This window comes from Cryptomeria japonica, chromosome 9 (genome assembly GCF_030272615.1).
Source record: "Cryptomeria japonica chromosome 9, Sugi_1.0, whole genome shotgun sequence".
In the NCBI taxonomy this organism is placed as follows: Eukaryota; Viridiplantae; Streptophyta; class Pinopsida; order Cupressales; family Cupressaceae; genus Cryptomeria; species Cryptomeria japonica.
The window spans coordinates 268,210,602-268,282,690 of NC_081413.1; positions in this window are offsets into that span (position 1 = coordinate 268,210,602).

The following is a 72,089-nucleotide window of genomic DNA, read 5'->3' on the forward strand; positions in this document are numbered from 1 at the left end:
CCCAAATGATGAGTTTGGCACTTTATATGTAGTACGTGTACAATAGGCCACTTACAAACAATGGAAAAGTGGATTTCTGATTTTGTTTTACAACTGCTCCAATAGGCTAAGAACTACAATGCAAAAGACCAGAAAGATAGATATATGAAATACAAATACAAAATTGGCCAAAAAAGACCATATGCTGAAAGTAAAATTTCTACTCAAAATCATTGCAAAATGATAGCATATTATGGAAGTAGACAAAAAATTATGCACTTTAAAAAAAAATAGCAACTGAAAAGGAGTCTGTATGAGCCCAAACAAAGTCCTGGAAGTTGTAGAAACGGGGATTGGATAGGTACAGTCACCAAAAAATGAGATTTCTAAAATATCGGTCTATCAAAATCCAAAAATAAGGTCACCCATTTAAAAAGTAAATTCACCAAAAAAAGAGCAAAAATGACCAAGATATGGCCATTTGAAGTTGAACTGCAAAATCAAAAAGCTCAATGGGAGGGGCCTACAAGATTTTGAAAAAAATGATGATGTCAACAATCTGCGAGGTTAAATTTGATAGCCATATGGTCGTCGCCAAACTTCACCTCCTTTTGTGACTAGGCATCTGTACCATACAAACTACTAACGTGGCAAAACCTGATTGACTGAAATTGTTGATATATCCATACAGATGATGATGTGGCAGCTACAGTCAAATGATGTGTCTCCCACGTGGTGATGACACAGCTGCTCAAGTGGTGGTAAAGTCAAAACTCGTGTGGGCTGCCGACAGTAGTTGTGGGCAGGTGACAAGTGCACGACTTGAAAGGAACTGTGGAATCGGTGGGAGAAACCAAGGTTGTTGGTGGGATGTCCAAGGTCATTCGAATCCAGAGCAGCGGCTAGTAGTGAAATACTGGCGGGAGCAGTGAGCGGTGGTGGGGGCAAACGAAGTGGCGGCTATCAGAAGTACTGCCGACAATGTAGTACTGTGCGTGCTGACAGGATGATGAAGGCTTGTAACAGAGGCCAGTGTTGGAAGATCTCAGTGGTTGGAGGAGCCACCAGTGGAAGCAAGTGCCAGAAGGATGAAGGGTGCCATCGGGAGGGAGACTGGAGGTACAAAAACCTGTAGACTCTACAAATTACATAGGTACAATACGATGGCAGGTGGCAAGCTATACCCCCTTCCCCCCATAAAATATAATTTATTTTTTTTTTTTTGAGAAAAACTTTTAAAAAAATGCGAAATAAATTATGATTATTGAATAAATTATTCATAGAAAAAAAAGATTTTTTTTTTTGCAAAAAATCGTACCGTACCATACCGCCCAACTTGGAAATTTTTTTTCCTCCAAGCTTGAAATCGACTGTTCCCTAAATAAAGTCAAATTTATAGTCAAACTTCATAGAAACGGTCACCCGGACACGATGGTGAGATCTGATTTGGTCTAGCACGCCTCCAAAAGATGGTGCTCCTCAGATCTACCTCTTGATGCCACAATAAAATCTCTCCAAGACAAATCAATGACGCTCTAATGACTCTGATACCATGTGAGATTTTGTCAAGATCAAGAGTTCAATGAAAAGTAAAAAATAGATTGAAAAAATATAGGGCAATAATAGACTGTATTCTCATCAATAGATAAATGATCAATTATTCAATAGTTGTTACATACAATGAATATGAGCCTACATATATACGCAAGGCTATATGGATATGTGAGCACACAAACATAACATGTGGCTCAATAAGAAACAAATACGGAAGGTGGAATGTAACAACAAGATAAGATCACAAAAGGTGAAAATTCTCCTACACACTATCTCAATGTGACATGAAATGTATTATCCTAAGTAAACTTAAGTAAGGTGTAATAATATCCAACATGAGTAATTAATTCCAACAAAAACACTTTCATATTTACTTGAAAGCTTCATTTTCAGAAATTCACCTTTTATGTCTCAAGTGTTTCTTTACACCAAACATTTTTATTGAGAAAATATTTCCATGTGTACATATCCTCTTTACCAAAATTTACTCCCCTTTGCATAAATAGATCATCTTACTAGACAATCCTACTTAGAGAATTAATTTGTGCTTTGAAATAAATAATATTTTTACAAAAAATAGCCCCTTTCGTGAAAAATTAGCCCCTTGTGCAATGGGTAAGATCACGACCATCCTTGGTGTTAACACAATCCATCTACCTTTGAATATCTATCGTGACCTTCCTGCAAAAGAACAAACACAAAACCAATTAAGACATCGGATTCTGTGGTAGCCTTGCCAGTGTAACTGCATTCCTCTCATGCCATAATCTATCAGGCCCAACAAATAAAACATATCGGCTTCATCATGCTTTGACAAATTTCACCTTGTCATGGCGCCAAAACAGTTCTTATCGCACCTTTAACATACAACGATCACTATTTAAACCTCCCTACTTTGACATCGGACAAAGGACGTTTACGAGAGCAAACTGATATCAGTTGCTCTTTTATTCTGCGGCACAAATAATGCAATTCTTTTCTAGAATTCCTTTCACTTACCATTTACATTTACACGATATACAATAATTAAATTTTGCAGATTAGTGTACACACGTTTAGTTTTACGAATGAAATTGCATTTCTCTTTTTTGAATAATTGAAATCGAAAAATCTCATTTCAGCAAGTGCAGTTATCTTAACATTGAACCTTTACGAAATATCATATTGTTGAATTATATATATGATGATAATGAGTTGGGCAAATACGGATTATAATTATTTACTGTTTAAAATATAAATTTTAAGTATAGATAAATGAAAAATATTCAAGTAGTAAAAGATAATTACTAAAATATTGTTTTTGTTGGGTATAATATATTACAAAATTTATATACTAATATAAATTTCCATTCAGTTTGGATCTATGATATCAGTTTAGAGCTATTCAAAGTTTCACATATTAATTTATATATGAAAGATAATCAAAAGATCTAATTTCAATTATATAAACAAACAAAAACATTCTCTACGTCATACCTAGTCTCCTTATCGTTGAGCAAACTAAACACCTACATAGACCCTAATCTTTAATTACCTAAATTAATTTGTATTTCTTAATTCAATGAATTGGCCTGGCTAGCGCTTTACAGAAGTGAAAATTTTCCTTGAAAGTACTATTCGAAGAATTGATCATTAATGTTAATCGATTTTCCAAAAACTTAATTATTAGATGTTGCGTCTTTCTCGTAGCATTCATATATATTCATTCGCATCTCTTAATTTATTGATACGATATATATAAAGTTGCGTGAGATTGGGTTCATCAAGTATTTGATGTTACATGTCAATAAAACTGTTAAGAAAATGGCGCAGCAAGCAGGAGCAGATGAGATCGTTAATGGCAATAATAGAGAGGCTTTTGATATGAGTCGTGCTTTAACCGACCTAAAAAATAATGTGTGTGTGTTGAAAAGTGTTTTGATTGGAGAGATAACAGCCTACGAAGCGGACCCGCAAAATCAAGCTGATAAGTTTGCATTTCATCTTAACATGTTTAACAATGTTGCCGATTCATTCAACCAGGAGGTTGAGGCTTTAGATCTCGAATTGGGCAGCTATTTTATATGGCACAAACCCTGGGCTGAATACATAGGACACTGTAATTCACTAGAAAACATTGATCTTATTCTGGAGGAAGCAATTGATTTAATTTGGCAACATTGGTTTCCTGATCTGGAAGAAAGAGTGGAGAGACATAGGGAGAGAGAGATAAGACAAGTGGTGGAAGATCTACCGAGCATAAAAATTTCAGGAGATCATCTTAATGAAAATATTACGTGTGTTATTTGTTTATCTGATTTTGAACGGGCAGAAGAGGCGTGCCAGTTGCGTTGCCATGAACGCCACATATTTCACAGGGAATGTATTGAAAAATGGTTGAAGAGGCAAAATCAGTGTCCCATGTGCAGGGGGCCCGTATTTTGGAGGAAAGTTGTTAGAGATAGAGAGATTGGTACACTTAGAGTTGCTCTGCACTTGTTTGATTAGTTGAGTTATTAAATATTTCTTGTTTATATTTTGATAATAGCAAATCATTTTAAATTTTTAGTAGCTGTATTAGAAGTCTATCTAAACATTAGAAGTATTAATGAGTGGGAAATCAGTTATTGTTCTTACCTTCAAATCCACGAATGTTTCTGTAAATCTTGGAAAAGATGAATGCCTCTTGTTTTCCTTGATTAACATACCAGCAACGATGCCCTACACCTAAATCATTCCATCCTATATACGTGCAAACCCACATTTTTAAATTCTGCATCGCACAGCATAGTCTATAAAATTTATTTTCTTTCCCCCATTTCATAAAACATAAAACTCGCAAATATTCTTTCACAAAATTGGAGATTTCGAATAGGGTTTGGAAATTGATCAAGCTTATAGAATAGAGGATTTTTGACATAAATTGGCGTTGCACTTCTTTCATGTAAACAATTCTTAGAACCCAGTCAAAAGGCAGATGAGTTTTTTTTGACAAAATATCCTCTCAAGGGATATTGAAATGTTTATAGATGAATTGTTTGACAAAATACCCTAGGAGAAATGCTGTCTCTGGTGATATCAAAATGTTTGTTTCCCAAGAAGGCAGTTAGCAGTTATAATAAAAAGAAAATAGGATTTATGCTACGCACTAAAAATGCAGCTACCTTGACCTCTTAGATCATTACCTTAGATATTCTTTGCGGAAGATTTTATTTTTAGATGCACCTCACCTCCTATGACTGAAATAATTATTAATGTATTTTGTCAGTGGCTCTACTCTTTGATTGTCACATGCCTTTTGCATTGTCACATGCCTTTTGCAGGGTTCAATTTTAGTTGAACTTGTTTTGTTATTTTATTCATACTTGAATCATGTAATTGTAGCTTGGTTGCAATATAAATGGATATTTAGTATTTACACTTGATACTGTTCTTGCACTAGTTCCTCTTGAATATGACTGTTTTACTACCTTCTCAACAAAATGCATCCTTGGGCTACCATTATGACAATCTAAAAGAAGGAAACACTCTTGCCAATATTACATCTGATAAAATTATTTGAATATTCCAGCTATATCCAGCCAGTTTCTCATTCTCAATCTACTCACACCTGAAATAGATATTTTAACTGGGAAAATTTTCTTAAGATGGTAAACAAGTTTTTGTATGTATACGAATATCTCGTAACCTGTTGTTCAGAAACCCTGTCCTTGGGTCACCCTTTCCCAAAATCTCCAACAAACACTGAAAAATTACAACCACTGTAATAAAATATAAAATATCTGTAAATAGGTGAAAAAGCTCAGAACGATTCAGCTTTCAATACTATGAAAAATTACAACCACTGTAATTAAATATAAAATATCTGTAAATAGGTGAAAAAGCTCAAAATGATTCAGCTTTCAATACTACCAAAGTTTTTAATGCCGATTCCAAAAATCTTTTGACAGCTTTAAATTGTCCTGTCTCTCCTGTAGAAAATTACCACATATCTCTTCTAAACGTGATTAGTCAATCATATATTTTTCATTTAATTGTGTCAATCATACATACTAAATTTAATAGGTTGTCTTTTATTTAGACTCTACAATTTAATTGTTATATTTACGAATAGTTTTTTTCTAGTATAATTGTATCATATTTTTCCATATAAATCTGTGTTATACCATGTTATTTTTATCTATAATTTTCTCCACTTTATTTTTTCTTATAGATGCGACCTAAAACTTCTACAATATCATCAACCCCTCAAGTATTCTCATTAATGATATGATCTACTTCTCTCACTCTACCATTTTCTTAATTAGGTTTAAAGAAACTTAATTAACATATAATAATGAAATACTGTGTTGGAATAGTACTGTAAAGGGAAATAATCACTTTCCTAGAGTATTGTCTAGGTCAACTAATTGAATTAAGAAATGAAAATTAATTTAGATAATCACTTTTCATTGAGTGATTTCTAATTTACCTCATGTGTAATCTTTGTATTTTAATTTCATGCATGATTCACTTAATAAATCAAGGATTGTCGACTCAAGTATGCTTATAAGTTGTTCAATTATGTGTTTAAAAGAAATACTCTATGCTTAGACTCTTGATGTGTATGATGATGAGCAAAAACAATTTAGTTTAGTTGAATTTGATAAAGATATTGTAATCAATTATTTCTAATGTTTTATAAAATTATATATTTAATATATACAATGGATTGTTGGAATTCAAAACATATTGCTCTTTAGATAGTAAACAAATTAAAAACAAATAAAAAATATGAGAAGGTAACACTATGCAAATAATGTCCTCATAAGGTTTAGGTTTAGAAATATTAAGAAATAAAAGCTTGTATCATGTTCATGAAAGAAGTGTCAAATTTTAATACTCATAGAATATAAATAGTCAAGACAATAATAGAAATATTGATAGAAATTTTATTTATTATTATTATTTATTTTTCTAAATTAGTTATCAATAAAATGCAATCAATACAAAATTATATTTAACATGCAATTTCAAATCAAAATAAATAAAATTATTGTTTTCTATTACAGGGCCCTGAACCCTCACAAAACACAACAAAATTAGAGAGCAACAACCCAGCTACTCACTTAAAACAACCAGACATTCAACAAAACAAAATTATTATTATAAAATTGAAAATAAATAATTAGATGATAAAATAATTATTAATATTTAATTTTATCTTTCCATTAATAAGCCAACTTAAATTTTAATGTCGTTATTTTAAAATTTTCTATATTTTCACTTTATTTTTAAGCCGATAGGCTTTTAGTGGGGGCTTTTCACCGATCACTTTTCCCAGCGAGCGATGGTTATGCCCTTGTTGCAGGTGAGGTATTATAAATGGTTAATCTTAATCTGTTTATTATAATTTTCTTCTCTTTTGTTTCCCGTCCTCATTTTCATGTGAATTGTTTTGCTCTGCAACTTTTCGGTTGATTAGGGTTTAGTTTGTCCTTTGGTCTGGGCATTTGGTCAGTGCAAAGGTTTACAGTTTGTAATTTTTTTAATCTAAGAGGCCTCTCCAATTTTTGTTGGTTTTCCTTTCTTTGTTAGGGTTTCATTTAGTGTTAGTTGAGTTCAACTGTCTAAGCTTTAGATTTAGAAATACTAAGAAAAAAAAGTTTCTATCATGTTTGTGAAATTTAATACTCATAGAATATAAATAGTCAAACCAATAATAGAAATATTGAAAGAAATTTTATTCATTATTATTATTTATTGTTTTAAATTAGTTATTAAGAAAATGCAATCAATAAAAAATTATATTTAGTATGCAATTTCAAATTAATATAAATAAAATTATTGTATTTTATTACAGATTTGAACCCTCACAAACATTAAAATTAGAGAGAAACATCACAACCATTCACTCAAAACAACTAGATACCCAACAAAAAAATTATTGCTATAAAATTGAAGATAAATAATTGAATTTAAAAAATTAATTATTAATATTTAATTTTATCTTTCAGATTAACTCAACTTAAATTTTAATCTCCTTATTTTAAAATTTTCTCTCGCTTTTTCAAAATTTTCTTTATTTTAACTTTATTTTATAAATATAAGCATACCGATCTCTCCATCTCGAGCCCGTTCCATCCAAAATCTCCACCCAAATGGAGGCCACAGCTTCTTAAAATCTCCACCCAAGTGCAGGCCTTCCATAACTTGTTTATTATTTCTCTCTCCCGCTGTCTCTCTACTCTTTCTTCCAGAGAAATCTTCAGTTAAATCATTTGCCATGGTTTCCGTGAATTTTATTTTATATTATAAGTCGAGAGATCAAAAAAAGAGGTTTATACAGAGGAGTTCAGGGGAGGCAAGGCTTCAACAGCTAAACCAAAAAGATCTAGACGAGTGTCATATACAATGCACTAAAAGGAGAGTCCAAAATAAAGTTGTGTTTGCTGCCATAAGGTACCAGACCACCTTCTTCCTTTAAATGATTTGTATGCACATGAAGTGGGGTGCTCTGGTATCCTAAAGCTCTTTAATCAGTTTCTTTACTACATTCTCAAAGGCAATTTGATTTTCGGCCTTCTTTGAGGAACTGTGGGAGTTTGCTTCATTCAACATTCATCAAGAAGCAGACGTGTACAGCAGTTTTATAATGTGTGAGTTTTTTGAAAATACTAGTAAATTCCCTAGCATTACCTTGGAACTTCTCCTCATTTCTGAGTTTCCAAATAAACCAAAGGATAAAAGAAGATAAAATTTGCCAAATTAAGTTAGCATCCTTTTTAAGATTATGGATGAAACCATTAACTATATCATAAGTGAAGACATGCTCAGTAATGGATATTCCAAACATTAACTAGATCTCCCTAGCAAAAGGACAGTCAAGGAAGATGTGCCGAGTTGACTCAGGTTTATTGCAGACAGAGGAGAGATCATATGCAACTATGTTATTCCTAATAGTTAGTCTATCCAGCAAGAGTTGCCATCTGAAAGACCTGATCTTAGGGGTGATGGGGGATTTCCAAAGGTTCTCAAAGGTTTTATACTAAGCGATGGGGCTATGGTGAACATTCCATAGGGTGTTGACATGGTCAACCATAGAGGTGTCCTGGTTAAGCAAGCTGTAGATAACTTTGGATTTAATTTTTGGGAGGGGGAGCGATCCTTCCATAGGAATGAGAGGTACTTGTGGGCGTCAACATGAGTGTTCTTAGGAAGAGTGAGGGTCTTACAGGCATTCCTAATCATATTGTAGGTCCACTTATGCGAAGCAAGGGGATTAAATTTACTACTAAGTTCCTCCCAGGTGATGAGGATGTCATTTTCCAGGATATTCATAAGATACTTGATCCCCTTGTTATGCCAGAATCTAGCAGAGCATATCAACCTTTCAACATGTATAGTGTTATCACAGTCAATGCTAGAGTTGCAAATAAGTCTACGCACATGCTCCCAGGCTTTCCAGATGGACTTAAAGACCTAGGTGCCTTGGACAGACATTGAGAAACTTCCAGCAAGTTGAGCATCAAGTGGGAGGGCTTTCCATGATTTGGCAGCCTTGGGGAATCCATTTTGAATGTTGTTTCTGATAAGAATCTTCCAAGGTTCTTGCCCATCTAGTGCATGAAATATCCATTTGGCAGCTAGGGAGATTCCTTGCATCTTCAGATCCTTAAGGCCCAAACCTCCAAGTTTTTTGTCTAAGTGGCACCAGGCCCATTTCACCGCATGGGCCTTTCTTTTGCCCTTACCATCAGACCAGAGGAAGCATCTGATAGCCTTTTGGATTTCAAAGATTTGATAATTGTTAAACATCCAAACCGAAGAGTAGTAGATGCTGTAGGAGGAGAGGATTTTTTGACATACTTGAGTCCTACCTGCTAGGGAGAGGATCCTATTATCCCACTTGTTGAGCTTCCTATCAATTTTCCCCTTAACCCAAGTCCACATGTCTCAAAGAGAGGGAGATATAGAGAAGGGGATACCGAGATACTTGACAATCATGTTGGGTCCTCCCCATGAGTACCCGTCTTGTTGTAGCCCAGTCTGGAAGTTCATCTTTCCAACCAAGTAGAGTAGATTTGGAGCTAGTCCTGGCTCCAGAGGCTTTACCAAAGGTGTCAGTTTTTAGGTATAGAAAATTTTGTAATAAAATGTTTATAAATATTAATATTAATCATTTTAGTATAAAAATATTATTTTTAGTTTTTATTTTTATTATAAGTAATAAATTAATCATATTATACAATAAGCCTTAAAACTACTTGAAGAAAGGCATGAAAAAAATAGAAAAGAAAAATCTATAAATAAGAGGGACATCCAAGAAGTTCAAGAAATGTTAATTTAAGTTAAATTATTTTTATAAAAAACAAAAATAATGAATAATTTTTTTATTCTAATTATTTATGTTAAATTTTATAATTGTTTTTTTTTTTGGTTTGATTTTGAATTTCTTGCTAAAATTAAAATTTTCAGTGATTATATTTTTTAAGCAATTGTAAATAGAACTCTTATCAACAAAGAATTATTTAGTATTGAGCTTCCTATATCTAAACACAATGTATTAAGGAAAACATTTTTTAGTTATTATTTAATCTGTGGGTTCTAGAATATCAATTGGGCCAACCAAAAAACATCTATATATGTATATGTATATGTACATGTACACACACACACACACACACACACACACACCCACACACACACCCACACAGACACACACACACACACACACACACACACACACACACATTATTGGTTTTTAAGAGTTGACATCTAGCTTAAAGATTATATGGAATTTATCTGTAATGCACTTTCGACTTGCATGAGAATGTACGTAATCCACTTTTAGGTGGAATGGTTTAGCCATGTGTAGGCATGTTATGGTGTGTGTAAGGTCATTATAAAGGAATTTATATATGAGAGATTATATGATATATAATAGAATGTAAGAGGGAGGTTACTTTATAATATTTATTGACATAATGATATATATGGATACTTATCATGAAGCATCCTTAATAACATTGAATTGGTACAAATTAGGGTACCCATGTTTGGATGGTCAAATGTGATATTTTATGAAACCAATATGCTATAAGGAATATTTTATCAGGATCCTAAGCCAAAACATCCCTACCCTTAAGGGAGTTACACAACCTACCATGCAAGATCCTACCAAGTTCTTAACAGTCCTCCTCTAAACCACCCCCAATTCACTCTAAAGTATCTTTCTAGCTAATCACCTCGAACTAACCCATTATCTTCATAGTTATAAATTATCAACCTTATTCCAATGAGCTTCAGAAAGGATTTTACACACAGACTACAGATGAGGAAGTTTAGAAAGAATAGGAAGATGGCCATCATAAGAATCAAACAAGAAAAGAGCATCAATTCCATTATTAAAAATCCAAAATAGGCCCTCCTTGATAAGCTTAGCTCTTCTTTTGAGAGATTCCTAAATCATAGAACCTTTACCCACAAGTCCATGCCATAATAGATCAGATCTTCTCACATCCCAAGATATTTATGAGTAAGAATCCTAGCCCAATCCTAATCCTAATAAGTACACCTTTGCTAGTATAACTTAATAGTTAACAACCAACCAATTATTCATGTAGAAATGATTCAAAGTCCTGGTTGCTTTGTCCTGCAAAATGAGTCCCATTCAACCAAGCTCCACTTTGAGGAGAGAAAATTGTTAACCGAAAGAAATTGATGAGAAAGAGCATAAAACACTTTAACAAATCTAGTACGGGAAACCTAAACAAAAGACCTATAGATAGAAAATTCCTACATCACTAACTTCAAAAGAATCCATTTGTATGTCCAATGACTAACTCTCTTACAAAACTTATCCAACATCACTAGATTCATTAAATCTTGCTTCATTGATTCTTTTAACCGATGTAGCCATGTAGGTATCCAAAGATATCCTTAAATTCATTGCTTCATTGATTCTTTCCATACCCATTAAGGTAGTACCATCCACATACTAAAGATGATAATTAGGAGGCAAAGTGTTACTCCTGCTCCAACCCTAAATCAAACCTTGCCTAACATGATACTAGATAAATCTACCTAGACCTCAGCCATGATAATAAATAGATAGGGAGACCGATGATCCCCCATTGAAGGCAATGATAAGAACAAAACAAATCAAATAAATCTCCACTTATAAGATCTAAAAGGAAGAAGAGGTAATAGAACTCAAGATCTAACCAGCCCAGTTGCCCCCAAACCCAAGAGCTAGAAGGAACCTCTATAAGAAAGAACACTTAACTTGGTCATAAGCTTTTGCCATTTCAAGCTTGATGAGCATTTCTTTTTCCTTTGAAGATTCCATAGAAGGAATCGCCTCTGTAGAAATAACAACCCCATCTAGAATCTATTTTATAGCAACAAAACCTCTTTGCTCCTTAAATATCAATCATTTGAGATAGTGCTTGAGTATTTATGCTACCAACTTAATAATAATTTATTAGGACACGTGTCAAAGAACAATTGGTCTAAAATGATCTAGATTTCTCAGATCATCTTTCCTAGGAATTAGGGCTATAAAAGTAGAATTCAAATCTTTCAACATTGGCTTATTCCTATTAGAATTCTTAACCGTCTCTAAAAGATACAATTTGATAATATCTAAAAATTCTTGATAGAATTAAATAGGAAATCCATTAGGGTTAGTGGCTTTACCTTTCTTCATATGGAACACAAAATCCTCCAATTCCAATAGAGAGATGGGATGAATAAGAACCTCATTCATCTCATTAGTAGCCAATATAGGTATGCAATCAAGGATAGAGGTTTCCCCATGAATTCTAGGGGGCGGGATGGTATTTAGTAAATAGAATAGAGAAGTAATGAGAAGCCTCCCTAGAAATATCTCCCATTGAAGACACTTGGGTTCCTTTAGAGGACATGAGAGAGGTAATCAAATTACCATTCCATGATTTGGCCATAACAAAATTATGGAAAAAGTAGTGTATCTATCTCCCTCCAAAACTAAATCAATATGAAACTTTTTCTTTCAAAAGCTCTCCCCATGAAGCTCCCATTCTTCCAAATCCTTAACAATAACCAATTCCTCTCTACTCAAATATATAGTCAATCCTTAATCCCTAATAAAAAAAGTGATAGTATGAAGAAGAGACAAAGCCAATATTTTATTAACTTAAAGTTTCCCAAAGAATTGTTTATTCTACTTCTTGAGCTTATATTTCACATACCGCAACCATTTAACAAAGGAGTACATAGCCATGTCAAAAGAAAGCTTCCCTTCCTACCACCATTCAATCATTAAGTCCTCAAGAGATAGATCCCTCAAGCTCATAAGTTGAAATTTGAAGGAGGGATTTTTTGAGGCCCTGAAGGAAACTGCAACGAGTTTGATTGGCTTGTGATTTGACTATATCCAATCTGATATCTCAGATGTAGTATTCCACCCATCACCCATCCAGTAAAAGGAAACAATAAATTTTTATGACTCTCTAAAATAGCATCTTCTCCACTTCTTTTATTATTCGAGGTAAAGATGCCATTGTTTGGTTTTACATCAACTAAATTTAAAAAATCCATATTCTCTCTAAGGAGATTATTACAAGGGTCCAACTTAGCTAAACCTTCTCTTTTTTCCTTCAAACTAAAAACCACATTAAAATCTCCAGTGATAATCCAAGTGTAAAGCGGAAAATCGAACCCCAGGTGTTCCCCCCACTCCAAGGAGAGAGAAAGGAGGTCACTAGGGTTGATAGTTTTGACTTAGGAGAGACTTTACATTCAGAAGAGGGGTTGAAACTCACAAGATCCAATCCCACACCATGCAAGATTGAATTCTAAATGAGTTTCAAGGGTTGAGACAGCAAGGATACCCTCTTTTGTAAAGAATGTAGATAGAAGGATTGAACTAGGAGTGTATGTGAAAGTAAGAAAGATTCACTTGTAGATAGAGATAGGGACACGGGATGAAGTTACGGACCTAGAATTAGTAGTAAAATGTCGAGACGGTGCTGTCCTGCAAGTTTCAGTGAAATTTGATGGGACGATGGCGCCCAGAGTGCACACGGTCCTCTGAAAAATCCGCGAAACGAAGGGGGATTTGTTCATCTCTACACAAGGATTCCAGATCTTCAATTATAGCCACGTACCTGCAACCTACACATAGAAAAGAGAGGACAATTGGGGGGTTAGGGATTAGGGGTTTGCCTTTATGTCAAACCCTGGTTTTGGAATAAACCAAGAAATGAGAATGCTGTAAATGTAAATGTTTGTAATGTAATCAAGTACTGATACCTTGTTGTAAGAATGTTTGTATTCTTACATGCGAAGGTGTAATGATGTTGTATGTTGTAAGTGATCTCCTCTTCAATGGTTGAATCCTTGTCTTGAATGCAACACCTAGCCTTGAATGGAGACCTAAAATGCTCAATTGCTTGAAGGAATGCTTGAATGCTTGAATGTCTTAATGTTTGCCTATCTCTTCCGCCTCTTGTATGCATATATTTTGCCTCCTTTTTTTGTAAGGGGAAATGTAGTTTATATACTTGTCAATTAGGGTTAGGAGACTGATTTTTCCAACCTTAGGCCAACCTAGGAACATTATTTTCCAAATTGCAAACTTGAAGACCCGATGCCCAACATGAGACCGGGCCCAAAATAGGGCCAGGGACTAGAGCGCTGGGCGCCATGGCCCTGAGGGACCAGGGTGCTAGGCACCATGGTCCTGATGGACCAGGGTGCTAGGCACCATGGTCCCACCTCCTAGGACAATAGGGTGCAAGGAGGATCAGGCCAAGGTGCAGAAAAAGATGCAGTTTTGATGTTGTAAACAAGTTTCGGGGTCTCCATTCAGGTTCAACATTGCGCCGCCATCGTGAAGACCCAAATGCAGTCGAAATTGCAAGTGTTGCAATTTTAGGATGCTACATTTAGCCCCCACTTTAGCGGGAGTATAAGCATATGCCCATACTTCCGATAAAGTACAAGGAAACAACATTGAAAGACTTTCACCACATCAAGGAGGCAAGATACACCAAGCCCCTAGTGGACTAAGGATTTTACGACTTCGATTGACAAAGTAAAAGGGAAGATCACGAGGGAGAACCATGACTATCAGTAGTAAGGTTCCCTCACTATGAGTCATGCAAGAAAAATACCAAAAATTTTCAAGGCAAAGCTAAGTTTGCCAATAAATTTTCAAGTATCCTAAAGAGATATGGACGGAGTGTATACCCCCTACGTTAAAGCGATCACACACGCCTCATCGGGGGTGATTGCTTTAAGGTAGTGATACACATAAGAAATGAGAAGGGAAAGGAGCACGTTATCACAAAGATTTAGCCCCCAAGTGTGAGATAAACCCAAGGATAATAGACACAAAACACAAAGCACGAGGTGACTTCGCTTTCCTCGGGGTCAGTATGTTGTATGATAATTCATGTATATCATATGTATGTATGCATAATTGTTCTTCATTCCCCAATCAAGGAAGGTCACCTAGAAGAAGGGAACACATGTGTCTTTTGAGTCACCATGAGAGAGACCAAAAGAGATCTCAATGCTTTGCATCATCCTCAAGTAGACAACACTAAGGACAACAAATAGAAGAATGAGAATAACACATAGAAGAAGTAACAAAGGAGATCAAGAGAGGAGGAGAGAGTCTGCTATGCTAATGAAACTAGTCTAGCATGTCATCCACCCCCCGATCTTGCTGATCAATATTTCAGGAAGGCAGGAGAGTTGCAGCTATTGACATATCCAAGAAAGGCTAGAGCTCAAGGCTTTTTTTAATGACCCCAGGAACTGCCTCTCTTCATCATCCTTTGGAAGCTTGATCTGGATTCTAATAACCTTGAAAACGCATTGGCTATTTGGATGGAAATCTATATTGTTGTCCATCTTGAACTTCAGTGTCTGGTCAAGTCTGACTCAGATTTTGACTTAGGCTCTCTCATAACATCAAAATAAACATGCTAGAGGAGGAACATCTAACACAGCAGATGGAGCTATCACAAGATCCAAACAAGGGCTATGTTCATGTTCCAAGCCACGTTATTCTTGTCTAGGAGCTAGGATAAGTGCTTTAGAAAATTTGTTAGATAAATGGTTATCAATATCAACATATTCATATTCACTATCAGAAGCAAGAGAAGTAACATTTTCATCATGAATAACATTTTCATCTATATCATCATCAAGATTTTTAAAAATAGGATCTTTAACTCGCACAGGATCAAAACCATCATGCATCTTATGCTTAGGAGATTTTGGCTCAATTTTTGGTTGAGGAGAAAATGGAATAATACTAGCTGAAGGTGTTTTTGGGGATTGCAAAGTTTGAGAAGCAGCTGCACAAGCTCTAAGACGATGCTTTCGTCAGCGTTCACGGGCAAAATGATTTCGTCTATTCTTAGTAGGAAGTTGAGAAGATTGAGGAGGAGGAATGTTCTCATCCTTATCACTTGGGTGTTTAGGTTGTGGTCTCTTAGGTTGGGTAATAGGAGAAGAGGAAGGTCTCTTCTCTTTATAAGAGGAAGGAGGAGGAACTGCTCCATATAAGGGAGGAATATTTGGTTTAGGAAGGAGACCAAGTCCATCATGATGAGGAGGTATAGGTCTACTTTTAGAAAGTTTATTAGACATAGACATAGTCACATCCATAGGAATTGGGAATCTTCTTGAGGAAAGACATTAGTTTTATCTTTCAAAGGAAGAACTTCCTTCTCAAGAATGATAGGAATATCAAGTTTGGGTGTTCTAGGATCACTTAGAGATAGGATCATATCTTTTTTCCACTTTTGATAAGATTTGAAAATATGATCACTTCACGGTGGAAGAGATTGGAATTGTTTAGGCCAAAAATAATCAATAGGAACGCTAGAAGCTCTTTCAGCTGGTTTAAAGAGACTATGATTGACAGTAACAACTTCACCATTATGGGGAAATTTCAAACACTTATGAATAGGAGAAGCAATAGCTTTCATGGAAGATAGCCAAGGATAGCCTAGCTTCACACGAAATTTTTCGGATGATGGAATAATAGAAAATCTCACATCAAGGGATTTGTTATGGACTTCAATAGGTAATGTAATAGAACCAATGGCAGAAGAAGAAAATGCATCAATTAATTTCACAACCACATTTGTTTTGTCATAGATCACTTGATTCAATTGCAAAGTAAAAAGAAATTCTTCAGTAATGACATTAACCATGCAAGAAGGATCAATAAGCACTCCATGGCAAGGTGTATTCTTGACTTTTGAAACTATATATAAAGGACCATTAGGTGCCCTGATAGTTTCATTGGAATCAAATGTGATGGAAGGTTCTTTAGGGATTTTTTGCTGCTCTACAAAGTTAATCACATTTGGAGTCATAGACAAAAGACCATCAGGTGAGAAAGAGGAATCATTAGTCTCAATCACATTAGAGGTATGAGAAGGTAATGGATCAGTAAAAATCTTAAGATTTTGGTTAGGAAGAGCTACAGATGTGTTACCTTTATCATTCACACTTGAAACAGAGATAGTATTATTATCAATCAAATCTTGAATTTTACCCTTTAAAGAAAAACATTTTTTAGTATCATGCCTAGGTTGACGATGAAATTGACAAAAAGATTTGTTATCAAAATAGGGTGAATTAATCTTTGCAGGATCTATTTTCTTTATAGGAGGGAGAATAAGCACATTTTGTTCGAATAACTTATTCATAATACTATGCAATGATTCATTCAAAGGAGTAAACTTTCTTTCTTTCTTGAAAAACTTAGAAATAGGAGGCACACCTGATGCTGCATTCACATTGTTGTTGATGATGTTTTCATTGAACTTAACAAACTCTCTATTTGGTTTAAACTTCCCAAATGGTTGTTGACTACTATCACCCTTATCACTTGGAGCCATAGGATTTGCTTGTTCCATTTGACTCACAGTCAGTTGATAATTGTGAAGAGTTGCACACAACTGTTGGAAAGAAGTAAACTCAGAAAATAGAAGTTTTTCTCTAATATCTTTTTGTAAATTAGAAATAAAGATTCTTTGAATATCATTGTCAGGTACTGGAAAAGAAATTTGAGCACACAAATGCTTATATCTACCAATGAAATCAGTGACTTTTTCTTTAACACCTTGTTTACAATGCATTAAATCAATCAAAGTAACTTTAGGACTTATATTTTTTTGAAATTGTTGAATAAAATCATTTGCAAGTTGTTGGAAAGAAGTAATAGAATAGGAAGGCAACGAGCAATACCATTGTAGAGCCTTATCTCTTAATGTTCTAGTAAACAGTTTTGCAAGCAACCTTTGGTCATTACCAAAATCAGTACATATTGTTTAAAAGGTCTTAACATGTGTTAGAGGATCACCTTTACCATTATAAAGCTCCAACTGTGGGATTTCAACATGCTTAGGGGGGATAGCTCAAACAATGTCAAGAGAAAGTGGGCTCGCAACATCAAATGTGGGCACACTAAACTTAGATTGATTCATAGAAGCAATTTGTTGCTGTAAAGAAGAGACAGTTTGTGCAAGATTGTTAATGGTTGCTTCAGTCAAAGAGTTCATATTAGACGTGTTAGATTGTGATGGAGGTATTATGTTATTGAAAGAAGGTATTGATTGAGAGTAAGGTGGTGGGACACTATGATGGTTAGTCATAGGAGATGATTGTAAAAGAGGAGCACTACAAGGAGGAATGGAATGGTTGAATGAATTGCCCCCTTGCATCATGTTCATTTGTGGAGATGTAATAGGGACACTCATTGAAGGAATGAATGAAGAAGTCGGATTGAATGAAGGAAGAGGGTTGATTGAAGAAGAAGGATTGCCAACATGACTGGTGATCATAGGTGGAATGTTTTGTATTGAAGTAGTCATTATGTTTGATGTAAAAGTAGGTATACTAGCAATAGAAGTTGTCAAAGGGATAGAATGATTGACTTGAGTAGGAGGTTGTGTATAACCTAAAGTTTCGGCACAAATCTTCATAGGCATCACATTCGAATCCACAATGTGTGCAATACTATGCAAAATATCAATTCCATTCTTATCACTTTGCACCATATGTTTTAGACCCTTAATTAATGAAAGAGCTTGACTATTGGGGTACTCTTGAGACATCCATTGCTGAAAATCATCAAATTGGTTATCCAATTTCGAAAGTTGTTCTACAGAAACCTCAAGGAGAGCTTCTTCATCATTAAGAGGATTAGAGGAATTACCTGTGTCCTCATTAAAAAGGCCATTCAAATTAGGTTCCATCTCCTCGGTAATTAAACCTTGGAAAGACTTAATTCTAAGGCTTCGTCTAACGGGAATAGTGTAAGTAGGGCTTATTGTTGTAAAACTCATGCACTAGAGAGAGAGAGAAGATTTTGAATTTTGAAAAATAAAGTTGGCAAAATTGAACAATGAGATAATGATTATCCAATTTGAACTTGGTGAAAGAAGAGGGAAACACAACTTTCGAGAAAGGTAGGCACAATTGAAAAATTAGGGCCAAGGGGGTAGCACTTAATTTTAATTGTTATCTTGAAAATTGAAATCTTGAATTTTGAATTTATTTTCGAATTTAGAGGTAGCAAATTTCAATAAAATCAGCCAATCTCCTAGATTTAAGCTATTAAATGCAATCATGACAATCTCCCGAAATTTCAGAAAAAATGTCTGGGACCGTGGTGAACGGAGTGCACACAGTCCTCGCAACTTTTTTCAAAATTTTCAAGGATGAAAGTTATGATGATTTTAAAGCTAATCTGAAAAAATTGAGTGATTTTACGATCTGTAGATAGGCCAAATTAAAGTTGCAATCTCAAAATTGAACCCTACCAAGATTGTTGAAAAAATGCAAAATTTGAATTTTGAAAAAGAGAGGGAAACTAAAATTTTGAATTTTATGATTTTAAAGGGAATACTAAAAGTAATGCAAGCTTTGAAATTTAAAAGTTGACTTAGTTTCATGCAAAATTCAATTTTGAAAGCGGAAATCAAAGTTGTTGCAATCAAACACTTAATTTCAAAAGTCACAAATTGCAAAAATTTGAATAAAGCACTGAAACTTTGAATGAATACCAACACACTTTTCAGATTTAGGACAGTAAGAAACACAATTTTGACACAAAATTTCAATTTCAACAATTTTTGAATGATTAGAAGCCTTAATCCAAGGAATCACTAGACCAACTTTGACTTTAATTTTGAAAGTGTTAGAATTGATGAAATCAGCCATGATTCTGGATTCTAGTAGAAAAATATAGTAAGATTTAGCTCCCGAAATTTTAGAAAAAATTTCGGGGACAATGGTGCTCGGGGTGCACACGGTCCTCGCAACTTTTTTCAAAATTTTCAGGGATGAAAGATATTGTGATTTTGTTGTGGAATCCAAAGTTACAGCCGATTTGGAGATGTTTTTGATCAGTGAAATCATCTGTCAAAGGTTGAATCAAGAGGGTTTTAAAAATTAGGGTTTTGACACTTAACCACTTAATTTTCAGAATTAAAGCACAAATATGAATTGATAATTTTCAATAGAAGGGTAGATCTGAAACAAGCATTAACAATTAAACATTTCACAAGCTCAATTACTAAAAAGAAAATTTAGGGTTTTTATGCAACTAACCTCTAAAATTTGGAAAAGATCAAACATGGAAATGTAATTAAGGAAGCAAATTTTCAGATCTAACCCTAAATAATCAGAATTAGGATGTTCACGTTGGGTTCCCCAAAATGTAAAGTGGAAAATCGAACACCAGGTGTTCCCCCCACTCCAAGGAGAGAGAAAGAAGGTCACTAGGGTTGACAGTTTTCACTTAGGAGAGACTTTACATTCAAAAGAGGGGTTGAAACTCACAAGATCCAATCCCACACCATGTAAGATTGAATTCTAAATGAGTTTCAAGGGTTGAGACAGCAAGGATACCCTCTTTTGTAAAGAATGTAGATAGAAGGATTGAACTAGGAGTGTATGTGAAAGTAAGAAAGATTCGCTTGTAGACAGAGATAGGGACACGAGATGAAGCTATGGACCTGGAATTAGCAGTAAAATGTCGAGACAGTGTTGTCCTGCAAGTTTGAGCAAAAGTTGATGGGACAATGGCACCCAGAGTGCACACGGTCCTTTAAAAAATCTTCGAAACAAAGGGGGATCTGTTTGTCTCTACACAAGGATTCTAGATCTTCAATTACAACCACGTACCTGCAACCTACACATAGAAAAGAGAGGACGATTGGGGGGTTAGGGATTAGGGGTTTGCCTTTAGGTCAAACCGCGGTTTTTGAATTAACCAAGAAATGAGAATGTTGTAAATGTAAATGTTTGTAATGTAATCAAGTACTGATACCTTGTTGTAAGAATGTTTGTATTCTTACATGCGAAGGTGTAATGATGTTGTATGTTGTAAGTGATCTCCTCTTCAATGGTTGAATCCTTGTCTTGAATGCAACACCTAGCCTTGAATGGAGACCTAGAATGCTCAATTGCTTGAAGGAATGCTTGAATGCTTGAATGTCTTAATGTTTGCCTGTCGCTTTCACCTCTTGTACGCATATATTTTTCCTCCCTTTTTCGTAAGGGGAAATGTAGTTTATAAACTTGTCAATTAGGGTTAGGAGACTGATTTTTCTGACCTTAGGCCGACCTAGGAACATTATTTTCCAAATTGCAAACTTGAAGACCTGATGCCCAACAAGAGACTGGGCCCAAAATAGGGCCAGGGACCAAGGCGCTGGGCACCATGGTCCTGAGCGACCAGGGCACTAGGCACCATGGTCCTGAAGGACTAGGGCACTGGGCACCATGGTCATACCTCTTTTGACAGCAGGGTGCAAGGAGGATCAGGCCAAGGTGCAGAAAAAGATGTAGTTTTGATGTCGTAAATAGGTTTCAGGGTCTCCATTCAGGTTCAACATTGCGCCGCCATCGTGATGACCCAAATGCAGTCGAAATTGCAAGGGTCACAATTTTAGGATGTTACACCAAGGAATAAGGGGAACTTGAGATTTGACGACTCTTAGGTGAGACCATAGTTGACATTTTCCCAAGAGATCAAGAGGAGCATAAATATTAGTGAAAATATAAGTTACACTAGAGTCAAAACAAGATGCAACCAAAGAAATAGAGGATGATTCCAAATCAACCACAAATGAATAATATTATTGGGGTCTCGAAAACAAGCAACACCTCTAGAGTTACCAAATGCCTTGATGCAATGACAAGAGGAATGAGACCAAATTTTGATAGATTAATTTAGAAATCTATCCATAGTCAAATTGGTTTCCCAAATAAAAACCATATCTAGAGAATGAGAGTCAATTAACCCCTGAATAGTCATTTTCTAGGGATGCTATTCATACCCCTCACATTCCAAGAAATAACAATAATTTATGAGACTCAGAGAAGTGGGAGTGAATAGTCATCACTGATCTAGATTCCACAATGTCTTACCAATTATCTTTACCTTCACCTAGTCTATCCTTCATCTTGCCCTTAATCTTTTTTTAAGGAGCCTTCTTAAGGGGCATTTGATGCACCCAAGGTTTGAGGATCCCCTCTATTTTTGCCTATTATTAGAACTCTCCTTTACAACATGAGAAAATGGATCTATTGTAATGTTAAAATCCCTTCGAACAAGAGTTCCACTTTATACTAGATCATCAAGGGTTTACGAGGGTAACTCTTTATTCATGTTCCCAACATATAGGTCCACCATAGAAAACTTTTGTTTTCCTTCCTACCATTCCCTAACAAAACTACTTCAACACTAGAAGGAAGAACAACTATAAATCCTCTCTCCTGCATTGAATCATCCAATGCATCAAACCCATTAAATGTCTCATCATTCTACTTATCTTTCATAGTCCTCCTCTCTCCTCTCCCCTTATTTTGAGGCTTAACTAGAAAAAAACCTTCCTTATCCTCACTACCTTTACTGATAGGATTCTATTCCTTATCAACCTTAGGTGTCGAACTAGAAGCATTAGACATACTAGCTATCAAAAAATAACTAGGGTATTTCCTTTGTAAATGTCCATACTCATGACAGATTTGACATCTGAACAAAAGCGTTTCATAATCTAGCAACTAAATCTAAGAAGAGGATCCCAGGAATATTTCCACAAAATTTGGCAGTGGATTATTTAAATTAACTTTAACACAAATTTGGGCATAGGAGATCACCTTCCTCATTTGAGTTTGAGTTATGAATCCAACATGCTTTCAAGGTAGAAGAGCAATTGAGTCAAATATATCATTTTCCTAGAGCTCAAGAGTGATCCTAGGAAGACAACCCTATACTTGTACTCTTGAGGGAAGCTCCTCGACCAAATTGAACCCTACATATTAGGGCTTAATGAAAAGCCCAACATAATTATTAAATTAAGGGCTTCCTTCAAATCCCTAATTTCTATTTACCATAGATGCAAAAATAATGTTAGGTTCTATAATAATGAGGGAAAGAAAATAATAAAGAAATTGACAAAATAAAAAGATGAAAAGATCAGGGTTATGGTTGGTAGTGATTTTTCAAACATACCTATTGAACCCTATTTAGTAAGGGACCTATCTAATTATCTTGGTTTTAATTGATCCTATATACACATTAGATATATTGTAAGTAGTATTACATTATTATTACATAAATATTATAATTGTAACTATAATTGTAATCCTAATTGATTATTAATATATAACAATATTGAATCCTAACCTTAGGTTTAATCCTAGGGATTATTTTAAAGTAGGGTTTAATAACTATTGTTTCTATATGATATTTAGTAAAATCTACATTTCAATTAGTTTTAATGATAAATTATTGTTTAGGGTTAACACTTAGTTAGGGCAAGGGTTTGATATATTTTTTTTGTATAATTAAGATTATTGTTAGTTTGTGATTAGGGTTTAAGTTTAATTAGACTAAGATTTCAATAAGAGGTACTATTTAATAAAAGTTTGTACTTAGTTAAGTTTAATATAAAAATTTGATTTTCATCCTTACAAATTTTGATTTATTTGAGTACAATATACTTTTTTAGTATATAAAGAATCAATATATTTAATGTTGCTTCATTTGAAAATTTATGTAAATGATATTTAATGAAAGTAATTTGAATTACATTAAATTTAACATTTATTTTCAATTACATTGAATTTAAGATTAATTTTAATTACCGAGATACTTTGCATATGCTGATTTTTTGTTTAGCTCGAAAGGTGGAATGGAGTTGCTTTAAAGAAATTGGAGTTGGATATTTAGCAACAACTTTATTTTTATTTTTTAAATGAATATTTATAAGTTTGTGATGTTGAGTAAAATAAAGAGTGATTTTATATATGATTTAAAACCAAAGAAAGAAATTTTTATTTTTTTTCGTGCAAGCTAAGTAAAGCAGCTAGGGTTTCTTGGGTATATATGTGTTATTATGTTTTTTGTGATTGGCTTCTATTATTTTTTTGCTTCCACTATTATTCTCTATTAATTAATCTAAAATACTGATTATTATAAATTAGATAGATTTTCAATTCTGTTAGTTTATTGTGTAGTCAATCTATAGTTGGGTTATACTAAATCAACATGGTATCAGAGCTCTAAACTCTAAATACAAAGATAAGATTTGTGACGCAAATTTCAGAAAAAAAAATCAGATTTTTGTCTCTAGTTTCTTTTGTGTCTATAGCATCTAATGTTCGATGTGAGGATAGGCTTGAGGGTGCTTCTAACTTCTTACAGTGGAAGGTTAAAATTACATCTATTCTCAAGGAGAACAGGTTGTGGATCTATACGAGTATAGAAGTGACACCACCAACAAATGATCTTGTTGCTTTGGATTCGCATGAAGTCAAGGAGGCCAAGGCTTAAGGGATCATTCTTGATGGAGTAAAAGATCATTTAATTCTTCATCTATCATGGAAAGACACTACCAAGGAGATGTTGGATACACTCACAAGACATTATCAAAGCAATTACCAGAGTTATAAGATGATGCTCAATGATAAATTACATAATACCAAGATGTCTGAAGGTGAGAGTGTGACCCCTTACTTGTCCAAGCTAACACAAGTCAGATATGAGCTAGCTGCTGTTAGAGAGGCGATTGCTGAAAATGAGTTAGTGCGTGTAGCCTTGAATGAATTTTCGAAGCACTGGAAAGTGCTTGTCAAGTGCGTTGTCAATAGAGATGGACTGCCTAATTGGGTGAGGCTTTGGGATGATTTTGTTTAAGAGAAAATCCACCAAATGAGGAAGGGTCAAGACAAAGAAAATCTTGCTCTTGCAAGAAAAGGTAAGAAAAAGTCTAATAAAGGAAAAATAGAAGGTTCTTCTTCCAAGAATGGGAAGAAGAAAGATACGAGGAAGAAAAAAAGTTATTGTTTCCATTAGATGGGTCATTGTGATAGTTAATGTCTGAACAAGAAAAATATGGACAAGAAGAAGAAGCAATTTCTTGCTACGACCGAGGTGGATGAGTTTGCATCACAATTTGAGAATGGGTTTTCACTCATTTCCTCTCTCTCAAGCTCACCTGCAAATAGGGTATGGTATATTGACAGTGGGGCTTCTTGCTACATGACTGGAGTCAAAGAATGTTTCACCAAGTTGGATGAGAAGGAGAATAATTTCTATATTGATCTCAGAGACAATTCCATGTACTAGGCAACTGGTGTTGACATTGTCAAGTTTTAGAGGGCATCTGGCAAACCCTTGTTGGTGGAGGATGTGTTTTATGTCCCTGGAATGACAAAGAATTTAATCTTGGTTTCTAATTTGGAAGACAAGGGTTACATCGTAACCTTTGAAAGGGGAAAAGCCTATTTTAGTCCCAAGGATTCCAAAGTTGCAAAATGATAAGAGTCAGGGACAACAACTTGTTTCGGTTATAGTTTGAACCAACACATGCATTAGTAAGTAGTTGTATAAGGCAAGGAGAACTATGGCACAAGAGGATTGCTCATCTTCACCATGGAAAACTTAATGTGCTCAAGGAAATAGTGAAGGGGATTCCTGAGATGAAGATAGAAAAGAATGAGGTGTGCAAGGGTTGTGCTCTTTGGAAATATGCCAAGACCAATTTTCCAAGTAGGAACAATAGATCTAAAGAGATTTTGGATCTTGTACAATCTGATGTATGTGGGCCTATGTACACAAGATTAGTGAATGGGTATGAGTATTATGTTACTTTCATTGATGATTTCTCTAGGAAGACGTGGATATATTTTGTGAAGAGAAAAGTTGAGGTCTTTAATAGGTTCAAGGAGTTTAAGGCTCTTATGGAGAACTAGAAAGGGAGGAAGATCAAGATACTAAGGTCTAATAATAGAGGCGATTATATCTCGAATACCTTCAAATATTTCTATTCTTGGGAAGGTATCAAGGAAGAGTTGACAATTATGTACAACCCTCAATAGAATGGGGTTGTTTAGGGAAAGAAAAGGGCTATAGTTGGAGTAGCCAAGGCCATGCTTCATGATCAAGACCTGCCTTGGTTCTTATGGGAAGAAGCTTGCAATACAACCATGTATTTGAAGAATAGGAGCCCTAACAAAGTGTTGGGTAAATTGACTCTAGAAGAGGTGTTCAGTGGTAAGAAACTAGATTGGGGGAACATTCACATCTTTGGATGCCTTGTTTATTATCACATTCCTGTGGAGAAAAGAACCAACTACAGAGAAGGGTATCCTTGGTGGGTACAATCAAACTTCTAAGGCTTATCGGGTTTACATTCCTTTCCTCAAGAAAAAAGTTGTTCGTGTAGATGTGAAGTTCAAGGAGGAGAGGGCTCTCCAGAAGTCTAGTAGCTTGATGAATGAGGAGGAGAAATCATCCATAATTGAGGCAACACAAATTCCTCAAACTTTAGTCATGTAAGCTAGAGAATAAAGAATGCAAGACAAATAGGATTATCAGGAGGAACAAATAATTCCTCAACCTCATATTCCTTTTACAGAGAAGAGGAGAAATAGGGAAGTTCAACAGACTTTGAGAGAGACCCAAGAATATATTGGTGATCCACAAGATTAAGTCAGACAAAGAAAGGCTCATAGATGTTATTCTGAGTATCTGGCACTTATGAGTGAATTAATTAAAGTAGAGCCTTCCAACTTTCAAGAGGCATCCAAGCACCAAGTATGGAAGGACGCTATATTTGAAGAGTATTCATCCATCATGAGGAATAGCATGTGGGAGATAGTAGCATGACTAGAACATAAGTCTGTGGTGGGCTTAAGATAGTTGCATAAGATTAAGCATGTTGCAGATGGTAGTGTGGAAAAGTTCAAATCTCATTTTGGGGTGAAGGGGTTTTCTCAAAAGGAAGGAATCGACTATGACAAGAGTTTTTCTCTAGTAGACAAGTACTCATCCATAAGAGCTATAATTTTTGTAGTTGCATAGATGGGTTGGAAGATTCACTAGAGGGATGTTAAAACAACATTTCTTAATGGAGTAATTGAGGAAGAGATACATAGAGAAACCATAAGGATTTGAAGCACACGGGAGGGATTCTCATGTTTGCAGGTTGAAAAGAGCACCATATTGACTCAAGAAGGCTCCTAGGGTGTCATATTCACGTATTGATAGATAATTTTAAAGTGTGGGATTCATCAAGAGTGAGTTGCATTTTAACTTATACCATGTTCTGATGAAGGGTTAACTTCTCATACTGTGGTTGTATGTTGATGACTTATTTCTCACAGGGTTAGAGGAGCTCATAACACACTACAAGAAGGATCTTACAAGGGAATTTAAGATGAAGGAATTGGGGTTGATGAAATACTTTCTGGGATTATAGTTGTGATAGAAAGAGGGAGAGATCTTCCTTGGACAAGGGAAATACTTAATTGATATCTTGAAGTGATTCAGGTTGGAGAACTGTAAGCCCATGTCCACACCACTTGTGACCAACTAGAAGAAGATTGTTGCTTCCAAATCAAAGGTAGTGGACCCAACTTTATATAGACAATTGATAGGCTCTCTTATGTATCTAGTCAACACTAGGCCAGCCATTTGTTTTCCAGTGAACTCTCTTAGTCAATTTATGGTGGAACCTAAACATGTTCATTAGATAGTTGTAAAGTATTTTTTGAGATATCTATAAGGCATAGTTGATTATGGGTTGAAGTATGTTCAGTGGGATGGAGTGATGATTGAGGGGTTTACTCATGCATATTGGATAGGTTGTACAATTGATAGGAAGAGAACTTCAAGGTGCGTTTTCATTTTAGGATCGGGAACAGTCTATTGGGACAACAAGAAATAGAAGTCAATTGCACTGAGATCTATAGAGACTGAGTATATGGTAGCTACATGAAAGGGAGAAATATCATTAATCAAATGTGTAATTAAGTTAAGAAAATTTCTCATCAAGGAGACGTAGATCAAACCATTTAAGATAACATAGTTCAGATGGATGGTAGAAGAGAAGTTTTCAGTGGCGTCTTCAAATATCATGTAATTTTGATAGGAGAGATATTTATAGGCAATATTTAATTGAATTTAATGCTCATGTTTGTTCATTATAAATTGATTTTATTAGAGAGGAAGCCATGTACAAAGCAGTCCCACAAAATGAAGTTGATAACTTTGCATTTGATCTTAACTAGTTTAAGATTTCTCTTGATTCATTATAGCAGGAGTTTCATACTTACAAACTCCAAGTGGATAGATGTATATGTGATAGTCCCATGCCTTAATGTGACATACTATGATCCAAAGAGAGGTCAATCTTATTTTGCATGATGTAGAAGATATGATTGGGAAAATCCGGTCAAGCAATCTGGGCAAATTTGGGCAAGAAGATATGATTGGGCAAATCTGGGTAAATCTGATCAAGAAAGAGTAGACAGACAAGCCAAGTGATAGAAGGCTTTGTTAGGCCCAATATGGAAAGCTAATGTACTAAGAGGGGAGGGGTGAATCAGTACTCCAAAAATTTTCTTCAATAATAACCTTACTGTTATGCATAAACAGAATAGTGCAGTAACATAAAATAAAGTTAAAACAAACAGATAACAATCATACATGATTCACTCCATAACACATATATTTTGGTTACACAGAAACTCTTGGTTAGAGAGAAAAACTATGGTGGGGATGGCACCCACAACTTCACTACTGCAATAATAAAGATTGCTCGGTTAGAGCTACATTTAGCTATTTTTGATAGCTTACCCTATTAGGAGTATCAAGATCTGTTAGATCTACCTTACTAAAGGATTTTACAACACTATATAAATGCTACACCTGGTTAGAGGATTTACAATTTATAGACTTGGTTAGAGTCTTTTACCTTGTTAAAGGTTTCTCTTATAACTTCACAATTTTACAATAAAATCATTACAAATATCTGCAACTTTACATCTGAAATGCTATAGCAGATTCTATGTGTTCAGAATAAGATCACCTAGCTTGTAGCATACCTCAGTAACCCATATTGTAACTTGGTAAACCCTTCTATTTACTCTGTTCTTTGACCGTTCACTGATAACCTTCTCAGTGACCTCTCTGTGTCTCTGTAATAGTCTTCCTTCATGCATACACACACATATCTCACATCTGTCTTTTTTCTAACCCTAAAATCATGCTATATAAATAGATCTCTTACAATGGTGATCTAATTCATTGCTTTGATCTTACAAAAAGATTCTTCGAATGAATAACCAAACAAAATATTTCATTGGTCAGATTGACCTTGTAATCATACACAATCTCCTAGTGCAATTTCCAATGTAAAACAGTTAGATGTGCCTCGATCTTGTAACACATTTTCATATGCATGACTAGGTTCAATGTATTTGGTAAAATGTTTCACTCGGTGAATATCAACTTAGTGAGTTAACTTTACTGCTCGGTAGCCATGAAACATTACTCGGTAAATAGCTCGGTGAATACTGTGTTCTATGACTGCTTTCTTCTGTAACCGACTAGATTGTTCATACCAACTTCTCTGTGTGTACCGACTACATGATTCGGTAATACTAACTAACTAGAATATATAGTATGACTTTGGATATGAAACTAATGGCAATTTGATAAGTAGTAACAATCTCCTCTTTTGACATTAGTTGAGATGTTTGACAAAAACTACTTTCAAAGTCATAACTCAAAAACTATATACTTGCAAAATGACTATACTTGACAATATATACAATAGTAAATGAAGTGGTATATGCAGATATACTCCCCTTATCGTTATTCTGTACATAACTCTGAATTTTGCATGTTCAGTTCTATTATGTGCTAGTGTGCTCTGAATTCTCTGTATGTTCTGCTCGGTATACTCCCCTTGTATACAATACTCAAAATTGTGTTATCAAAACTATATTACTCTCCAAATATAGAATTAATCCCCATTTGCTGGGTATTACTTTCCTCTATGTAGTATCATAATATTACTCCCCCTTTTTTACAAACATCAAAAACTCAATTTCCATCCAGAGGCGGTAACTGATCAAAAATAGACTTATACTTGGTCTGGGCATCGGTGAGGGTGACTGAGAGTGAATCCTTTACACTTTCCATTAATGAATTTTATGCTTGAATATCAGATAAGAGTGATATTAAGCCATCAAGAGTGCTTCCCTCTTGTGTAGTTGATAGGCGTGTAGCTCTGTTGATCTATTCCTATACTGATGAGAGATGAGGAAGGAATAATGTCTGTAGGGTCATTATATCCATCCTTATTTTATGCTCTTCATTCCTCAGTTCTAACTAATGAGCCATGAGCTGTTGAAGCTTTGTATAAAAATTCTGAACTAAATTAGGCTCAGTGGTCAACTTAGTTGAGAGATCCGTGATCTCTTTCTCAATTGCATCAGTTTTATTTTTGACATCTTTAATGAATAAGGAAAATGTACATAGTTTCTAGAATAAATAAACAATATTCTTGAGTTGAGGGGACAACTCAGCAATGAATTTGACAAGTTTTACCTTGCCAACAACAATCAATTTCTGTACTTCCTCTATCAATTGAGCAGTTAGCTCTTTATCCTTGAGCTTGCTTAAGTACTCAGATGCATCAACTCTAGATGTTTCAATTTGATTTAGGAGTTCATCTAGTTGAAAATGGATGGCTGCATCAGGTGACACTATTGCTGAAGGTAGCATTTCTATGAGTAGTGTCCTAACCTTCTGAAGTACTTTATTCTTTTTCTGTATGGCTAGCTGCTTCTCCTGTTCGGCCTTTGCTTTGCATAGTTCACCGAATTCAGTGAGTGCTTGCCCTTTCAATTTGGAGATGTCTACATTGGGAAACATGATCAATTTAGATAATTCAAATTTGAAACCATGCTTTCTCACCTTCTTCTCTTTTCCTTTGGTCGGTGGCACTAATACAAGTGCTTGTGAGGCTTGCTGACCCTTGGTAGGTTGCTCGGTAGATGCAACACTTTGGTCAGTTCCTATAGCCATTGTAGTGTCTTTGGGTGGCTTGGTGCTAGGGGTCTCAGTTGTGACATTTGTAGTGCTTGTCTGTGCTTGAGACGTCTAATCTTTGGTTGTATCTCCTGCAGCTATAGATTTGTTACCTTCGGTGCCTTGCTCGATATCCTTGGGAGCTTCGGTTGAGACAGGTGGCTTCACCAGTGGATAAGGCTGAACTTGTTCTAAGACAGATTCACTAGAGACAAGTTTTGCATAAGTAGTGCCTTCATTCATTTCCTGCTCTGGTGCTTCATCCATTACATCTTCATCAATTTGAATAGTGTCAACCGGGTCTGGACCTTCCTCCATGACATCTGGATCTTGCTCAGTGACATCAACAATTTCAATTTGAGATTTTTCACCAACATCCTTTTGTTTGAAGATCTCCTACCACTTGGCTTTTGTCTCATTCTCCACATCAATGTATAGCCCATTCATCAATTTTAAGGCTCTCTATTTCACAAGAAATTTAGAATTGTATGTGGTCAAATGCTCCTTGATTTTTTTTATGGACATGTCAGGAAATAGGTGGACTAGACTTCTTTCTCTTATTTGTCTCTCTAAGTCCATTGCATATTTCCATCTGATATCAATATGTAAGTATAGTTCACTTAGAAGTGACTTTGCTAGTTCTAATGGAGCTAGCCGAAACTTCAAAAGTGTATATATGATAGCTTCTTCAATCTGTCGCTTCTCATCATTATTCCTAGTCTCATACTTAACATATCTAAATCCTGCAAATCCACCGTATTCTTTAAGATTGGCACAAAAAATTTCAACACTATGAATATTTACCTTTTTGCTTTTCACAATCTGGAATTTATTTGCATCATCAGACTCTGTATCACTCGACTCTTTTGCCAAAATGAGTCTCCGATAGATTTATCATAGGTCTTGGTTACCTTTGGTGCAGTAAAACTCTTTTTCTTCTTACTCGGTGATGCAACTGATGCTCTGGTGTTGGGTCTCTTTGTTGGTGGAGTCGGTAAGGCCTTTGTGATGTCCTGTTTCTTTCTTTTCAGAACTTTACCCTTTGGCAACTCTATGCTCAATGTTATTGCAGCCTCTTGAGCTTCTGATTCCTCTTTGGTAATGGCAAGATTGCCTTTGACAGGTGTAGAGGAGGATTCTTCTCCTAATTTCTCAGATAAAACCTTTATCATTTTTGTAGATTTTCTTGTGGCCTTAGGTACTACAATGCTCATTTTTACTTTCTCCTTCACCTCTTCATAGGTTCCATACCTTAGTTCGGTTGCATGCCTTGGCAATGATAAATAGGCATCAATTTGTTGCTATGTTATATCATAATCAATCTCATAACCAATTGGTTGCAATGATTGAGTCCTTGGTTCAACAACATTCACATAACAATAATCAATATCGACCTCAAAACATATATTGTCCTTGTATTTTTCTACCAGCTGTGGTGGAATCCTGTACTTGTTGTGCATTTTCTCTTGGAATTTGTTGAAGTAATCATCCATGATATCATTAAATTTATCTCCTAACTTCTTGAAGAAGTCATTGATCTGATGGGTGATAGGTCGGTGTAGCTCCCATACTACTTTATCAACTGAGAGAAAGAACTTCGTAAAGTAGAAAAACATACATACAAGTAGTGAACTAAACTTTAGTGTATTTGCCAAGTTGTTCTTCTTTGGCTTCCTTATTGTGTTTAGGTTCTCAAACAAGTTCTTCAATAGTACTTCACACAAGTATACTTTCATTCCCTTCTTCACTATTTTGTAGGCCAAGTCAACTGCAACACATGGTACACTATTTTCCCTTGCAGATTGGAAGAAATAGTAACCAATAACTCTAATTGCTAACTTGAGTTCTGAATCAGTGACATTATTCAATTTTAGTCCTCGGTAATCAGATTCTACTCCGGTTAGACTGACTAGCTTCTTTTGTGATATCATTTTCTGTGCTCCTGCATGATTGTAGATGGGATACTCGGTGATCAGGTGAATGATTTCCTTAGTGATCTTAAATGGTTTCTCTTGTAGCCACATGAAATCATCATGTACTCTGCTCAAGACAACCTTAACCCACTGGGGTTTGAACACACGGGGATAGACTAGGGCTTCAGTTAATCCCTTGATTTTGAGATGCTCAAATTTGCTATCCAGTTTGTCATCAATGCAAAGTTCATCATATGTGTCACTAATCTCTACATGACCGAGTTCCTCAACATGACATTTGGTGAAGAATCTGTCATCTTCTACTAACAAGACACAATCTGGGATAAGTGAAAATGTAGTTTTGTCATCTGGTTCTAAGGCAACTTTGGGAGTTAGAGAATATTTCAGCGAGGGTTTCTCCACATTTTGGACAACTACGGGGTCTTGGATCTTGGGCGCCATGGTAGGTTTTGGGTAAGATTTGACAAATTATCCTTAGGGTTTACAAATGACTGACACTTCACACTCGGTAGACAATAGCAGTTTGACTAGATCGGAAACCAACTAAACAATGTGAATAGATTGATGTAAATACCTCGAAGTTCGCTCTGAATGAAGTTTGATCGCTTTGATTCACTCTGCTCTGCTTCTCAAAAACTTGGGTGAATGAAAATGACCGTGAAAACACTTTTAAGTACTCAAAAATACCTTATCGGGCTATGTGCAAGTTAGGTCAAGACATTAAATGCACTCAGTTCACCTTTTACCAATTTACACCTTTTTCTATTTTAACCAAGTAACTAACTTTCTTTTATTAACCGACTTGACAGGTTTCCTGTATAGTATATAAGCTGATTAATTCCATCTTAACTATGCAGATTTTGAATTTTGTACATAATAGAATAGGAACTATTATGATTTAACCTTTAGAGAGTGTAGTCCCTTCATACCTTTTCTTGACTAATTTGAAATAGGTGTACCTAACTCGGTAGGTAAGGTGCTTTCTTCATCTGACATAATTTATTTCTTTTTCCAAACCATCTTGAATTTTTCTTTTATCTCTTCAATGTCTCTTCTTGGTTGATCTCTGCAATCTCCAGCTAAATGTCCAACTTTGTGACAATGAAAACATGCCATACTAGGATTTCTCCATGATCTCCGGTTGTTCATTCCAAATCTTATAAAATAGTTGGCACTAATATGTCCATATCTTCCACAACATTTGCACCATATCCTCGTATTGTAGTCCCATGGTACTGCTGCATATTGTTGGTAAGGATCTATGTGAGTTTGGTAACCTCTAATGTTTGCTCGGTGTGGATACTTCATGTAGTTCTTTTGCTTAAACCAGCACTTCTTGATACTATGTCCATATCTATTGCAGTTTCTACACAACCCGTTGAATTTTGCCTTTTGATAGTTGTTCATAGACTTTGTCCTACATTGATTAGATGTGTGACCATATTTATTGCAATTGTAACAATATCCATTGGACTTAGTGATATTCGGTTGCTTACCTTTTTTGATCTGGCATATGTTGGCAGTATGACCTTGATTTCCATAGTAGTAGAGAATAGGCTTCTTCCTTTTGATGTTATTCCTTTTTCTAGCTTGCTTTGATGATTCTCCTCTCTCGGTAGCATGAATTCCTTTCTCGGTTGATTCTTTTCTTTTGTAACCAAGTCCTCCATCTTTGTAGGGTCTTCTTGTATTCAATTGCTCATCCAACATCTTTGATGCTTCATAACTTTTCTCCAATGATTCTTTGGATTTCTTCTCTGTTTCAAGTTCACCAGTCAACCTTGATACTTCAAGTTTCAATGATTGATTTTCATCATTCTTCAGAATTGCTTCATGATGTGCATAACCTAGTTGATTTGTCATATTTTGTTGAATACCAGTTAACCTTATGATTTCATCATCCTTATCAGATACTAGAACTTCAAGTTGTTGTTTCTCTCTTTGTAGATCTCTTCCTTTATCCTCAGCTATCCTTAATGCATCTAGATTTTTAGTCATCTATGTATTGAAATGTTCATGTTCTCTTTTCATTGCTTTCAGTTGATCAGCCAATGCTTTGTTCTTTTCTTTCAACATTCCAATCATTTCTTCAATCTCTTCAGATATACTATTCTCAGATGATGTCTTGATTTGTTTCACTAGCTCTTGAGAATCCTACAAGTCATCAGATAATCTTCTCCTTACTTTCAGAGATTTTTACATTTACCTTTGCATGTCTACAATCACTTGATTTGCATTATCCGGCTCTTCTTGTAGATACACAATCCTCAGAGATTGTTTGTAGCCTTCCATTGCTAAGATATTTCTCTTTAGGTAGTTAAACCCTTTTCCAAGATTCAAGCTCTGATACCAATTGTTAGGCCCAATATGGAAAGCGAATGTACTGAGAGGGGAGGGGTGAATTAGTACTCCAAAACTTTTCTTCAATAATAACCTTACTGTTTTGCATAAACAAAATAGTGCAGTAACATAAAATAAAGTTAAAACAAACAGATAACAATCATTCATGATTCACTCCATAACACATATATTTTGGTTACACAAAAACTCTTCGTTAGAGAGAAAAACTGCGGTGGGGATGGCACCCACAACTTCACTACTGCAATAATAAAGATTGCTTTATTATAGCTACATTTAGCTATTTCTGATAGCTTACCCTATTAGGAGTATCAAGATCTGTTAGATCTACCTTACTAAAGAATTTTACAACACTACATAAATGCTGCACCTGGTTAGAGGATTTACAATTTATAGACATGGTTAGAGTCTTTTACCCTATTAAAGGTTTCTCTTATAACTTCACAATTTTACAATAAAATCATTACAAATATCTACAACTTTACATCTGAAATGCTATAGCAGATTCTATGTGCTCAGAATAAGATTACCTAGCTTGTAGCATACCTCGGTAACCCATATTGTAACTCGGTAAACCCTTCTGTTTACTCTGTTCTTCGACTGTTCACTGATAACCTTCTCGGTGACGTCTCTATGTCTCTGTAATAGTCTTCCTTCATGCATACACACACATATCTCACATCTCTCTTTTTTCTAACCATAAAATCATGCTGTATAAATAGATCTCTTACAACGGTGATCTGATTCATTGCTTCAATCTTACAAAAAGATTCTTCGAATGAATAACTAAACAAAATATTTCATTGGTTAGATTGACCTTGTAATCATACATAATCTCCTAGTGCAATTTCCAATGTAAAACGGTTAGATGTGCCTCGATCTTGTAACACATTTTCATGTGCATGACCAGGTTCAATGTATCTGGTAAAACATTTCACTCAGTGAATATCAATTTGGTGAGTTAACTTTACTTCTTGGTAGGCATGAAACATTACTTGGTAAACAGCTGAGTGAATACTGCGTTCTATGATTGCTTTCTTCTGTAACCGACTAGACTGTTCATACCAACTTCTCTGTGTGTACTGATTGCATGATTCGGTAATACTAATCGACTAGAATATATAGTATGACTTTGGATATGAAACTAATGTCAATTTCATAAGTAGTAACAGGCTTTCCCACCATAAATTTTTCAGATATAATCTTAATGAAATTTGTGTGTGTGCAACTTTTTTATCAGATTTTGAAGTGAAAGAAGCAACATGCCATTTGGGTTGTGATAAACGTCACATATTTCATAGGGAATGTATTCAACAATGGCTAAAGAGGAAAAAGTAGTGTCCCATTTATAGGTGGACATATTGGAGGGAAGCTATTGGAGATGGAGAGTTTAGTACACTTACATTTTATCTTTTTAGCTAGTATTTGGGGATAATTTATGGACAAGTTATTACGAAGTATTTCTCTTTATTATCTTCTCATAATAGGATGATTTTGATATTTTTGTAGTTGTTATATTAGCATTTTATTGAGACAGGTTAATGGACAAATATTCAATGGAAAATTTATATTTTTTTTATATTACAAAAGTGAAAAATTATTATATTATTTTGTTGATCAAAATCTTATTTTAACACTTGAATTGTGAATATGTAAGGATAATTTTATTGTGAAAATTAACTTTTTTTAATAAAATATATCTATATATATATTTTTTTAAAAATTAATTATTTTTTATTATTTTTAATTAAATTAGAAAGGAGAAGGCCCTAATCCTATAGAAAAACAAAAGTACAAAGTAGCAACATAAGGTCTTGCATCACATAGCTGGAATTAGACCGATAATAATCTACTCTTAAAAATAGTAAAAACTCTTCTTGTCCCTGTAACTAAACATACTATTATGAGCTAACCACCATTTACCTAACATATTTCTAGCAATAAGATGATATCAATCAAGAAGAAAGAGTAAAAGTACAAAGGGAGAGGCAGATAATACAAGTGATGCAAGTCCTACCTACCATTCAAATTTCAGAGAATCATCTTAATGAAATTGTCAGCTGTGCAATTTTCTTTTTAGATTTTGAAGCACTAGAGGAGGCATGCCATTTGTTTTGTGATGAACAACACATATTTCACAGGGAATGCATTCAACAATGGCTGAAGAGAAAAAATAACTGTCCCATTTACAGGTGGACAACATTTGGGTGGACATATTAGATGGAACCAGTTGAAGATGAAGAGATCACTACACTTCGATTTTTTTTGACCTCCAGCTTTTTGGGATAATGTGTGGAATGATTAAAAAAATGGTTTGAATAAAGAAAGTAGTTTCTATTGCTTCTGGTAATAGCAAATGATTTTAAAATTTGAGTTGTTATTTTACCATTTTATTTAAACATTGAAAGTGTTAATAGTCATATATTGTATGAATATTTAATAGATTTTTTTAATTAAAAATTGATAAATTATTATATATATATATATATATTTTTTTTTTCTATCAATATTTAATTATAATAATTGACTATGAATTTCTAACAATTATTTTATTTTGAATATTTAAACAATGTATTTTAATAGATTATATTCATGTATATGAACATAAATAAATAAACCTTATTCTTTATTTTACAAAATGCAAATGGATCATATTTTAAAAGATAAACTAGTTAAGTCTAAAAGTAAAACAAATTTAAGAGATTAAAAAGTAATCACATTGAAACTATTGGAAAAGGTCACAATAAAAGTAATCTAGGTTGCTTCCTCATCAATGCTACTATTCAAGAAGGAAATACATTTGTAACTCAATTTTTTTTTAATTATAATAGGTTTTACTTGTATAGATATTAAACCTTACATAGGCTAATGGTTGTGTTCTTTTTTGCTCCCACTGCCTATAAGAACTATAGATAGGGTTTACAACTCAAATTAGATCCTTGATGAACACCATAGGCCTTTTTTATGAATCCTACATTTTCTTTATTTTCTTTTTTATCTTTTCATATATTTTCATTTGAAGAAGATTATAGAACCACCCGAGAAGATAAAACAATCATTAAAAAAATTATTCCTTTTTAATACTTGAGATTAATGAATAAACGCTTACTGACAACATAGGTCGATTCTAGAAATACCCCAACCTTTCAAACATGTGAAATTTCTCTATTTTATTTTGTAAGATGTTAAATGGGTTTTAGAAACCCCATTACTTATTTCTTGTGGATATATAACTACATAAGAACTTTGATGAACAAGAACTGGAGCCATACCATTTACATTCCACATATTTTGTAAAGGGACATTGAGCTCCAACAAGGTCAAGAAAACCCTCTCGAATTATGACAGAGGTTTTAGAACCTTGAAAATTCCCTAACGCATAAAGTTGTAAGCCTTTCAAATTTAAAAAGGGATGTTAGAAAAATATTGTTGAGTTTGAAAAAAATTAGAATATATATATATTTCATATTTGGGGCAAAACTTTTGATACAAGAATTATTTCTAAACAAAAACGTAACAACATTTTTAGGTCCCTCTATGTTAAGGTAAGATTGTTATAAATGTATTAGGTGTACCTTTATATTTTTCAAGCAATTGTAAATAGAATTATTTTCAACAAAGAATCATTTAATATTGTACTTTCTATATCTAAACACAATGTATTAAGGAAAATACTGTTCAATAATTATTTCTTATGTGGGTTCCAGATTATCATAAGATTGTTAAATGATTATTTCATATTGAAAGTCCAACAGATTATCAAAAGATTGTTAAATAATTATTTCATATTGAACTTTGGACTTTCATGAGAATGTATGTAATCCACTATTATGAGGAAAGGTTTCGCCATGTGTAGCCATCTTGTGGTGGGTGTAAGGTCATTATAAAGGAGTTATATATGAGAGATTATATGATATATAAGAGAATATAAGATGGAGGTTACATTATAATATTGATTGACATAATGATAGATATGGATACTTCTCATGAAGCATCATTAATAACATTGAATGGGTAAAAATTAGGGTACCCATGTTTGGATTGTCAAATAGGATAGTTTATAAGGAATATTGTAAAATATAGTTAGGGGATATTTTACTAAACAGGTCATTTAAATTTAAAATCTTAGCTTTTGCACCTCACATGAAATGGTATTACAATTGTTTCTAACAAAACATGTATTATTTCTCTTCAAAAATATTGCATATTTATTTGGTGCTTAGAGATATGGTTTGAATGCTTCACTTGTATATACTTGTAGACACCTAAAATTGTTCTAGCTTATTTAATTAAATATTTTATCCTAATTTTTCTATTAATTAAATAAATTTAATTTGTTTAATTGGTCCCACTTCCTCTATTAATCAAATAAATATTTATTTATTTAATTAATTTCTTTAGCTTTTTCTCTTCATGGCACTTGTCATTTGTCTCTTAATTTTTCTCTACCTACCCCCTTCATTATTTTATTCTTTCTTCTACCTACCCTTTAATCCTAGCCGACCATTTATTTATTTCACCTCTTAATCTTATCCCTCCATTTTCTAAAGGATCTTCTATATAAGAGGATTCTTTCTCTCTTTCTAACATCTAATGTGACTATCAAGCCTTCTTGCGATCAAGCTCCTTCATAACCATATTTTTTTCTTTCAAGTTTTTGTGCATACAAAAAATCTGAGAGCAACTATATCAAATAAGATCAATAGAGATAGGAGACAATGGAGATCAAACCCTACTTGGTATGTGAATGGTATAACTATTTAATTTGTTGATTTGCATGTTCTTAGGTTTCTTCATTGTTGTATGGTAAATGTTTTATTGTATAAGTAAGATTGTTTGTCATTGGATCTTTGTGGTTTTACAATAGCTTGTCATCATCATTTTTTACCTAACAAATATTGGCACACTTAGTGGGACTCTTTCCCCTATATTTCTAACATTTTGTTGGCTTTTTCTAGCTATTTTTTTGTCGAGTTGCATGTCGGATTAGCGACAATTTCAAATTATTGTGCATCTACGTCCTTTTGTTTCTGTGACTGCATTCTAATTCTGTGTTTGGTTTGTCTATTTTTGTGTGTGTGTTTTCTGTGGGGTTTGCAGGTTCAAATTTCCTTTTTTCATGTCTATGCGTCATATTCAGAGATAACTTTAAGAACCCCCCCTTGGGAGAAAGTGTAAAATCTCGGTGAATGCAAAAAAATTTTTTGGGGAATATTTCATATGGGTGGCCAATTTTTCTTTCAAATTAGGAAAAAAAAAGTAATTTTTATTGGCGATTTTTTTTTTAACGTATGAAAATTCCATAAAATCCTAGCGAATTATTCATTACTATGGGGAAAATATATAATGTATGAGGCAAATATTTTGTTTTTAAAGGAAAAATATATATAAGTGTATGGGTGAAAAGTTTTACTATGAAGGAAAAATTATTTAATTGTATTGGCGAATTTTATCTACCATTTGAAAATTGTTTAAATTTATTGGCTAATCTTTTGTTATTTATGGAAAAATAAATATTTTATTGGCAATTTTATTGCCATTTTTGTTATCTATTAATAGCCACTTTTCAAGAGTTGTGATTTGTCATGTGGGCCAATGGGAAATTTATACAACATCCATCAATTTATAATTTTAAATATATTATTTAAGACCATTCCATGACTATAGATCAATGGTTGAACTTTTATTTTTGCCCAAATTTCTGAAGGAAATGTAGTTCTCTAGAAAATCTCCAGAATGGAGACACATATTGAATCTTAACCCCGTGCCTTAACCTTAATTGTTGATTACAACTGGTTAGTAGGTTAAATGGATGGTCAATAGTGTTGCATGGTCCTAACCAAAATTTATTAATTCCTTATCACTAACATTCTCTATCTGTGATCCACTCAGTATGCACAACTTCCAATTTTGTAGCGACACTGACGATACTACCAATTTCACACACTTGTCCATTTATGGGAAAGATTTACAAAGAGATATGAAATATTTAAAATATTTTAAAGAACAAAGGAATTAAGAGGGTTAGAGAAGGAATTTCACAATGGTATTGATAAGCATGATCACATCGACACTAACCTAACATCCATCAATTTATAATTTTGAATATATTATTTAAGACCATTCAATGATCGTAGATCAATGGCTGAAGTTTTATTTTGGTCCAATTTTTTTAAGGAAACGTAGTTCTCGAGAAAGTCTGTGGAATGGAGACATGTATCAAATCATAACCCTACATCTTAACCTTGATCCTCGATTACAACTAATTAGTAGATTATGTGGATGGTAGATAATGTTTCACTATCCTAATCAAAATTAATTAATGTCTTGTCACTAACATTCTCTAACTATGATCTACTCAACACGCATGACTTCCAATTTAGTAGTGGGATTGAGGATATTACCAATTTTGCACACTCATGCATTTATGGGAAAGATTTATAGAGAGATATGAAATATTTTTAAAAAATTAAAGCAAAAAGGAATTAAGAGGGTTAGAGAAGGAATTGCTATTTATAGATTATCTATGCTTCTTTCTTCTTCAATTTGCCTTTAAAATTCTGCTACTGGTTTAGGTCTTTAGGCTATATAATTTGATTTTCAGATTTCTAAAGATGTCTCCTATCTAGTTAAGAAGCACATCTAAGGAAGACTAGTCAAAGATAAATCCCTCGCTTCATTTTGTAAGGAGAATGGGTTTTTTAAAAATGAGGCTGTGAGGATGGTGTCGGGCTGAGATTTTTTGCAAAAATGTTGATAGATATCGAGTTAAAATAGACATTATGTCCCATTTGTTGGTGTCTCTTTTGGAACTCGGATGAGACAAGGTGGATATGTTGATGATGTTAAGGAAGATATTTAAAGAAGAATTCCTCGGGGATGATGTTCAAGCTGTCATATTTGCATAAATAGGGGTGCCGATCCCTTGGGCAAGTGATTTACACAAGCTTTTCTAGCTAGGCCGAAATTTGGCCAGGCAATCTTTAATTTTGAACCTAAATGTTGAGCAGTTGACATGACATAGGAAATGAGCACGAATTAGTAGGGATTTACTTTGGAAATTTTCCTAGATGAATTTCTAGACTAAGGATGGATTGATGAATTCTCAAAGCTTATCCTCTCTCAAGAATTATACTTAGACGGAGGGGAAGATCCTTAGGGTTACCTAGTGTAGGAGCACCTTGCAGATTTTGATGACCATCTGAGAAATGAAGGCTCTTGGAGGATTTGTTAGGTTCTTTGAATTTTTTTTTATTGTAATATGGTCTTTGGAGACCACTCATTATGTTTTCATCAGCCATGTAAGGCTTTCATGCCATTTTTGTAGTGTACACTCCCTTGGACCTATTTGGTCAACCATGGTAACATGACATCCAAAATGCCTACAGGAGACAAGAAATGTATTTTGGCTTCTATGTGGCCTATTTTTAAGGTTTATTATGTGTTATAGTAGGTCTCATAGGTAAAAATCATAAGTTTTCAAGTTTGTGCAAAGTTATCAAGTTGAATGATGACTTTTGTTATCAAAATGTAACTAACCTCCCTCTAATGACTAAATAATTGAAATTTTTATTGAATTTAGTTGAGGAGGTTGGAGAAATTTTTTTTAAGGCCTTGGAGGTTTAAGGGAAAAGTTGATGATGAAGTTTGGATGTAATTTGGTGATCAGATTCAATAAACATTCATAAATTTCCTTAAATTCATTGTAATAGTGCCTTGTATGGACTCCATGTGTAGTTTAAGTCATTGATTTGAATAGGAATATGTGTTGATTATATTTATTTTTTTATTTGGTTGAAAAATTTTGAATAAAAAGGAGGATATCTGCATTTTTGTAACAGGTGGCCTGAAAAACCCTCCAAAACTAGGGTTTTTAAAGAAATGCTCTCTTAACCCCACATTCCTCAAGCCAAATTGGCTCAGAATTTGAGGAATGGTAGGGTAGACCATTTAATTTAATACTCTTTAGGTTTTTAAGTGGTCCATTGAGTTGGTGGAGTTTGGGACGATGCCCTAGGCTAGGCATCCTCATGTGACTAGCCCGTTTTGACTGCTAAAGTTGGTGCAGGGATAAAAATATGAATGATGGACCCTATATGACTATGGATTTTTTTATTTTTGGATGTGTTCAGACCTTCTACAACTATTGGTGTCATTTTAATAGGCCATGGGAGTGTGGTTGCTTTGTAAAAGTGGCCTAAAATCCATTTTCGCCCTCCTGTAGCAATATTTGACCTAGCAAATGCAAGAGTTTGGTTTTGAGTTTTGGTAATGTTTTGTGTCATCATTGGAGGTTTCCAAAAGTTTCAATATTCTATGGTATCCTTAGGAGGATTTCTAAGTTCTACCCCAATAGTTCAAAATAGGGCTACTAAGAGTAGGCGTTAGTAGTAGGCTGATTATCCTTATTGATCTGCACACACAAAAAAGGTGTTGATTTTATTGTGAATAGTTCTCCTTGAGTTGGTAAAGTGGTACTATAGGATACACACCTATTTCCAATGTTGGTTGAGTTGTAAACCAAGTAGCCATAGGTGGCGACAGGAGAGTTGGTATTAAGAACAGTCTTGATGTGAGAATTTTTATCTCCATGAGTTGTTCATGGACATAGTGGTTTCCCATTGAGAAAGGGGGAGTGTAGAGGAGTCCTTTCATGTTTCTCCTGGAATGTCCAAGAATACATGAGAATGTTGAGATCTTAGTTGAGGGTTTGGTGGATTGAGTTTGTGTGAGAAGCCTTTGTTCCTTGGGGCTCTACATCATATTGGTATTAGAGAAAGTTTGATAATTGGGAGGATATATTTTGGTGTATGTTAGCAGAAGAGAGAAAAGAAGAGGCTAGCATAATGCCTCCAAAGAGAATGTCCATAGAGGTGGCTAAGAAATTCCAAGAGATGGAAGAGATGATCAAGATTGAGGTCAAAGAGGCACTCAAGGCTGAACTAAAGACATTGAAGAAAGGAAAAGGGCCAAGTGAGGAGATGAGTGAAGAAGGGGAACAAGAGAATGAAGAAGAAGATCCCCAAGGAAGGATTTAAAGATACCTGCTGATCAAAGGCCATTCCCTGAAGCCCTCAAAACATTAGGCAAATACTCTTTAGATTCCAAGATGGAGATTCCAACCTATAGAGGGAAGATGAATGCTAAAGAGCTTGTATATTAGATAGATACCTTGAATAATTATTTTGAGTACAAGGAATTGGTTGAGGAGAAGAAGGTGAAGTTTGCAAAGACCAGGCTAAAGGGTGTTGCTTTAACCTGGTGGAACTACACTCAAGATGAAATGGTGAACATCGGAAAGAGTATGATTCATTCTTGGGAAAAGATGGTGTCCAAACTCAAGGACCAATTCATTCCTACTAATTATGGGGTGCAACTGTATAGGAGAATACAAAACCTAAAATAGAAGGATTTGGATGTGGCTTCCTACACAGAGGAATTTCACAAACTGAGTTTGAGATTAGGGCACCATGAAGATGAAAAGGAAAAGGTTTCTAGGTACTTGAATGGTCTCAAGTTCAACATTCACGATGCAATGAGTCTAAGGACTCCTAAAACAATAGATGAATGCTTTCAAATGGCTTTGAGGACTAAAGATAAGTTGAGAAGAAAAGGTGAACAATATGGTAGAGGAAGAGGAGGCAAGAATTTTATAGGAAAATGAAATTTTGGGGGAAGAGGACAATCTTAGAAATCCCTAGGTGAGTCGAGCCATCAAGAACAAAGAGGAGACTTGGGTTCAAGAGGAGGATTTAAAGGAAGAAGACCCAATGGAAGGGGTATATTTGGTGGACCAAGGAGAGGTCTTAGTTTTTTCACAGGGAGATTCTTCAATTGGAACCAAGTAGAACACACTACAAGCAAATTTCTTGAGAAAGACTCAAACTCTCATGGAGGAGAGAGAAGGAACTAGCTGATTCAAGAAGATTATTGCCAAAGTGTCAATTCTCTAATTGGAAGTGCAGCCCCAAATCATGATGGAGAAAGCTTTATGATGAGGATAACCATGTTTAAGGTACCTCAAGTGAAAGAACCCCTTCAAAAGAAAACAATCTTCAAAACCATGTGCAAGGCCTATAGTAAGTTATGCAAGGTAATTGTTGATTCAGGTTCTACTAAAAATTTGGTTTCCATAGAGATGGTAGACAAACTAAATTTGAAAATTTTACCTCATTCTAACCCTTATAAGGTGTCATGGTTGAGTTAGGGGCATGTTGGTTTTGAAATCAATAGATCCTAGATCCTTGAGAAATAGCCACTGACTCATAAACAAACTTAGGATTGGTTTTGGCCAATGAACAAGATTCAACGCCAAGGCTACAATCTTCTACTCTTCAGGCTTTGTAGGACCTAGGTGGGTATGCTTGTTGCAATGTTTCACAATATTTCAACTATACATGGACATATATTGCAATGTATAGTAAATTCTTTCAATGATAATATACCAAGGAAAAGTATGATATACTACGAATTCTGGTTTGAACCTTAGTTTGTACTACTTTGCTTGCATTGAAAATTGGTTCTTATCTATTCTACTCCTAATGCAAAAAAACTAGAAAATGAAATATAAAAGGTGAAATAAGAATGTTGAAATAATCCTAAAACCTAGAAAAATATGACCATTGCCTATTCAGGGAGATACAGAGTCAAATAATAGGTTTAAAGATAGAAAGTATCACATTATCAGCATTAGCATCCAAGTACTAAGCATTCAAGACTTCCTTAAATGCTCAAACAAAATATATTCACAACCTCCTCACAAAATTTTTTATACAAATGTTGTTATATTCAAGACAAAATTTAATTCATTTACTTAAAATGAAACCCATCAAGGCATACACATTCTCCATCAGTCAAGACAAATTGAACATGTGCTTAGCATAAAAAATCATACAACACCATACAATAGATTTGAGAGAGAAAAATGAATAGATTTTTTAATTGATTTTTAGAATAAAATGATACATTCATGACAAATTGTTGTGCTAAAAATTTATAAAATACTATCTATCATAATATTGCTCTAAAGCTATCCTAGTACATACTAAGAAAATTTTTAGAATTAAAATTGTTCTTCTTGGCCCTAAATTCCCTTTTATAACACAAGGGAGAAAAAGAAGCCTCAGGACAAGAAGACATGTGTCAAAAGTATAAGTCATTACAATTCACCATAAGTCCTCTCTATCCTTGCTAACATGCATGCACATCTCTTTACTGCAGTAAATTTGGGGGGTGCTAAGAAGGCGTCATTCTGGAAACTTTTGGTTGAAGGTCTAAAAAACTATCCCTTGATTGGTACCTTAACACATGCTTTTGTCAAGATCTGAAGTACACCTTGGCACCAGGTTGTAAGTAACTTGGAGAACAGTCCTTGATGATTGAATGCTTGGGTCAGTCCTCCTCAAAATTAGCATCCTGCACAAAAATTAAAGTAATAAAATAAGAGAAAAATACTAGTCTTCTCCCTCTTCAACCTACTCTTCTTCCAAGGAGTAGAACCTTTTATGCAGTGCTTCAATTTTGCCCAATGACCAAGTAAAATCCCTCAAACTCTGTAAACTATTTATTGCTTCCTTTGTTCTATGGGTTGGCAGAGTTATGGTGTCCAAAGTAGATCTATGGTACATGAAATATACCTCCATGATTTTATCAATGATAGTAAAGTATGAGTCACTTTGGGTCGGATCAGTAGCTAAGGAAGTCAAAATTGCATTAATGGCATCTTGGAAACCTTTCTTCCACTCCTCTAAGCTCTTGATTTGTCCTTCACCTATCAAAATTATGGGGATATCCCACTTCTTCAAACCTTGGAAAGAATCAATCATTTCAATCAATGTCCTTTTCTCATCTTCAATGTTTGGCAATTCCTTGGTTAATAAATTGAATATTTTCCAAGTTAACCCTACAAATTAGGGTGGAGAGGCCATGTTCTTGATTGCCAACATGACTTCTTTTAAATCTTGACCTTTTGGCATCCAAGTAGCCCTGATTGGCTGAAAAATGAAATAATTTACTTTAGCTGGCTGAGGAGCTATGAAGTCAAAGAATATGAGGTGTGCACCTAGCTCAATTTTTCAATAAATTTATTTTCCACCTTCAATACTGAAGCCTTTATTATTTCAAAATAATTATTCTCAGCTTCATCCTTGACTCTTTGTAACTCTTTATTCATTCTTTCCAATTCTTCAAGCCTAATTCAACCTGAAGAATCTACAACCACCTTCTTTATTTGCTCCTTCAATGCGCAATTTTCAATGAATAATTTGTTGTAATTGGCATTGAATTCCACATGCATATCCTTTAATATCAAATATTTTTTCTCAAGATCATCTACTGCTAATTGAACAAACTAGTTTTCATGTGAGGTGATTGCCATGACCTTTGATGCAATAGCATCTTCAAGGGTCCTGATTATTGCATCCCCTATCCTTTGTTGTACACCTTGTAGAATCATAGGCTTCTAGACATTAGGGGCCTTTAACCATAGAGAAAAATCCTTTAGGCCCACGCTCACCCTAGGTCCATGATATTTGAACTCTTACAAAATTGGGGTCCTTCTACCCCATAATCTAGTCTAACAAAAATATTTTCTCAAAGTCCTAGTCAGGGGCAAGAAGCATGCCACTATTTCTAATCATTTCCCTGCCTTCCTCAAGGGTGCATCTGAAACTATTCCTCTAAAAAAAAAAAATTCCTCATCAGATAAATTCTTAAATTTTTCCCTTATCCAAAATGATTTAGACTTAGGAGACTTCAGAAAACTATCATCTGCTATGAAATTATTTGAGGCAATGATCCTTTCATCATCTACCTCCTCAACAAAAATTGTACTTAGGATAATGGCTCTATCTGAGTCATGTAGGACCTCAGCAGCCTCATCTTCATGTAATGTTTCTCAAGGGGGAGAAGCGGGTGACACACTTGTATCAAAATCCACCTATACATCTACAAAATCTGACATTTTTTCCTTTCCCTTTTCAACTCTCTTGACCTATTCAGTTTCCTACCCAAAAGTGCTAGGAGATGCTCTTTAAATTGTCACTGTATGCCCTTTCACCTTGTATACTATAGGGATATGGTCTATAGACCTAGTCTCAAATTTAACCCCTTTGTCCTTGGCATCCCTCCTCTCCATTTCCATCTTTATTATATCATTTTCCTTTCTTAGCATGAAAGATATCCTAGCAAAATCAGCCTGGTATTCCCTGTAAAAACCATCAAAATTGGGATCCTCTTGCTTTCTCTCTCATTCAAGCTTCTTCATGAGCTACCATTTTTTCTATGCTATTATGCTTTAGCAAAGTGATAATTTCTAATTAAATCCTCTCACTCATCAAAAGAATGAAAATAGCCCTTCTCTTTTATCTTGTTCACTCTGAGGTCATTTACGTATCCCTCGGGATCAAAATGTTGAGCTTGAGAAACTTTCAACCTGTGATTCTTCAATAGAAAATCCTCAACCTTTTACAGGGTATCACATCCTACAATGAATTCTTCAAAATTGATCACCCTATGGAGGAGTCTTCCTTTCTTGTCTGTTGGTATTTGTGTCCTCTCCATCGACATTAATTGCCAAATTAATTTAATGAATGCTAGCCTAGGAGAGATAAAAAGTGGCAAAACATGGGGTGCTTTCTTACACCCGTATACCTTGATAATAGTGCACTTGCCATACAAAAATAAATATCCAAAATTCTGGATGAAAGCCCCCTTTGGGTACACCATTCCTTCACCCTTACATCTCCTTATCCTCAGAATTTTAATAATATTCTTTGGCAGCCTAGGCAACCTTAATCCAAGCCTTGACAAGACCTTTGTGACAAAATGATCAAAGAAGAGTGAGTAACTGCCAAACCTGAATCCTTTGTCCCACACTTGGGTCCATCTCTCTATTGGCCATGGAAGGCTTGTGTCTTGATCATATGTCCTTATTGCTAATTCTAGACCCTAATAAGCCCTATTCTATTAAAGAATCATATGACACAATAAATAATAGTGCCTAAATTCCAGCTTCTCTTTTTTATTTCTTGCTTCCATTATTCCCTCATGAAGCTTATCATAAATTATAGTTGCAAAATCATACAACTCATTTATTGAGGGGTTCTCGATATTGATGAAAATCATCATGAAATCCATGAAAATTTGAGTAATCCTAGAATCAACTCCAAGAACCTTCCCTAATGCATAGTACTTCTTAACAAAATAGGGCTCAAAATAAACTAATCTGAAAGTCTCCCTCTCAGATGGCAGGACATAATTTTGTGAATTTTTGAAAAGTTTCTTCATGAAATGAGGAAAAAATTACTTTCTATAGTTTTCCTTTTTATACTGGTAATTCCTTTCTAGATTACTTCTGTTTATTTCCTTGAGGGTAGACTTGTCCAAACCAAAACAATCAACAATAGCTCTATACAAAATATTTGATAGGAGATAGCCATCTTCTGATCTTATAGTCCTGCTTGGGGTGTCATAGGCAATAGCTAGCTCTCTTATTAGAATTGGTTATATAAAAACATATGGCACTACTAGCTTCCCCATGTTCAGTGTCCAGGGATTCAACACTGGGACAGGTTTATTCCTATTTCCATAAAAAGAGTAAAATACATCCCACCCTCTCTCTTTTGTAATTGCAACTCTGCATCCAGTCTCTTTGTCATTGAAAGCAATTCTAATTTTATCATTCATAGAGGACCCCTCAAACAGTTCTAAAAGGTCCTGATGGAGGATTCTTGTTTGTCTAGTCGAACTCTTTGTAGCTTCATCTAATCTTTGGTCAATTTCATGTTGCAATTCCTGTGGAGTCTTTGTAGGAGCAAGAGGCCTAGTCGGCACTGTTTCTGGTTTCTCTTCTTGAATTGATGGCTCCCCTTTAAATTCTTTTTCAGGTCTCTTAGGATTTTTGGGAGTTGGCCCTTTTTATAGGAGTTGTTTCCTTCATTGGCCCTTTTGTAGGAGTAGTTTCCTTCAGTTGCTTAGCAGGGTTGTCCTTCTTTGGGGCTTGTTCCTGAGAAATTGGGGTTTTCTAAATGGGTGGGTTTTCAGTAGAAAGGGAATTTTATGAAAGAGGATGGGCTTTAATGGTAGGTTCTTCAATGGAATCCTTTTGGGTAACACTTCTCCTCTTTTGAATTGGTTTCCTAGCTTTAGGAGGAACGGCGGCACACTCATCTCAAGACTCAATGTTTGAAACAATAGTGATAGTCTTTTGAACTATCATTTTCTTTCTCTCACAACCTTTTCCTTAGGAGGGGAGATTTCTTTGGCTTCTTTATACATTTGCGGGGTAGATTGAGTGATTGGTTCATCAAGAATGTTTGCAATTACTGGCATCGGCGGAATTATATAAAGGAGAATGAAATGGGTAATCTCCAATATTACAGAGCTAGTGCCAACTTTAGGGGTATTCTCAGTAGTCAGAGTAGAAAATTACTTGAAAAGGGAGGCCATTTCAATTTTAACACAAAGGAGAGCATTGAAAACTAAGCACAAACACAAATGTTAAAGACTCTAGGGCACACACAAAAGCTTTGCATATCACAACTATAATAGCCTAGAAAATGCACAAGGATGGTGAATAATTCACTTACTGGTTTTCCTTGGTAGGTTGAATTTGTCGGAGGGCACGTTGCTTTTCTTAAATTCACTCCTCTTCTCACTTAAGGATGCTTTGAATTCTTCTTTGGATGTAAGGTATGAAAGAAAATCAATGAATATCTCTTTTATGGTGACGCTATTAATTCTTTCATGTTGGAAAGAGCAAATTGCTAGCGCCAAGTTTGAATTTCATCCGTTGATCAGGAAGTGAATGGTTGAGATTGCCTTTTACAACCTTCAAATGATGACATGACATTTATTAGACCATCTTGGCCACCTCATATTTTTCAAAATTCATGTCATTTGAACCTTCTTTATGATTTTGTTCCATTAACCATCTATGCGGGATAAGCCTTCCTTAGATTTCTATCTATTTCCTTATCTCACACCACCTTTTACTATCTTGAAAATTATCATGGGATAAGGTTTTCCATGTATTTACCTTTATTTTCTATCCCACAACATCCATAATAATTCCTCTCACCCTCGCAGGATAAGGCCTTGCCATCTTTTCTTTATTGACACACCTTAATCCTTATCCCGCAGCACATTTGTCAATATTGTCCCTTCTCGCGAGATAAGGCCTTTGTATATCCTTTGAGTATCATCTTATCCTACATTGCTCATAACTCCCAGTTATCTCCCTCTTGAAGGTGCATTCCTTGTATCTTTTGCTTCATGTGAGAGAAGCCTCTTAATATTTTCCTTTCTTATCCCGCGATCCATCTCTTATCCCCATGGGAATGCATGAAATAAGAGATCCTATTGATCTCACCTTGTAATCCATATCTTACAACCATCATTGAGTAGAAGAAATCCCTCCTAGGATAAGGTTCTTTTCATTTACCGTGTTACCTCTTATCCCACACCACCTTTGCATCAGCCCATGAACATTGCGAGATAACTTTACCTTATAACTCTGAGTTATTTCTTGTCCCATGTGCCTATCAAGGCATTTTAAAACCATCATGAGATAAGAATTTCCTCTCTTCTTCCTTATCTTTACTTATCCCATATGGTCACATTCCATAGTGAGAACTGCTACCATATTTGTGAATATTCCTTATCCAATGTGAACCTTTTGTTATTATGAAATGACGGCTAGGTAAGGATCCTTTTGTTATCTCTATCTCCTTCTTATCCCACGGGGCTTAATCACGGCTTCAAAATCATCGTGGGATAAGTCTTTGATCTTTAAACTTTGTGACTCCCTTATCCTGCATGGTTGAGACCTCTCGCTAAAAAGCCTGCGGGATAACATTTATTTATGTTTCCTTTGGTATGCTTATCTCACTCAACTATGAAACCAAAGTGGGCACTTGGGTGGATTATTTTTAGTATGTGAAGAGTAACCAAGGGTAAAGTGATCATGCATGGGGGCCTCCCTAGGGAATTTTTAAAAGGCAAAACTACAGGGACATCCCAATACTTAGGCATATAATAAAAAATTAAAGCGACAATCTCAAGTGGTAACTCCTAGCATGGGGCCAGTGAACGAATGATAAAGGACCCTTCTCATGATAACTTAAAACAAGGTCATCAACAGATATAAGTCAATTGTAGGATGTAACATTGCCTAGGGGAATAAAGAGAAAACATTAACAACTCTAAAACCTTTTGTAAAAACCCTAAACCCTAAGCTCCAACACATAAGAAGGGTACAAATAAAGATCAATTTTAAAATCTTCCAATAGTGGCTCTAGCTAGGGGACATTTGACAACCTGGGTTAAAATGAGAATCCTGATCTGTAGGAGAGAAGATGAATAAAAAAATAATAGGAATATTTACAAAACCCTAATCTAACCTATATAAAAATCCTAAACCTATTGGGCATGGAAAAGATCAAGAAAATAAATGCTCAAGGAACTGTCCATGCATTCGCAGTTCCTACATTTCACCATTCATATCAGTGAGGAAGTATGAATCCCCACCAATCTTCTCTGCAACAACAAATATCCCCAAGAATAAGGATTCCAATTTTCCATGCTTCCCTTTATCTTGGGCTCTAGCATTCCAAAGCAGTACCAGATCATTAATCTCAAATTTTCTTTCTGATGCCTTTTTGTCAAATAGGTACTTACTTTTTTGTTGAAACCTTAGGTTCTTCCTATGAGCATCTTCTCTTCTTTCAACCAATTTTTCAAGTGTATCCATTCTTTCTTCCAGTGGATCTGGCATTTCCCGCTTATTTTCATGTATGAACTTGTACACAGGCAACAAATTGTTTATGGGCATCCTTGCTTTAGATCCATACACTAGCTCAAAAGGATATGTTCCTATAGTCTACTTAGCAGTGATCCTATCTGCCCATAGTTCCACTTTCAACCTAGAATCCCAAGCTCTCTTGTTTTTCCCAAGTGTTCTCTTGATGATCTTCTTGATGTTCTTTTTGTTGGACTCAACTTCCCCATTTCCTTGTGGATGGTATGGAGATGCATATGCATATGGCATTGTCCATGATGATTCTTACTGGTACTCCAAATTTGGTCACAACATTGTTTAGTAAGAAGTCAATAACCACTTTATTGGTTGCTTGTCTTGTGGCGATAGCTTCCACCAGATTAGTAAAATAGTCTGTAGTAACCAATATCCATTTATATCCACCACTAGACTTCTCAATGATTTCTCCAATAAAATCAATACCCCACTAATGAAAAGGGGTTTCTACTTGCATAGGCATGAGAGTTAGTGCTCCAGCATATTTTCGCTTGCACAAGAACCTCTGGCAAAGGCTCACACCTTCTTACAAAGGTGTGTGCATCCTTAAATAAAGATGGCTAAAAATAGCCTCCCCTTAATACCTTGTGAGCTGTGGTATTTGCTATAAAATTTCCTCCACATACCCCATCATGCATTTCTCTTAACATAAGTTGAGCATGTTATTAATCTGTAATATAGGTCTCTGACAGTAAATACATACTTCTATGATCTCAGTTTTAAGGTTCCTTTTTGGCTTTCTATGAAACCTTCTGGATACATGGAGCCTTTAAGAAAAGGAATAATATTAGTATACCATGAGCTTCTTTGTAGGCTACAAATGATACCTTTTGAATCAGATAGAAGATTTATCTGGGTAGGCTCTAAGTTCTCCTCAACCATAAGCTTTGCTAACCCCATTCCTCAGACAAACTTAGCGATTTGAATGTCAACATGAAATTCTTGGATCTTGTTAATCCATCTATACTTTCTTCTTGTTGTCTCTAATTGGACAAAGATGTCCTTTACTACAGCATTAGGCACATAAGCTATGACATGGGCACCTACTAGGTAAGGCCTAAAACTTTTTATAGCCTTGACTAAAGCATATGCTTTCTTTTCCACAATGTCATATTTGAGTCCAACTGTCTAAAGGGATTTGCTATAGAAAGCAATAGATTTCTCATACCCTTCATTCTCCTTTTGTAACATAACAACATCCATAGTGTGAAATGAAGCAAAGAAAAAAACCTAGAAAGATTTGCTAGAATCTGGTTCCTTTAAAATAGGAGCCTACTTAATGGCTTTCTAAATGGCTACAAAGGCTTCCAGAGCTTCATTTGTCTAGTTAAACACAACCCCTTTCTTTAGAATCGTTAAAAAAGGTTTTACAATCTCAGCAAAATTAAATATAAACTTAAGGACAAACTTTATCTAGCTGAAGAAATATTGAATGGCTTTCATAGTTTTGGAAATAGGTATTTTATCAATAACAACCATTCTCCCAGGATCTATTCTTACCTCATATTTGGACACAATATGTCCTAATAGTTTTCCTTTAGTTATAGAAAAGTGGTATTTCTTAGGATTAAGAGAAATCCCATACTTTAATGCCCTGACAAATACCTTTTGTAAGTGCAAACAATGCTCTTATGCCCTGTTAGAGAATGTTTGTCAAATCATCTTGATAGACAACCATAATGGTATCTATAATGTTTGAAAAAGCTGCATCCATAGCTCTCTGAAATGTTGCTCCAGCATTAGTCAGTCCAAAAGTCATTCTGACATAGAAATAAGTTCCCCACAAAGTATTGAAGATAGTCTTGTATTGTTCTAATTCTTTGACCTTCAATTGGTTGTAACCAAAAAATCCATCCATCATGGATAACAATTCACAACATGTGACCTTTTGTAGCATTGCTTCCATATTAGGCAAGGGGTAGTTATCCTTCAATGATAACATATTTAAATTCCTAAAATCCACACATAGTCTAATGTCACCATTGCTTCTTTGTTTGGCTATCTTGACTGTCAAACACTCTTTCCAGATCTACCAATCCTTTTGGGATCTTATTTGTCTTTATCTGCACTATCTCATTCCCAAAAACAATGTCTTTCCCATCTATAGTTTCTACAAAAGCATTAAAGTCAATTATTTGACTCTCATACTCATCTATGCAATGCAAGAACTTCAGTAGGTCATCATCATTATTAAAAGCTTGCCAGTTGTATATATTATAAGGAATGGATGGCCTAGTCTTTACTTCCACCATTGAAACTCCAGCCAAGATGATATCATCACTCTTGAAAGCAACATTTTTAAAAAAATATGCCATAATGTTTTTCTATCTTTCTATCCATTTGATATTGAAGACATCAAAATATTCCAATGAATCCTAGATAGCTAATTGTTGGCATTTTTGATGATTATGTTGTAATTGTCATTGATGGTCACACACTTCCTATGAGATCACTTTTTGAATGTATGAATTATATTCAACCAGTAATTGTTCCATACCGGTATCATGTGTTAGTCTTTAGACTCTCGGTGTTTTGCAGAAAGTGTTTACTAATCTCAAGTGGTATGAAGACCCTAAGAGGTTCAAGGATCTCAAGCAGCACACAGGATCAAAGTGGTAGAACACATATTTCCAAGTCTTCATTTTTGACAAACCAGCAACCAGTATTTTTTGTAAACCGGTATTTTGTATAAACTGGTAATACTCTGTGATGAGTTACCAACCGACATTTTGTGATGAGTTACCATCCACTAATTGCTTTGCAGTGCTGACACTCTGGTGGTTCTTTTTGTGTCATGTTACCAAATATGTCTAGATGCACTAAGCCTATAAAATTGTATTGTAAACCTATTGGACCGACATGAAATAATATTCCTTTATAAGGACACCATGTCTAGGGTTTTAGCATGCAGAAAGGTTTTTCTGTAGTTGATGAGTTTTTGTAAGTGTGATCAGAGAAGAGAAGTTTAGGTCTGTGAGAGAAGGAAGAGTGTGAATGTGTTGAACACTGAAGTAATGCTAGAATGCATTAAGAATGAGCTATCAAGGATCTAACCAAGCAATCTGTACAATTTGCTAGATCACTCACTTGTTGATTACTCGCATCTTTGACAAGTTAGAAACCCTTAACCGAGTAGGCCTAGAAAAGCCTTTGTAAATCCTCTAACAAGGTGGTTCACATCTATGGATCTAAAATACTCTAGCAAGGTAGTATTTAATTGGACTTATCTCCTAATAGAGATTGAGATTCCTAACAAGATCTATTCTGGTAAAGAACATTGTATGACCTTAACCGATCTGACCTTAACCCGTCTGGTTTCTATTCTGCAGATAGTTACTTGTGAGTTTCATCTCACTATGGTTTTTTCCCATTTGGGTTTCCACATCATATATCTTGTGTTATGGTGTTACTACTCCTATGGGTGAATGCCTTATTTGCTATTTGGTTTGCATGTGTGTCAACCAGTTTGTTTGTTAAACTGCTTTACTGGTTTACTGCTAGACTATTAAAGAGTTTAATTTCAGTATTTTTCTGTATACTAATTCATCCCCCCCTCTTAGTATTCATCAATTTGTATCAGAGCCAACCTTTCTTTAAGTCTAACACTTGGAAAGAGATATGGGGGAATACACTGTGAGGGAACTTACTCATTGGCTCACTAAGTTTGAACAAGTCTATGATGAACTTATGGTCAAATATAAGGCCTCTCAGGCAAAAAGAAGAGAGCATGCTGAAAAACTGATGGAGCTATCTGAAAATAGTTCTTCTGATGAAGCGGACATGGAAGCCCTAATTCAAGAAGTAGAAAAGATAAATGAATCCAATTCCAACCTGAGAAAAGAGTTGGAAGGATTGACTATTCGAATGTGCCAAGAGCTTGAGAACTGGAGGAAAGCTGAAGATCTAGTAAAAGACAAAGATCATGAAATCTCCAAGCTCAAACAAGAGATCAGTGCACTTACCGCTCACCTTCATGAAAGAAAAATGGAAAAAGAAGAAGTATAAGGTGAACTAAACATGACTACTTCTAAGAATGCAACCTTGAAGGAATCCATTGTTTCTATTTCTAAAGAACTCACTGAGTCAAAGGAAATACTTGCCAAATTCAGTAAGAGCACTGTAAAGCTAGAGCAGAAGCTTGAATCAGCTAAACCGGTAAAGAATACCAATGGACTTGGTTTCTCTGATTATGAGAAAGGTGAGACCTCTGGAACAAAAGATGGAACATCAAAGAAACAACCGACATCAAAGGATAAAGGTAAGAAAAAGTTCAAACATGTTTGCTTTAACTGTCTCAAGGAAGGACACATTGCTAATGTATGTAGAAGTATGGCTTACAATAATTTTCCTTATTTTCTAAATGATAAGCCTAGATCAAATAGATTCAATGGTAATTGTTATGCATGCAACAAGTTTGGGCATAGAGCATTTGAATGTAGGTCTGTCATGCACAATACTAGAAGGTATCCTCAAAGGAATCAAGTTGTTTTTCCTGAACCCTCTGGGAACCGGAACCCAAATCGGTTTAATACCTATAGTCATTAGTCAGGTAGCGGTGGCTATCAAGCGGCAACCGGATGGAGAGAAATCTATGTGATTTGTCATGGTCATGGTCACACTACTACAACATGCAAAAGGAAGAATGGAAACATGAATAATGGACCTTGGAGAGCACTTGGAATGGTTTGCTATCACTACAACAAACCAGGTCATACAACAAGATTCTGCAACCGGGTCATACAGCAAGATTCTACAGAGAAAGAAAGAGTATATTGGATGATATACTGGTCACTTCAGAAGGAAAAATTGATGTTGAAATTGTTCAAGCAGATATGAAGAAAACCTGGAAGAAGAAGCCAGAAGAAGTGATTCAAGTAGAACTGGTTTCTGCACCCAGTGTCAAAGTCACTGATCCGACAAACTAAGCATTAGAAAAGCTTAGGGGGAGAAAATGGTGAAATATCTTGAACCCTTGGATGACACCGATAAAAGACCCTGACTGATATGAGATACCTATATGATTGGCAAAAGACCAAAAAGAGTATAAGGCAAAATTAGGGTTTACGCCCTAATAGTGGAGCATTTATTATGGTAGGTGGAGAATCTGTTTAAAAGGAATTTTCAAATCATTTCTCACTATCATTTTCTTGACCAAAGAAGCTTTCAAGTGCAGAGTGAAGAAAAGAGAGTTACATTGTGATTCAAGGAATCTATCAAAAACCTGAAGAAGAATCTAAAGCTAACATCTATTGAAGGAGTGTATAATTCAAAGTGGTATTTCAGTAACCGAAGGAGTGTGAAGTGAAGTTCATATTGCGAAGCCCTAAATTTTGATGTACAAAGGTATTTTTCAAAATTCCCTATTTATCATGGCTTCCGCATCACATGCTAGCTCTACTGCACCCATTGATTCTATAGACTTCATTCAATGAAAGTCAAAATACAATGCCCTATCTCAAATACCCACTAGTGTTATATTGGAAGAAGGCATTTCCAATTACATAGACTATAAAATTGAAGACCTAGGGTCTCTTGTGATCCACTCCTAGTTAATTTTGTTCTACAGGAAGGATAAGAAGATTAAACCAGAATTTAGCATTCTGGAAAAGAAGAAACTTCACAACGCAGTCTATTTTCTTGAAGAATTTTTGGATGATCACATTCACACCATTCTAAGTAGGGTACACGGTGATAAGATGTACCTAGAATGGATGCATGATATCACACCTGAAGCGATTCATGTCGTCACTAGTTTTTGCAATGTCAGTGAAGTGCCAGCCCTAACGAAGGTCAGCAAGACTGAAATGTCCAAGATCATAGGTTCAATGAGTGACTCATGTGGAATGACTATCAACTCAATCAAGGATGATCTAGTCAAGTATGCCTACATGGTGATAGGTTACCAGATGTTCTTGGCTAGCAGAATCAACTTTGTCTCTACTACAATGGTTAATGTTGCCTATAGGATGATAAAGGAAGATGCATCGTTTGATCTATATGCACTGGTATGCAAAGACAACTCCTATTGAACCTCAAGTAAATCAAACAAGAAAATACCCTAAAATTTAAGTTTGGACAACTATTGGTTGGGTTGTTTCTTCTACTTTCAAGGCTACTTTCTAGGAGTAGATGATATTCAGTGGTCTGCTGACCAACCGGTGACAAAGCAAATCAAGGAAAGCCTACAAGCGGTTGGAACTAGCTATCTTGAAGTGCTAAACAAATACTTTGATGAGTTTGAATGAAAAATGAGACAAAGGATAAGAATATCTGGTGATATAGTCAAAAAGTATGAGGAAGACATCTACTTCACCATCAAAGTTGATTAGTGCATAATGGAGGCGGTTGAGCCTAGACAGAAAGAAGTGGAACCAATGGGATATGAGATAATGAATGACATGTTAGATGGGTATGCCTCTACCCTAATCACCTCGCCCCTTGATCCAAAGGCAAAGTGAACCGACACCTATCTAGAAAGGGTTTCACCAGTTCAAGAACCCTCAAGAAACAAGGGAAAGGTAGTGCCTTCAGCACCGGCACTGGTTACTCCAGCGAGTCCCAAAGTGACCAAGCAGTCACTAGTAAAGAAGAAACCAGAAGCGACACCTACCAAAGTCTTTGAGAGGAAGATGAAGACAAAAAGAAATACACTAGACTCAAAGGACATTGTCTTTGAAGAACTGCCTAAGAAGACTAGGCAAGTGAGGAAAAAGACAAAGAGTGAACTGACATCATTTGCACTAGTAAATATTGATATTTCCTCTTACAAACCTTTGACACATTGTCAAAGAACAATTAAGAATATTAGAAGAAAAGTACTTGGTGATTTAAAAGAGTGCTTTGATGATTTTAATGATGATGAAAAGAAAGAAGTTGAATAGGAAGTTATCAATTATTTATGCATTAATGACTGGTGGCCATCAGAAATCAAATTTGAGGCACCTGATTCTTTGTATAATTCTTTAGACAACAAGTGGTACATTGCCATAGAGAAAGAACAAGAAATAAGAGAGGAGTATTTGCACAATACTTTCCTGATGTACGTAAAATAGAATTGTATGAAGTGGTGGAGAAATATAAGGGCCTCTTCTTCATGAGAAGAAGAAGACTCCTATTATCGAAAGGAAAAGTTCTGGAAGTGGTCGAAGATACCCACTCCCTTGCTCAATCAACTTTAAGATTGTATGAAGTGGCTGAATCCAATAGGAAAGCTAAGCAAGAACTAGAAATCACTCAACCAGATGAAGTATACAACAGTGAAGGAGAATCAATCACCACTCAAGTGGAACCGATTGATGTCGATGCCTTAAATGGTGACAATGTTACTTTGGATGCACCAGTAGAAATAGAAGGTCAGAAGAAATAGGAAGAAGACAAGAGAAAACAGGCAGAAGAAGAAAGGAAGAAACAGGAGACTAAAGAGACAAAACAGGCAGAACAGGAAAAGGAGAAAGAGGAAGAAAAGAAAAAGAAAGAAGATGACAAGAAAAAGAAAGAGGTAGAAAAGAAAGAGGAAGAGAAGAAAGAGGAAGAGAAGAAAAAGAAAGAGGAACAAAAGAAAGAGGAAGAGAAGAAAAAGAAAGAGGAAGAAAAGAGAAAAGAAGAGAAAAATAAGAAACAAGAAGATGTAAAGAAGAAGAAGGAAGCAGAAAAGGAAGAGGAGAAGAGAAAGGAAGTGGAGAAGAAAAAGGAAGAGGAGAAAAAGAAGGACAAAGAGGAGAAGAAGAAGAAGGATGAAGATGAGGAGAAATAGAAAGAAGAAGAGAAAATGAAGGCAAAAGAAGACAAGAAAAAAGAAGCAACACAGAGCACTTAGATGGAGACTCTAAAGGCAACCGGTAGTCAAGCCAACCGGCTAACATTACCAGTCCTATTGACCTCTAGTCTGCAAATGAATTGGAGCTGCTGCAGAGCATTAAGCTTGCTCAAGAGCGATTGGATGCTCTAAGGAGGAAAAAGGAGGAAGATGTTATCCAAATTGCAGTTGAAACACTTACCAATTTGATAATCGGTATGAACCTCCCCAGTACCAATTCCTCACTTGCCCATTTAAAACTTCTATGTACAGTTGTGGATGACCAGGTCCAAAGCCTGGAAGAAGTTGTAGAATCAAATGCCAAAAAGGAGCATGAAAATGCTCTGAACATTGCCTTGGTGAAGAAGTTGAATGAACTTCGATCAGAACTCTAGAAGACACAAAAGAACATCCGAGATGCAATGGATGAGGACAATCTACTACTCAACAAGATATGTCAACCTCATCTATTCTATGATGATGTGCTCACTCAGAAGGACAAACTACAATCTGATATGCAGTCATTTATTAGCACCTTCAAGATGCCATATGATTTCTTTAACACATATGGTCAAACTTTTCATGGACTTCAAATTCATTATGCAAGAATAGAGGGAGAGATAAGCAACCGGACACGTAATTTGTAGGAACTTCAACTGATCCTCATACCATGGCTGCAAATTCTCTAGAATGCTATCTAAATCTTGATGCCCTAACGGTCACTCAAGAAATGAGCATGATAGATGCCATGGAAGAATAGGTCTCCGAGATGCAGACAGAGAAAGATGTGGCTACCTCCCTACTTGAGTCATGGTACTTATCCATGAAGAAATTTTTGTAGGACTTTAAATTAGTTTTTGACAAGTTTTACTCTTTATTGTCATAAACACTTATTATTTTAATACTAATGAAATAGGGGTTAGTCTGCAATGTTTTTGTCATTGTTGGCAAAGGGGGAGAAGTATATAAATTTTGATGTTTTGATGTATACTTTCATGTTTATCTCTGATAAAGAGTAGTATACATTGTATTTTCTGCAAAAGGGATGGTGTATATGCTTAGGGGGAGTAATTTTAATTTATGGCATGATTTTGTAAAACACTTAGATGTCAAAATTTTCCTAAGTGTTGCCATCAATGCCAAAAGGGGGAGATTGTTGGCATTTTTGATGATTATGTTGTAATTGTCATTGATGGTAACACACTTGCTATGAGATCACTTTTTGAATGTATGAATTATATTCAACCGGTAATTGTTCCAAACCGGTATCATGTGTTAGTCTTTAGACTCTCGGTGTTTTGCAAAAAGTGTTTACCGATCTCAAGCGATATGAAGACCCCAAGAGGTTTGAGGATCTCGAGCGGCACAAAGGATCAAAGTGGCATAACACATATTTCCCAGTTTTCATTTTCAACAAACCGACAACCAGTATTTTGCGTAAACCGGTATTTTGTATAAATTGGTAATACTCTGTGATGAGTTACCAACTGACATTTTGCGATGAGTTACAATCCACCAATTGTTTTGCGGTGCTTTTTGTGTGATGTTACCAAATATGTCTAGATGCACTAAACCTAGAAAATTGTATTGTAAACATATTGGACTGACATGAAATCAGATTCCTTTATAAGGACATCATGTCTAGGGTTTTAGCATGCAGAAAGGTTTTTTTGTAGTTGATGAGTTTTTGTAAGTGTGATCAGAGAAGAGAAGTTTAGGTATGTGAGAGAAGGTAGAGTGTGAATGTGTTGAATACTGAAGTAATGTTGGTATGCATTAAGAATGAGCTATCAATGATCTAACCAAGTAATTTGTGCAATTTTCTAGATCACTCACCTGTTGATTACTCACATCTTTGACAAGTTAGAAACCCTTAACCGGGTAGGCCCAGAAAAGCCTTTGTAAATCCTCTAACAAGGTGGTTCACATCTGTGGATCTAAAATCCTCTAGCAAGGTAGTCTTTAATTGGACTCATCTCCTAACAGAGTTTGAGATTCCTAACAGGATCTATTCTGGTAAAGAACATTGTATGACCTTAACCGGTCTGACCTTAACTAGTCTAGTTTATATTCTGCAGATAGTTACGTGTGAGTTTCATCTCATCGTGGTTTTTTCCAATTTTGGTTTCCACATCATATATCTTGTGTTATGGTGTTACTGCTCCTATGGGTGAATGCCTTATTTGCTATTTGGTTTGCATGTGTGTCAACAGGTTTGTTTGTTAAACTGCTTGACCGGTTTATTGATAGACTATTAAAGAGTTTAAGTTCAGTATTTTTTTATATACTAATTCAGCCCCCCTCTTAGTATTCATCAATCCGTACTGCTTCAATCTATCATTATTGGAAGAGTAAATTGATCTAACCTGAGATATAATCAATATTGAATCTCCTTATACTGACAGTTTCTTTATCCCATTCTTAGTGGCAAGATTTAAACCTAGTAATAATGTCTCATACTCTACGACATTGTTAGTGTACTCAAAAAGTAGTTGGAAAGAATACTTAAAAGTCTTCACACTAGGTGCAATAAAAACCACTCCAATACCCAACCACTCCTTATTGTGAGCTCCATAAAATAACATGTGCCACAGATCCTCTACTATTATGAATTTCAGTTATGACAGGGTCTGCAAGAGATGACCAAATAGGTTCAACTTTGAAGTTCCCCATATCAAATTCACAGAACATCACCATGTTATTTAGGAAAACTTTCTCAATAGTAGTATCAGACCTAGGTTCTCTATCTAACTTGACAAATTACCTATTTACATGGATTGTAGCATAGGATAAATATATTTGAACATTTCTCCTAACCACTGTTGTCCATTGTCTTGACAAAAGCATACCATAATTTTGGGGGACATCTACAACTGTCACATCCACTTTGTAAGAAGCTTCTTGGAAGTTTGCTATCTTGACTTCTAAATTTTTAAGGATGCCTATCACAGTGACAAATCTATTATTCATGGCATAACACTTCTCATAATTGTAGTTAATATTAAGACCGAGCTCCCTCATGACCACCACAGGCATGATATTCATGGAAGCCGCAAAATCAATCATATAGTTTTTTACATGCCTACCATTTACTATCAAAGTCATATAGAAGGGATCTAGTTGTGAATGAACTTTAGTGATAGTACTTCCTAGAATGACCTTAGGAGCTTGCATTATCTTAGATTTTTCCCCTTGTCTACAATTAATATCATCTTCTAAAACAACATTACTGTGCATAACATCTTGGGGCACACTAGGAACTCCATTTATTAAAGCTAAAGCATTATTTTTATGCTCAAGGATCTTCATCATTTCTAACAAAGAAACAAAAAAAATTATTTGAGACAATGTTTGCATCATATCAAAAAAATATGTTGTAAGAGTAAGTAGATTGACCTCCTTTTGAACTGTCACCTTTGGTTGCTTTTCCTTCTCAGCCACAACTTATTTCGAGGGAACTTCAACTATGACCTTCTTTTTAGTATTTTTGAATTTTGTACTCCCTTTTGGTACATATTGTTGGGTAGGGGTGGTCTTTACCACATTATTCTTCTCTTTTGTAGATGGTGGAGTTTTTTGCTTAAGTTCCAACTGCTTATCCATTTTGAACAATCCATTGGGTTTTCCTTGCTTGGGAAAAGAAACCCTTGGTCTTAAATTGTACCCTCTTCATTTGAGTGATGACAACCATAGTAATTCTTTTAATTTCTTCCTCAGAGGGTCTCCTCAGACTGATAATTTCAGACTAGCCATTAGAATAATTGACCCTATGTTCTTCCCTTTTCTCTTCATTAGAAAACACCTCCTAATGATGGCAGTTATTCCACACTCTGTGAATGTTTACTATTTATGATTCATTTTCTTTAGAGGAAAAGTACTCAGACTCATTATTGATGAATAATGATGAACAGTAAGTACCAAACCAGTACTGAGAGGGGGGTGTGAATTAGTATAGACAAAAAATTTCCCTTGACCAGTTTATTCTCATAGACTACACTTAACTGGTAAACAGTAACACCGGTCTAAATCAGGGCACTACTAGTTACACATAGTGAGAGTATGAATAGCATAAACCGTTAAACACTTAGATCTCTACACAATCTAATATCTCATTTCCACATAACCCGTATGCATAAACAAGTAATATATCATCAGAAATATAATGACTATCGGTTCAACATGGTTTACCACTTGACATAAAATATTAAAGTATCACATGAAAAGAATCACACATGACACACTAATTTTACACGTGGAAACCCAACTGGGAAAAACCACGATGGGGATGAATACCCACAAGTCATTCTTTGAACTCTTTTCAACTCCGCTCTATTAGGAGCCTAGTCTAGTTAAAGACTCTTACAATAGGTTATGCTAGGAACTGATCTTGCAAGGGATCACCCATTTAAGGAATGGCTAAATACCCGGTTAAAGGTTAGAACCCTATTAAAGGTTACCTCACAAGAGGATTTGAAGAACTCATTGAATTGAGTCACCCTATTAAAGCTACCCAGTTAAGGGATTTTCCAACTATTGAAATGGTTAGAAGTCAATAGGTATTACAATGATATGATAACAACACTCAATGCCAAGGCAGATCCACTTTAGCTCCTTTACTTCTGCAATCACACTCTATAGGTATCAATACACTTCTTGGGTCTCACAAGAATCAAGTATCTCTTCACTTGGATACACACATAGCATTTTTGAACAACCTCAAAATGAAAAACATCATTGACCTTATAGGAAACAGATAGGTCAGTAGCATAAACCCTAAACCCTAAACATTTAGGTTTAACAATTCAATCTGTTCAATCCTGACTGTTAATCATACTGCATTGAATACAACAGCCTTAAACATATCTCAAGACGTTCGACAATGTTCATTCTTTGTCACTTCAGGAAGTTGATAACCCATCGCGCGCTCTCCACCATTTATAGAGACTTCGCACATTCCCGAGGTAGATAGGATCAATCTCTATGCAAGATCCTCAAGGAAATCCTTCACGCACACAAGGCTGACATGGTAACACTATTTGGTCTTCATTATAATGCTGACTCATCACAAGATGTCATTGGTTGAATCACACAAGCTTGGAATGCATCAACCTGAAACCCTGAAGTTGAGACTACCAACCAGTAGTCATGCCAAATGGAACCCTGATACAAAACTTCCCATATACCAGTTCTCATTCCAACATACCACTTCACTTTTTCACATATACCAGTTCACATTATCATACCGGTTCTCACATATACCAGTTCACAATATCATACTAGTTCTCTTGCCAGTTTGCTTACTTCAATATACCAGTTCATACTTCAGCATATTGACATCAATGACAACATACAATATCATCATGTCACCAAGTTTTGTACATATGCCAACAATCTCCCCCTTTGGCATTGATGGCAATATACAAAGATATTTGTTGTCTTCACATCTTCTCCCCAATATGGCAGATATCTTCTTCGCTTCACATCTTCTCCCCATTTGACAACAATGCCAAAGTGGAGGCACAAACAACTATGTTCCACTATGCTGCTCCCCCTAAGGAGTAGCATCCTTCAACACACCAATCTTGGAAAAGATTTATCAATTGCAATACCTGAATAACATGGAGCACACACCTTTAGTTCACCTCTTGAAGGGGTAGCACCCCTAATTCACCTTTTAAATAGGTAAATGTAGCCTTTAGTAGAGGCTTGGTGAATATGTTTGCTAACTGCTCCTTACTAGAAACATGTTCCAATACAACCTCTTTGTTCTGAACCTTCTCCCTCAAGAAATGATACTTGAGCTCGAAGTGCTTTGTTCTAGCATGTACAACTAGATTCTTGGAAATGTTAATTGCACTTGTGTTGTCATAAAATATACTTACCAGTTCAGATACAAGAACTTTGAAGCCACTTAATACATGCTTCATCCAGATTGTCTAGGTGTAGTTCATAAATGCTGCAACATATTCTACTTCTGATGTAGACTAAGAGATACAACTCTACTTCTTACTCATCCATGAGAATAGTCTACCACCAACAAAGAATGCACCACCAGTTGTGCTTTTCTAGTCGTCCACATTACCAGCCCAATCAGCATCTGTAAACACTTTCAGGTTGAAATCATTATTGTATAGATACCATAATCCATAGTCAATAGTTCCCTTCAGATATCTAAGAATTCACTTGACTACTACCAAGTAGGATTCTCTTAGACTTTTTTGGAACCATGCAGTAATGCCTATTGCATGTGCAATGTCCGGTCTTCTATGTACTACATAGTGCAACTTACCAATCATTGAACAATATTCCTTCTCATTCACCAACACTGAGTCATCCTCTTTTGATAATTTACAACTGGTCACCATCGGTGTACCAACCAATTTGTTTTCTTCCATGGCAAAGGTCTTCAACACCTCTTTGACATACTTGGACTGAGTGATAAAGATACCATCTTTCATTTGTTGAATCTGTAGTCCAATGAAGAAATTAATCTCCCCTATAAGTGACATTTTAAATTCCTTCTTCATCTCATCTGCAAAATCATGATTCATCTTGTCTTCTCCACCAAAAATTATGTCATCAACAAATACCTCACAGATCAGAATCTGATCTCCTTCTGACTTCAGATAGATATTGCTATCTTCACTTGTTCTTTCAAATCCAATCTTCACAATATGGGAGTGTAAGCATTCATACCATGCTCTAGGTGCCTGCTTCAATCCATACATGGCTTTATGTAGCCTACACACCATGTCATTGTCTTCTGATAGGGAAAACCCATCTAGTTGCTATATATACACCTCCTCTTCAAGTAGTCCATTCAGAAATACATATTTTACACCCATTTGATATACTTTGAATCCCTTGAAGGTTGCATATGCAAGAAGCATACAAACTCCTTCCAATCTAGCTACTGGCAAAGGTTTCTCCATAGTCTTCTCCTTCTTCTTGAGCATATCCGTTACACACCAGTCTGGCTTTGTTTCTTACCAATGTGCCATCTTCATTCAACTTATTTTTTAAAACCCATTTGGTGCCAATGACATTTTTATGCTCAGGTTTGGGTACCAAAGACCATGTACCATTCTTTTCTATCTAGTCAAGTTCCTCTTCCATTACCTTGATCCAGTCTTCATTGTTATGTGCCTCTTTAAATGTTTTAGGCTCAAATTCAGAGATCATGCAAGAATTTTCTTTGACCTTTCTTCTTGTAATAATTCCTACATCCTTATCCCCTATGATCTGTTTTGGATCATGATTAAACTTTACATACCTAGGAATGATCTTAGTTGTTTCTTCTTGCTTTTCTTCTTCATCCTCATCTTCATCAGCATTAGCATCAACATCTACCAGTGTAGGAGCACTGTTATTGGTGCTAGGCTATTTTGCAACCGGTTCCCAAAAGGTTACAACTAGTTCATCTACACTATCGGTTTCCTCAGGTTTCTCAGAGGTTTCATGGACTTTGACATTAATACTTTCAACAATTTTTTGAGTCCTATTGTTGAAACACTTAAGAGCTTTACTCTTGCTAGAATATCCTAGGAATATTCCTTCATCACATTTTGCATCAAACTTTCTCTAATGTTCACTCCTCTTGATATAACATTTGCTACCAAACATTCTAAAGTAACTTACTATAAGAGTCTTACCGGTCCAATACTCATAAGGTGTTTTATTCTTACCTTTCTTGATGAGTACATAGTTCATAGTGTATACTGCAGTGCTCACCACTTCTCTCCAGAAGGTGTGAGAAACCTTCCATTGAACAACATTGTTCTAGCTACTTCAACTACAGTTCAGTTGTTCCTCTCTACTAGGCCATTCTACTGTGGAGTCTAGGGGGTAGATATTTGCCTCTTGATGCCATTCCCTTCACAGTACTTGTTGAATTCACTGGAAGTGAATTATCCTCCTTGATCAGTTCTTAGGCACTTAATCCTCTTACCACTTTCCTTTTCGACTAGAGTTGTGAAAGCTTTGAACTTTCCAAAAGCTTCAGACTTATCTTTCAAGAATGTGACCCACATCATTCTTGAGTAGTCATTAGTGAGAATCATAAAGTACCTATCTCCTTGCATACTCCTAGTTTTCATAGGACCACACAAATTAGTATGCACAATATCAAGCAAATTGTCTGCAGTGAAAGGTTCACTTTTGAAGGTTGAGGAAGACATTTTCCCCAGTTGACACTCTCTACATAAAGGATTCTCTAGTTTCCTCAGCAAAGACAATCCTCTGACTGCCTTGATCTTACTAGCCTATACAATATTATCAAAGTTTACATGGTAGAGTCTCCTATGCCATATCCACCTATCATCAAACTTAGCCGTTAGACATATATTGATATTTACATTCAGCTGAAATAAGTTACCTTTGGTCTGCATACCGGTGGCCATTAGTTCACCACTCTTTCCTTTTATTTTGCACACTCCATCTTTGAATTCCAGAGTGAGTCCATTATCATTGAACTGGGCAACACTCAAAAGGTTGTGCCTGAGATCTTCTACCCAGTACACATTATCAACACTATTTTTTCCATTTAGAGAGATGGACCCTCTTCCTTTTACCATACATGGTCCATCATTACCAAATCAGACAACACCACCATCATACTCTTCCAGAGACAAAAACTTACTTCGGTCACCAGTCATGTGGTGAGAACAACCACTATCAATAATCCACTCATTGGAATTATCAAAGTGGGAGACAAGAGCATTCTTGTCTGACACATCTTCCTTAATTGCTACAATCACAATGTCTTCACTTTCTTCATCTTCTAATTCCTAATTAGTGACACCTTCATCCACTGCTACAAAATAGTCTCTCCTGTTTCCTCCTTTGAACTTCTTGAACTTCTCCGATTTGTCCTTATTATCACCATTAGGACAATTTACAACAATGTGTCCGATCATATTGCAAGAAAAGCATTTCAAAGGGAGCTTACCTCTGTATTTACCAGTTCCCTTAGGAAGTCTCTTGGCAAGAAGAGCTTCAAATTCCATCAGGATCTCCTCATCATCCATTTCTCTGCTTTTTCTTGGTTCACAACTGGTACTAGCTTCTTTTCCCTTTCTAGATGGTGCTACAGATGCTCTAAAGGCTGATTCAGCTTTCTGAATACTACCATCATAATTGTTTATCTCATATGCGGTCAAATTAGCAATGATGGAGTCTAGGGATACCTTTGTCTTGTCTATATACCTCAACTCCTAAATAGTAGCAAGCCTTATTTCATAGACCAGTAATAAGGATCTCAAGACTTTGCTAACAATAGTGGAATCATCTATTTTATCTCCAGCACTCTTGATGTCTCCAACAACAGTTTTGATTCTTATTCCATATTGTTCAATGGTCTCTCCTTCAACCATCTGCATTTCTTCAAACTTTCCCCTAAGGCTCTCTTCCTTAGCTTGTTTCACATGCTCATCACTGCCACAGATATTCTCCAGAGAATCCCATACTTCTTTGGGATTATCTTTATCCTGAACATCAATAAACTCAATGTCAGATAGACTGCTAATTAGGGCTTCCATGACTTGCCCATTCTCTTGAATCTTTATTTTTTGATCATCGGTGAGAGTACTGGTAGGAATAACATAATCATTCTCAACATAGCTCCAGTGTTGAGCACCCATGCTTCTGATGTAGATCTTCATTCTATCCTTCTATATCTTAAAGCTATCTCTGTTGAACTTTTTACCTTCCCTCTTCATCATTAGAGTAAGATCTTTTCCTCAAGTGGCTAAGCTTACACCATAGAGGACCTATAAGATGCTCTGATACCAATTGATGAATAATGATGAATAGTAAGTACCAAACCAGTACTGAGAGGGGGGGGTGAATCAGTATAGATAAAAACTTTCCCTCAACCAGTTTGACTGCGAAGACTGCACTTAACTGGTAAACTGTAACACTAGTCTAAATCAGGGCACTACCGGTTACACACAGTGAGAGTATGAATAACATAAATCGCTAAACACTTAGATCTGTACACAATCTAATATCTCATTTCCAGTTCACCCATATGCATAAACAAGTAATATATAATTAGAAATATAATGATTGCCAGTTCAACATGCTTTACCACTTGACAAAAAATATTAAAGCATCACATGAAAAGCATGACACAAGATACACCGATTTTACATGTGGAAACCCAACTGGGAAAAACCATGGTGGGGATGAATACCCACAAGCTATTCTTTGAACTCTTTTGAAGTCTACTCTATGAGAAGCTTAGTCCAGTTAAAGACTTTTACAATAGGTTCTGCTAGGAACCGATCATGCTAGGGATCACACAGTTAAGGGATGGCTAAATACCCGCTTAAAGGTTAGAACCCTTTTAAAGGTTACCTCGCAAGAGGATTTGAAGAACTCATTGGATTGAGTTACCTTGTTAAAGGATTTACACAAAAGCCTATTAAAGCTACCCGGTTAAGGGATTTTCCAAATGCTGAAATGGTTAGAAGTCAACAGGTAATACACTGATCTGATAATAGCACTCAATTCCAAGGCAGATCCACTTTAGCTCCTTTACTTCTACAATCACACTCTGCAGGTATTAATACACTTCTTCGGTCTGGCAAGAATCAAGTATCTTTTCACTTGGATACACACATAGCATTTTCCAACAACCTCAAAATGAAAAACATCATCGACCTTATAAGAAACAAATAGGTCAGTAGCATAAACCCTAAATCCTAAACATTTAGGTATAAGAATTCAATCAGTTCAATCCTGACTCTTAATCATGCTGCATTGAATACAACAGTCTTGAACATATCTCAAGATGTTCTCCAACGTTCATTTGCTTCAGGAAGTTGATAACCCATCATAGGCTCTCCACTATTTACAGATACTTCACACATTCTTAAGGTAGATAGGATCAATCTCCATGCAAGATCCTCAAAGAAATCCTTCATGCACACAAGGCTGATGTGGTAACACTATCTAGTCTTCATTACAATGCTGACTCATCACAAGATGTCATCGGTTGAATCACACAAGCTTGGAATGCATCAACCGAAAACCCTGAAGTTAAGATGACCAATAGGTAGTCATGCCAAATGAAACCTCGATACAAAACTTCCCATATATCGGTTCTCATTCCAACACACTGCTTCACTTTTTCACATATACTGGTTTACATTATCATACCGGTTCTCATATATACCAGTTCACAATATCATACCAGTTCTATTGCCAGTTTGCTTAATTCAATATACCAGTTCATACTTCAGCATATTGACATCAATGACAACATACAATATCATCATCTCACCAAGT